The sequence below is a fragment of the Vanacampus margaritifer genome, chromosome 10 (genome assembly GCF_051991255.1).
Source record: "Vanacampus margaritifer isolate UIUO_Vmar chromosome 10, RoL_Vmar_1.0, whole genome shotgun sequence".
NCBI lineage: Eukaryota > Metazoa > Chordata > Actinopteri > Syngnathiformes > Syngnathidae > Vanacampus > Vanacampus margaritifer.
This window is the reverse complement of record NC_135441.1, coordinates 6,928,326-7,000,414: the sequence shown is the minus strand read 5'-3', so window position 1 is coordinate 7,000,414 and position 72,089 is coordinate 6,928,326. Positions and strand designations below refer to the sequence as shown.

Here is a 72,089-nt window from a genome sequence, read left to right as displayed (position 1 = left end):
AATTTTAAACAAGGTTTCAAGTTTGGTGCAATAGAATGTAAACTTAAACCAGGATTTAATCTATTTTTAAAGTTAAACCTTGGTGGTACAATCAAGCCTAAGGAGTTGGAGTTGAGGTGCAAGAAGAGGGCACTGCCAGGAGGGAGCAGTGTGGATATACGACTGACTGTAGTTCAAAGCCAACATTTATGAGACGAAAATGGATCACTGGGAAAGAAAATAGCAACAGCACATCAGCACAAAGACAGATATACCAAGCTAAAATTATTTAAAAATCCATCCCCAAAAAAAGAAGACAGCTGAGTTTTGTACGGACCTGAAAAGTGACAGTGAAACCCACAGTCAAAGCTTTAGTTCATGAACTCCTTTCTTATTTGTTTTTTTACTTTTGACACAGTACAGTGAAATAACATGTAAGGAGCATTTGTATGACATTAAACCCTTGAATTTACTTTGCAAAAAAATCCCATGAATAAAAACATGGAGGGCCTGTGAAAGCTTGTTTTGTTTTTCACTTCACACACGTTGACGTACGATGACCCAACACTTGCGTCAGTTTGCTTTGCTTTGCCACGCTATATTGAACCAAGCAATACAGTGCATTGAGAGCCAAAGTTCATCGAGACCCTGGGCATGATTACATCCACAAAAACAGAGGTTACTTACACTGACCGTGTCCCCTCCTCCAGCCATCAGGTGCAACATTTAACAAATTGTCAAAAAAAGTGGCTTGAGAGACCTCACCCCTCAAAGCAATTTCGAGTGAGAATGTCCGCTGTTTCTCCTTTAAAGTTGTCCTCATAAGACTCATTTTCAAATTGGTCCTTTGAGTGGTGGCGGCATTCAAACAGGGAACTTTGTACAGCCGTGTTGTTTTAAGGGAGGGGATCAGATCCTGTAGCTTGATAGTGGAGATAATGGATTTACTTTTGTTTATTGCGCTGGACTCAGCTGGATTGGGCCACTTCCTGGAGACAGACACACCAAGGGAAGAACTCTGTGCCGAGACTCTTCTGGATAATTTCATAGCACTACAGATATCATCAGAGATGGCAAATCCAGGTCCAGTAAGTAAAAACCCTGCCACACCGCAGTTTGGCTTTAGCCCCAGGTGCTAGCTAGCATCAGGGGCTAAAGCCAAACTGTAGCAGGGTTTTTACCTTCTGGACCTGGATTTGCCACCTCTTGATATCATAAGGGAAGTAAATGTTACTGACGTGACAAACGTGTACCGCTTGTCTCTTGTCATTAAGATGATTAGTACTAAACACATCTTGGCCTCTTGTTATGTTTTGGTTATTCCCGCCCTCTGTGGGGTATGTGCATACACACACACTCATGTTGTAAACACAGTACTCTCATTCAAACACAACATTTAACAAAACACTTGTGCATCCAGTGGGTATTACATTCAAACGAACCAGTGCAATGAAGGTAATTAATTGCTTGCTCAGCATGTGCCGCTGGAAGCATTTCAAACAGTATGCTTATTAGGAAATGTTAGTGCTGATAATGGAATTGCTGATTACTCTACAAGTGTGCTTTTTTTTTTTTTTTTTATCACAAAGCTGACAGAGAATGGCCCCAGGCGTAGCTCAGCTTGTACCGGCGAGACGGAGATAACTGTTATTTATCAGTGGCGCTATCTGCTACACAACCTCCCAAGGAGCAGGCTGTAAAAGGGAGATCAAGCTTAGCAGGGGCCTCACAAAACAGCTGAAGGAGAATGATCCCATACCTGATGTTCAGCTAGCCCATTGTCGTGAAATACAAGAAACACAATGGAATGGTTTTGGAATGATTCTCAAATAAGCACCACAGATGATTAAATTTGCAATCTAAGTCTGATGAATCTACAATACGAAATGCCCCCAATTTTCATGTGAGGATAGCTAAAACAGCATCAGTGCTATCATGTGGCAATGCAAATGTTCAAGCACACATTCAAGGCGAGATGAGGTAGATGTCATATCAACAAAATGAACGAGTAAAATCTGCCAACAGTATTTCTGTAACATGATAAATATAGTTTCCTTAAAGCAGAATCCTGTGCTTCTACCATTCTGCTTGACTGGCCTTACCTGCTAAAGTCAATGGGTGCTTGACAGCAGTGTAAACATTAAAGGCGCCCTTTGGGCAAAAGTCTCCAAGTTTAAAGTACAGCCTTTACAATAGTGAGTTCTTTGCTGCAGTTCCCGTTGGAGTTCTTCAGTCTGTCCTCAATACTGTCAACACATGCTCCCTGCTCCACACCACCCTCATTGCCATCGCTTTCTTCCGAGTTGCCTTTACTCCGCCCCTGCGGCTCGCTCTGCCAACTGTGTCGATCATAGATGTATCCATTCATAGGTCCTGCTTTGGAGTTGTGGTTCCTTTTGAGGCAGAGGATCTCCTGAAATGCGTATCGAAACTCTGGGCTTCGGCAATAAATAAGTGGATTGAAGGCTGAGTTTGCGTAGCCGATCCAGTTGAGGATTCGAAAAGTGAGGTCGATGTCTTCCACCTTCCAAATGGCAACCACCACGTTGAGCAGAAAGAAGGGCAGCCAGCACAGAGTGAAGATCCCCATGATGATGCCAAGCGTCTTCAGGGCTTTGTGTTCCCGCAGACAAAATTTCATCTTCTTCTGCCCCCGTCCGATGTTGGCGTCCATAGTTTTGAGGTTGTCGCTGTTGTGAAAGCGCCCCATGCTTTGGTCAATCTTTCGGAGCTGGCGCTTGGCTTCCTGAAAAACTCGGCTGTAGACAAACACCATGATGACCAAAGGGATGTAGAAAGAGATGATGGAGGACGTGATGGCATAAGCCATGTTGGTGTAGAATTCACAGCAATTGCTATTAGCGATGCACTCTTTCGCTTCCTTATCATCCGAGATCCACCACTTCATGTGTATGGGAAGGAAAGATATCAAGGCGGCGATGACCCACACCAGCACCACCACAATGCGAGCCTTGCACTTTGTCAGCATGGTCTGGTAGCGGAAGGGGGAGGTGATGGCCAAGTATCGGTCGATGGCGATGACACACAATGTCTCAATGCTTGCAGTCACACAAAGAACATCAGTCGCTGTCCAGAACTCGCACCAGAAACTACCAAAGTGCCAGGTTTTGAAGATGATATAACAGGCGCCAAAGGGGACCACGATGAGACCCATGACCAGGTCGGCACACGCCAGGGAGGTGATGAAGCAGTTGGTGACGTTTTGGAGACGCTGGAAGCGGGCGATGGCCGTTATGACCAGGATGTTGCCGAAGACAATACAGAGGATGAGCGACGACATGATCATGCCCAGCACGATCATGGTGGCATCACTGTAAGCCTCCTCACTTTTGGTCACATCTGATGAAGAGTTGATCATCTCTGGGCTCCCGTTGAGGTACAGTGGGGGGCTTGGACTTCCCATCTGAAGAGAAAGTGGCACAATTACATGACAAGTACCATTTTGACAGTGGCCTGGTGAGATCAGGAAACTAAGGTAGAAAAAAAAAGTGTTTTAAAAAGAAAAAAGCGCTTAGAAGTGCTTAGAAATGCACACTCACAAGTCAGCAGTTAGTTCAATTACACCCAACATGTTGACAAAAAAACACTCCGTCCACTCATGCAAAGGATCAGCAAGGCCAGTTTGAAATCCCATTTAACAAGTTGACCTCAAAGTAAAAGTACAGACCTCAACAAGTGTTTTCCTTCCTTCACTTCCTCCTGTTAGAAAAGTCACCGTTTGATGACTTTGTGGTAAAACTTGAGCGCCACGTCTTTCTTTCTATGCACTTTCCCTCTTATACTGCTGGTGTTTCACTCAGTCTGCCCCTCAGTATAGCAGCGCTGCGTCTCATGTGTCTCTCAGGCTATTTGTCAGCGCCCTTATAACATGCACTGATGACATCACGGCAGGGGCTCAGCCAATCAGGGAGCATACAAAGCAGAGGGAGCCGAGAGCTTTGGAAGGTTTGAACACATTGTCTCTGCAGCTGTGACTGAATCAGACAAAAGCTGCCAACACATACATACTTTACATTCTAAAAACTTAATGTTATTATTCCGGTAAATTACAATACACAACTGCATTTGGTTTCATCATTTTCCAATGAGAAAATATGTGTTCAATGACAAATTTGGAGGGCTTGAAGTCTGTTTGACAAATGCTCATTCATTGCATTTACTCGGTGCATATATGCCACATTTAGATAAGAGATGCGCTTGCAGAAAAATAAAATCAAGACATCAACACGCAATAATTTATCGACACGGACCTTGCTCTTTAGTGCTGTGAAAGGAAGGAAGTGGGCATTTCTGAACACTCACATTGTTTCCATCCGTCTCCATCTCTCTACACGTCTTCATTACAATGTTTCCACACACCTTTAACATGCCCTCCATGTCAGGCTAATGTACTTAATATATGCCTGTCATATATTTAGCCCTTCTGATTACACAGAAACGCAGAATTAAAAATAAAAAAAATTATGAGGAGAGGCAGACAGTATTCCACACTGAAGGGGGCGCACAAGAGCACACACACTCACATTGCTGCCACTTTTCTTCTATACTCATGTTTCAAATAAAAGCCAAACATGGAAGATATTAAAACTAACTAAAAATTTCTCAAAACCAAACAAACAATAAAAATGTCGATCTAATTTCTAAAGAAAGCCTAACACTAGAGGCATAAGTTCTGCTTCAAACAGCAGGTAAAAAAAAATAAATAAATAAATAAATAATAAATAATAATAATAATAATAATAATAATTTTCAAATAAAAAATCATTTTAATAAGTAAAAAAAGGAAGAGGGGAAAATAAATATCTAAATAATAAACAAGCAATTTCTACAAACAGTAACATATAAAAGGAAATTAATTTTAGGTAATAAAAATATTGCAATAAATTTGAATAAAATCAACAGCAATCCAGCTACATATCCATCACTCTACAAAAGAAAAGAAAAAAGTAGAGTGACAAAAAAAGGCGATAGCCTGCAGGGTTTATTTCCATTAGGCTCTTGTTTCAATGTTTCGTAACTACAACTAGTGTGGATTTTAGGATTAAAAACCGGAAATAGCCAAACCAGTAAGCAAACAATCCGCATGAGTTTTTTTGTGTTTGACGATCAGAACACATCAGCATGCTGCAAAGTATTCAAATGGGAATTTAGAGGGATGTCACCTGTTGTTCTTGCATCATATACATATACAATATGCCTGCCTGAGCTTCAGTGCACATTCCAAAAATATCAAAACATTTGGAGGAACACTTATTTGATACTCACTATACTTTCAGGAGGTTATGTAATAACATGTAGATAACTGTCATGATTTGGGTCAGCTGGTGGGCGGAGCCCACCATACACACCTGCTGCCCATCATGCCATCAGACTAGAATAAAAGCCTGATGGACACAACAAGGAGTGTCGGGTGATTACTCCGAGACGCCGCTCTCCTGACCCGACTGTACTCGTTCCTACAAGAGTTTCTCCTGCTGCCCATGAATTGACCTTTTTGCTGCCACTGTGCGTGATTTTGAGTTTGTTTGTTATCCGCCTGTGCGCGTGAGTTTGTGTTTACTTTTGTCCGCCTGTGTGCGTGATTTTGTGTTTTTGTTTGTTGGTACATTAAATCTAAGTTATCCGCATCCCTGCCGTGGCTCGCCTTCCTCACTGCATCTGTGTCCTCCCTTCTCAAGCCGTGACAGATAACATTCTTAACAGAGAAGCCTTTTATATACTTATGACTGTGAATAACATTTTGTCCTACACCAGGACTCAATGATGCATCATGGAGGTCCATGTGCTGATGCCACAGGCACTGTTCTTCACCCCTGTGCCTCACAATGAGCTCTTAGAGAGGTCTATATAACCCGTGACGCAGAGGGAGATCCAATCAAATTCACCCTGTTCTTCCCCTTCATGTGGCAAGTCACGTAGCGTCGTACTGATTCCTTTAATCAGCCAATCAAAGAAATAGTAATAGATGGGGGGGCTGGGTTGGGGGGGGGGTTATGGTAAGTCACTGACTTCGCAAAGTCAGATCTCCTAACCTGTATTCTACCTTTCCTTAACCTTTGTTGGATTACATCATTGTGTCAAGGAGAAATGAAAAGGTGCAAACAACACACTTTCACATCAATTCGACTCCACTTTTCCTTACTGATGTCATAGTGCGACGGTGAGTATTGCTTGCCGTAAAGTCTTTCAACACAAAGGTTTTCATAATTTTATTTCTGTTTGTGTTTCTTAGTTTCACTGACAATCCACTTGTGACAAAAAATGTTTGTTACTGTTTTTTTAAACATTATTCTTTTGAGGATGAAACACAAGCGTCTTCTTGTAGTCTGTCAAATATGTCGGTGCCCCGTTGTTTTGACTTTTGCAGCCGTAAAGAATTGTGGGTAATATCCTTTTGGAGAGGTTGGTCAGAAGTAACCTTTGCTAAAGGTGCCATACAGGCACCTTTCCTAAACATTTTTAGAATTTGAATGCTCCTATCCTCCAAGTACTTCTGGGTCACATCGCTCAGACAGAATTGACACAGTCGGGCATTTCTGCTATTTCCAGAATGCAACGCTTCATTTCCACGGCATATTTTATTGCTTTTGCCTGTGGCTAGCTTACAAACCAGGCATATGGTTATAATAGTCAAACATTTTATCACATTTTCAAATCAAAATAATCTTCACAAATCAAATTTCGATCCAAAGACCAATGATTTTTTACGAGCAGAGTGGCGTTTCACCGACAAAAAATGCTGCATTCGAGGAAAGTGGGAAATCTGACTTTAAACCCTGCTCGAATGCAGCATAAGACCGCCATTTTGACTTGTGACCTTATCTCGGAAATGTCAATAGGAAAGGAAATTTCCGAAGCAAAAACGAGAATCCAAAGAGGCCCCATGTCTGTCTCTGTTCTGGGCCTTGGACACTTAAACAACTGTAATGGCCCAGTACCGATAACCGATAATTTCCTGCTTTGTATGGTCGATACCGTTACCCGATAAATTGTTTTTTATATTTCATACAGTCTTCATATAATCTGCAATTTGTACATCCAGGAATGAAAAAAAATGATATTTTAGTAGCTCTGATTATAACAGCAAACAAATTTGTCTCTTACAAATGTTTATTTATTTTCATTCCATATCATATGAATATTTGTGGTCATTTGCTGTTAAAAATATAGTTCGCAAACACACTCACTGGCCAAACATTTACCAAATGAAATGGCTCACAAATAATCACACAAAATAAAAAAGTTAATTCGAAAATTAATACAGAACTACAACTGGTTTATCTGAAAAAACAAAAAACAAAACATTGACATATGTATGCATTATGCAATAGGAATACATTTATTCAACCATAAGTCAACCTTAGGTAAAAAAAAAATCGTGTATACAGTGTATACAGTGTATACAGGTTTACAGAATTACTGGTATTGAAGCAACCCTTGCGGGTGGGTGGAGGCTTATGTAGTTTCCCATGGTCTGGACGGGCCATGAAGGCAACAGACTTTCCTTTTTTCCCCTTTTTTTAATAAGCTACACACATTAGTGTGTTGTGTTGTGGCTTGGTTACAGTCGACAGTAACAGGGCAAGTATCAATTAGTACCCTAGTACAGAGTGCAATGACAGCTATTGCGGATAGTTATTGCACTCTGCATTATCATTCACAGTTTCACGGCATCATGTCCTTATGTAAGCAAAATACAATATATTTCTTTGCGCACATTGAAAAGTGGATGAATGAATTCTCCACAAGCATTATTGGCCTTGGTGGCTTTGCAAAAACTAGTGAACGCACGTCCCGCTTGTTGCGTGTCCTGCTGTTTTGCTAAAGGAGTCTGCATGTTTGATTAATCATGACTTGTTTCCTCTGTCTGTGATATTTACATTCCTGCATCCTGTCACTTGCAGGCAGATTTGCATCACTTTTCTAAAAATAAAAAAAAATCTGCGGCACAATATAGAACATTTGATCAATATCTTGTCTCTTGCTACACTGCACTATGCAATTAAAATACTTCATTAAAATTTTTATATTCCTTAGTAGTTATGGTGTCACACTGATGACCCAGCCATCACCTTCCTGTAATGCATGAAGAACAATACCTGGACCCGTTTAGTTCTTCAGGGAAATGAAGGGAAATGAAGGGAAATGCAAGGGCCAAAACTCTCTCCCACTTTTCTCTCTCACGTTGATGCTTTTTACTGCTTTTGCAATTTTGCAACACCATAAGAGCACCAATGAAAACAATGGTAGCTGAAATCAGCAAGGGACATCCAGATGGTTAAAACAAATAAAAGGAACTACATTTTGCAAATATTTGTCATTATTCCAGTCTGGGCAGAATTTATGCAATCGTTTCTTGTTTTATGCAATTGCATGGTAATCAAATAAATGTCTCATAAGGAGGTCAGAATTTTATAAATGATGAAAGCACATGCTTGCATTTTCAAACATACATGCAAGGAAAAAAACAAAACAAAACTGTATCTCAAAAATATTTACCAATGAGTCCATTCAAGCTTTGTGCCAGCTGATTTTTAATGTAATTATTTGGGGAAAAAATACATTCATTTTGGGATTAATCTAGAGCAAAAACAATTAACTGATTTGATTTGACTGTTTTCATGACCCATGAAAATTGGTGTACAAAAAAAAAATCTGTGTAAAATTCAGTGTTTTGCAATCTTTTGCAAGAGTACACAGGCGCCTTGTTGAAAAATTGGTTGATTTAGAATTTTTCCACAGTAAATGGCTAGGATACCCATTACGGTTGCAATATAAAGCTGCAAAATCAGAAGGAAACAAAACACAGGCAGAAACCCTTGCCATTGTTTCGTACACAGCAGACCAGATGGTTAGCGAGTTTAATGTAAAACGTTTGACACTAGAACCTCTGTTCAAATACAGTGGGAATCACTTGACTGTCCCAGCGTGCTAATCCTGTGATCTTAATGTGTGATCTCTGGTTGCATTTGTGTCAAGAGTTTGGCATGTGTGTTGTCATTGCAACATGTTTTCTCATAACGATGTTCTGGTCTGGATGACATCCAAGAGATAAAAGAGAAAAAGACCCGACACAAATCCATAATTTCAGGCATGGCTCACTACAAATCACAAAAAAATAACAGATACTTGAATAAGTCATATTGTCATGTTTTCAAATTATAATTGGATTTTTTTCCTTTTAACGGTTTTAATGGATTATTACCAAAACTTCCAAACACATGTGGCATAATGAAACCAAGGTTGACAATTTCATAGACTGCTAGTGCTTACAAACCCAACACACTTCAAGAATACCAGTGTGAAGCATGATGGTGGCAGCATCATGTTATCAGGCTATTTTGCTTCAGCTGGAACTGGGGGCCTTTGACAAGATGGAAGGAATTGTGATCAATGTGAAATAGCAGTCAGTTTTAGCACAAACCCTTCAGGCTTCTGCTAGAAAGCAAAACAAATATGAAGAAAAGCCTTCTAGAACATCTGAAATGTATTTGGGCTTAATCAGAGGCACTTAAGTGGTAGCAGGTGTGTGCTGACTCCCATTTAACATAAGTTTAAATGTGATGATTATTATGAAAATACAGCCACACCCTATTTGGATTGGGAGGGGGACGAACTATAAAGAGGCAACTGTGAGTTGGCAGCCTGCTACAGCAGCTTAGCTGAGTTAAATCGTTTTTTCTATTTTTCCATTTTACCAGACTATTTATTTGTGCATCATGCTAAACTGTTGAGCACTATTTACACAGTTTTGGTTGTGAGATTTTTGGGCTGAAAATATTGGCGCTTGTGCACTTGTGTGAATTGGGAGCTTGTCACAACAGCATTTGCATCGTGCTAAACTTCACTATTACAACATTTTAGTCTTGATATTTTTTAGTAGAGCAGATTGGCACTATTAGAGTTTTCCCCCCGACCTTTGGTTAAGGGGCTATAACCACTAGTCTTTTTTGCTCTAACATGGCCGACCGGCATACCCTTGGTGAGGAATGCATCCCGGAGGAGATAATAAAGTGAAGCGAGAGAGTGAACTAAATGAGACTTGAACCTTGCTTGCTGTTCAAAAACTGCAGTTGTTTGTTTACATTCAAACTTCAGCTCTTGCAGACAACAATCATAAGATTGCAATATTAGCATCCCTATTGTTCAGTAATAATAATAATAAATAATAATAATTATCATTATTATTAGGCAGCACGGTGGCTGACTGGTTAGCACGTCCGCCTCCCAGTGCTGAGGACGTGAGATCGAGTCCGGGCTTCGGCCTTCCTGGGTGGAGTTTGCATGTTCTCCCCGTGCTTGCGTGGGTTTTCACCGGGTACTCCGGTTTCCTCCCACATTCCAAAGACATGCATAGCAGGTTAATTGAACACTCCAAATTGTCCATAGGTGTGATTGTGAGTATGGTTGTTTGTCTCTGTGTTCCCTGTGATTGGCTGGCAACCAGTTCAGGGTGTACCCTGCCTACTGCCCGAAGCCAGCTGGGATAGGCTCCAGCACCCCCGCGACCCTTGTGAGGAAAAGCGGTCAAGAAAATGGATGGATGGATCATTATTATTATTAATAATGCTAATATTTATTTGGATTGTATTTTATATGTTTTTATTTATATTTATATTTTAGTATAATAATAATAATAACAATAATACTAATACTAATAATAATACTTATTATTATTAATAATAATATTAATATTATTTTATATTTATATTAAATATAATAATAATAATAGTAATGCTAATAGTAGTAATAATACTTACTATTATTAATAATAATGTTAATATTATTTTATATTTATATATTTATATATATAATACTGATTTTTAATAATAATAATAATAATAATAATAGATGGTACTTTTATAGCGTTTTATGTGGTAATCAAGTACAAAAATGTAATAAATGAGTAAGATAGAAAAGAATACATGAGGGGCTAAGGAGAGGTAATCGTAAAGGAGTGAAAGTGGTGTTGAAAAGGTGGGCTCTCAGCAGTTTTTTTGAAGGTGATGAGTGAGGGGGCGTCTCGGCTGACTTATGGGAGTGCGTTCCAGAGGGTAGAGGCGGCAATGGAAAAGGCCCTGTGTCCTCAGGTATTATATTTGGTCCGGATGGGGGGTGCTGGTGGGGTTGTGGCGGTGGAGGAATTCTGTCAGGTAGGGCAGGGTCAAATTATGGAGGGCTTTGTAGGTCACAGATGGAGTTTGAAGTTTGAATATTCTGGGAGGTGAACAGCCAGTGGAGTTTCTGGGCAACAGGAATGATGTGGTGGCAGATCCGGGAGGTTTGGCTGGCGTTTACTGAGTGTTTCCGATGGAAGGGGGGTTGTTAAAGTAGTCCAGATAGGAGTTGATGAAAACATGGATGAAGGTTTCAGCAGATGATGTTGAGAGGGATACATGGCAACGGGCGACATTCCGGAGGTGAGAGAAGGCAGACTTGATGATGTGCTAATGTGTTGTTCAAAGGAAAGGATTTGGTCCAAGATTACTACGCAAGTGAGAGGGGTGCGTCTGTGAAGACAACATTTTTAAAAGTGAGTGATACTTCTTGGGCACTGATTAATATAAAGGGCTACCAGTTTGAAACACACTTTTGAAAGAACACGTTTGCGCATGTTATGATTAATGATATTTATTTATGAAAAGTTCATAATTTCTGACAATAGTTAGGAAACAGTGAATTATATAAAATAAATACTGTCTATTAATCTTTGCCAATGTTCAAGTGATCACTCATTCCTAGAAAATCACAGTGTCCCATTACTGGTAATCTACTGTATTCTTAGAATAGCCCTGCAGGCTACTCATGTGGCCCATGAAGGCCACCTCAATGGTAGAGGAAATAAAACTCTTGTATACCAAATATTAATGTGAATGGAGCTGTTCTTCAATATTTGATTAGAAAAGGATATTGTAATTGATAATAATGTAATGGTCCATGTTCAAACATTTGAATATTTACTAATACCTCCCTTTAGCATCATTCATGGCTTGCAGTCTTTGGCGATCGTTGTCCATGAAGCCCTCTTTTTTTCTCCATTCGTTGGCAAAAAGTCTACAGGTTCTTGTTTTGTTTGGCATGAAGTGCACGTTTGAGATCTCCCCAAGAGTGGCTCGATGCAGACTGTGAGGGCCACACCAGAACCTTCACTTTTTTATGCTATAGCAACTGAAGGGCTGACTAGGCCTTGAGCTTTGGATCACTGTCATGTTGGCGGGTCTCATGCACAGATCAAGGCAAACTGTACTTCAGTATTTTTTGATAAAATGCTGCAATCGTCTTGCCAACAATTTTGCCCAAAACATCAGGAGATCCACCTCAATGTTTCTTTTGATGCCTCTCCAAACATGGCATTTATGGTTTTGACACTCCAATTGAGAAGTTTTGAGGTTTGTCTAGTCTTGACATATTGTAAATGGGCTGTTTTGTGTGCAATTAATGGCTTTTTGTTGGTGGGCGGGAAACTCTTCTGTGCAGCCCGTGTAAAGGTATGTCCTTATAGTGCCTCTTGAAACAACCAAACCAGTTTAAGTTTGCTAAAAAAAACAAAAAACTATTTTCCATATTTCTCAAGTTCAACCATAGATCAAATAAGTTCAACTATCTTTTCCCAAGAGCGCTTTGGCAGTTTATTTGCTTTCCTCATGGCTCAGTATCCAGCAAAGTCAGTGCAGTCCCGGATGAATTGTACATTAGCCTTTCAATAGCTTAGAAATTCGTTGACTAATTATACACAGACACGAAATACAATCAAACAAGTATGAAAATATATAAAAATATCAATTTAAACTCGTATGTGCCAACCTCTGTGTATATTATCAAGACAAACATTTGAGGGTATGTAAACTTTTGGTCAGGGCCATTTGCATTATTCCAGTTGCCATTATGATTTAAAAGGACCGTACAAATTTACAAAATAACAAATGGCTTCATCTGACTTTGAATTCCTAAATAAAAGAAGCATTTTTTTCTGTGCTGTCAAAGTTAAAGCGTTAACTGAGTAATTAATCACAAAAAAATATTGCATTAATCATAAATTAACACCGATTAATTGCACTTTTATTTTCACTTGAATTTTTTTAGGATAAAAAAGGCTTTTTTATTGAGCAATTAATTGTGATTAATCAGAATTTTAAGATGTGATCAATCTGATAAAAAAAAAAATTTGTTTGACAGCTCTTGTTTTTTTTTTAAATTTCCAATATTTCACATATTCTGCCAAAATATTTTAACTTAACAAAATTGGAGGATAAATTAGGCACCAACATTTTTGAAAAACAGACTTTAAAAAGAAAAGAAAAGATGTTATGTTATCAAGACAAACAGGTAATAAAGCATCATATTATTTGATTCATCTTGCTCAGCCGTCAACAGTACACTTTTTATGAGCTAGTTATTATCATATAATATATTTTGCCGTTTGGCACACCTTGCTGTGTTGTATTGTACACTGGACTGCAATCATCGTCATCATCATCAGATTTATTGACACGTGTCCAGGTACTTCACATTATATGTATGCTTAGCTTTATGCAGTTTACTGTATATATTAATGTATTATATTACTGTACCCTATATAATATTATATAGTTTAAACAGTTTAATATATGCAATTATAATCACTTTTAAGGAATCTTCAATTATTTGTGGAAATTCACTACTGTGGCCTGTCTCTGTCCCCATCCCCCATGAATAGCGGGGCCACACTGTTAGGTTCAATTTCTACATGAAATGTGATTTTATTGTACATGGTACTTCATTTATACTGTATTGCGCTTTTCCAACCCACAACCCACAATCCCACAACCTTGTTGCAAGCCAACCACTCTACCACTCTACAGACACAATTCCTGCAATCAATTAATAAAAATAAGACTTGAAGGTCACAGCTTAAGAAATAACGTGAAAGTCCAATTTACTTCACTGTAGGCCGTGGTTAAAGTTTGGGTTTCCACCATGCACGCATGACCTTCATTCATTTTTCTGTATGCGTTCACTTCCGAGCAGTGCTTTGAAAAGAACGGGTTTGACGGCACTTTGTTATGCAGCACTCTGTTTATTTTTCTTCTCTGTTCTCAGAGTAATGAGTCGCTAACAAATATTTTGTGACAGAACATGGCTTTACAGAAAACAGTCTTCATGCCAGGGCACAGGAACATGTGCTGTACTGTCTTCTTTCTTTGCTTTGGCTGATGGATGATTGGTGTCATGGGACTCGCTCTGGCCTCTATTGATCCCGAATCACATATTTGACTTACAGGGCTTGAGAAGGTTCAAAGGTGAAAACTGTGATTCACCCACTGTAACAATCTGTCAAATTTGGTAAATGGAAATGTGTCCTTCATCCGGCAGGCCAAGATGAATAGTAAAAGTAATCTTTTGTGGCAAAAATCAGAGGTTTCAGGATTTCAAGCAGTAAAAAATACCCATTTGAATTCATGGCGGAACAATTAATTTATCCAATATAAACATATATTGAATAAATACTCCTAAATGTAATTATTCTTCCCAGCACAAAATGATGTTTACGATATTGAGTCATAAGATTATTTGAATTTTCATTTAAATTCTTATTGCGTTGTCTCATTTAAAGAGCACAGGCAGCCATGCTGATGGTGGTAGTAAATAGGAATATAAATAAATGAAGAGCTTCCATTTCTTTAGCTTCCAAACAGAGAATTGAGGCAAAGAAATGTCAATAGACCAAATCTGGAGTTGTCAAGGTTATTCAACATTACGTGAATAATAATAGCGGTTCGTGTTAGCTGGGTAGCTCTACCTTGTGCAGATGACCAAATAAAGAAGAAAGTAACCTGAGCTTTTTGCTTACTCAATTATACTTTTATATCCTCATTAATCAAAACTGAAAGTGTAATTTATACTACACCCAATTTACTGCAGTATCTCAGCACGGAAGGCAAAATTCCTGTTGTGCTTTGATCTCCTAGATAATTAATTTTGAGGGTCTCCCTGTTTGCTAAGGTTTTCTACTGCCAAGCAAATCTGCACAGCTGAAACAAGCGGGAATGTCGCTGCCTCCCCTCCCCCAGCGGTGATTTACGAGTAAACAAGGCTGGCTCGACTTTACCAGTTAAGGAAACAAATACCCGTCTGTTCTTGGCCAACCTTTGAACCTCAGCCACGGAGAGGGAGTTCAAATCTGCATCTTTTCTGTTCATTGTCCACCAAGGGACCGCTTTTGTTTGTCACCATCACATTGTCAAGTGCCTTTTATAAATAGCTACGGTCCTATGATTGTTTTGGTACACTGAAGCTATGTGCTGGAAATTAGATACTAGAGTTTTGTTTAGTTTTTTCCCCTGTGAGAGAGTGTGAGAAGGCTAAGCAGCCACTAGAGATAAGATCTTTATGAGTCAGTCAATAATACTTCTGGAGAGGCAGTGCACTGACGTTGTTTAGCTTATCATGCATTAATCACTCATGCAGGTACAGAAGATCGGTTAGAGCGAACATGTTGGAAACACACATGCAAATATAAGACAGTCATGATGATGAATATAGCCCAAATTATAAATAATGTTGTTGTTGTTTTTGTTTTATTTAAGTCAGAGACCGTTAAATATGATCATGTATTTTGTGCACACCATGCAAAGACTCTCATGGAATTGCTTCATTTCTTATCACGTTATTATTTTGGCTTCCAATAAATTGCTATTTTGATTGCTGCTTCTGTAGGACCTTCAAAACTGAAAGCAAGAGTCATAACACATTAGCAATTAAAAATGGCTGCAGCAAATGCCTGGAAAAGCCTCGATCTCCAGGGGAGAACCAGAAACTGAAATTTCATCATGCCAATTAGGTTCCAGACTTCAGGCACTTATTGACTGTTGACTGACTGATGTTTATTGTAGTAGAGGATATATGAAAATGTTGTAATTAAGAATGCACCAAAATTAATTTTTATGCCCGAAACCGAAAACCAAAAACGAGAAATGCTTGGCCTAAAACCGAAACGCAGAAAAAAATTCATCAAGTAAAACCGTCACCCCACCCGACCGCCACCCCACCCCACCCAAAAAAAAAAGTATCACAAAAAAAGGCAATGTTTCATATCACTCACCGTTAGCTACAGTCCACTCCACGTTTTCAACAAATATTACTAAAGTAACGACTGAGAAATAAATGTTATGGATGAATAAGAATATCCACTAGCAGTAAGCACACAGTGCAGTGTCATGTCATGTCATTGCGATTTTTTTCTATGATAAATAAAGCTGTCGTTGCTCTTCTGCATATTGTTGGACGTAATAATCTGGAGATAAATCTTTACTTTTGTTAACTTTTTCGAGTGTCGTCACTTGTCAACCTCAATTGATTTGGGTGCCTGCTGATACCGCAGCTCTCGTCTCGGTCATGTGAAATAAATACTGCCGAAGGAAGCGAGTGCCGTGTTGCTTATTCAACGGGGGCTTTATTCGCATTTTGGCAGCAAACAATTTGCTATTACACTTCAGTTGCAGAATAAAAAGTTTGATCGCTGTAAACTGCTACACGCACACACTTGCTTTGGGTTGACTTTCGCGTCCTCTCCTCTCGCTGGCAGATCACGATGCTACTTTCCGCTAACACTTTTCATTTAACAAATACCATTTTAGAAGCCAGAGAAGCACGTCATGCAATACTACATAGTCCATTACTAAACTGTTAATTAATGTATTATTAATGATGTGTTGTTTGTTAAAATTTTGTTAAAGGGATAAATCGGGTTTTTGGACATGCCGAATTAACACACATTACCAACAATGTATGGATAAGTCCCTTTCCAAAGTTTCCACCGCGAGACGTGCGATGCGTTTCATAACACTCGGAAACAAGATTATAAAACAGAATGTGCAACACAGGAACACACAACACACCTTAGTTATACAAGCGTGTAAAGTTTATACAATTGTAACATTATATACTAATGGCTGTCGCTCCCTATTAGCTCTCTCGCATCAGGTAAACACTTCCAAACAACTTGGTTTGTGCGCGTCTGTCAACTGGATGCAGTGCGCCGCGCAGTGATACGAACAGAAAAATAGTGCCCGGCGGTAATGGAGTCTGACTTTTTTCAAATGTGCAGTTTTGTGATGCAAATTTATCAATCTCTTGAACACAAATTGTTTTTAGAAGAAAAACTGTGTATTTCAGTGACCACAGTCAACTTGCCGGACTACTTTTGTCTCGACCAAAACCGGACCGGGTCTCGGGTCACAGGACGCTGTCAGTGGTAAGTCAGTGCTGATTACACACAATTTTAGGTGAGGATGCCATACAGATTCATATCCAAACACCCGAACCATCCTTTGAAAGGTTTTATAATTATGCTTATAGATAGTTAATATATCATTCATAAATTGTTAGGTAATAAGTTGTAGTTAATGATTTATAACTATATCTACTAAATGGGTAATAGACAATAAACAAACTATTAGTAAATTACTAGTGATTTGTTGAGTATCAGTTAATAGTTTATATATGTTATTGGAACTTTATTTTTAAGTTGCAACTATTCCTCATTAACTGTTAGTACTCATTTTTAACTGTTTACTAATGATCTGTTAACTAGTCATAACGGATAGTTACTATAAAGTGTTACCAACTTTCATCCTAACTTTAAAAAGATGAGGTAAAATGAGGTTATGTGCCTGTGTTTATAAAAAACAAATTAAAAAAATGTTCAGAGCCACAATCGATAACATAACTTTGATGGATTGCCATTATTTGAAGAAGTAAACAACAATAACAACATTACATATTACTACTAAATGTCACAAAAATTATGAAATGGGCAATTACAACGACTTTTGTAACAAAAGTGTCCCTGTTGACTTTATATCTTACATCATCGAAGTATGAAATTGACCAGAGACTGTTGGAAATCCCATTATTTCTTTGAAATGAGAGGCATTGCCTTGTAAGATGCAATATAGTACGTATAATCATCATGAGCAATGGGCAACTCGTAGAATCAGAAAAGCAACAGCACGTGTGAACATTTCCCATGAACATTTGTCACCAGCATTGCTACTTTGATGGTGACATGTTTTTCTCTGCCTTTTCTGCCACATTGTGGATTGATTCATGATATCAATACAGAATCAGAATAACGAAAAACAAAAAGGAACATGCCTTAATGCAACTGTGTGGTGGTGAATTCAATGCATTTTTGTGCATAGCAAACATATAATGGGTAAAACCCGACATTATTGTCAGTGAAATATTATTTATGTCACACATTCAGCAACCACATACTTTTATAGTTGTTCTCCATTACCAACAAACCATAACATATAGTTACAGCATGTCTTGTTCAAATGCTAACAGTTTTCCAAGACATGAAACACACAACATATGACATAATCTTATGTCATTTGCCACTGTAAATGTTGGATAACATAAGAGAGAATTTAGCATGACGCGCTAAGTCCTTTGTATACTTCATATGTATGTTTACTCAAATGAAGCAACAAAGTTATAAATTGTCCATAATTTATGAATATGAATTGTTCCAACGTAACCTTATGAGTTCTGGTCACGCAGGTGACTGTGCCACCGGCAATTAGCGGCAGATAATCGCAGCAGACTAATCTGGTGTGTTCTTTGTTTAAATTAAGGTTCCTCAACAGCCGTTTTAACTTGTAGGATATAAGAGTGTTTATAAAAGTATTGATTTACTCCACTAAAGGCCATATAATATTCTATATACAGTGCAACCTCAGAGTTTGAACGTCTCGGAAGTCGTACAATTCAGACTTCAACCAAAAAATCGGGGTTTTCTGAGTTTGAACACCCAAGTAAAGCAAGCTAAGCGAACGTACCTTGAAAATGGGTAGCCGAGTGAAGCTGAGCGGAGCCGAGCAATGCCGAATGCTCACGTTGTGGTAGTGGAGGCGATGCACTGCTCATTTCCAGTCAGATCGTGAATACTCCCGGAAGTGCTCCATACTCGCGAGTGCATTTGGATTTTTCCACGACAGTTTTCTTCACCATGGGCCCAAAGAAAGACAACAGTGCCAGTGGCAGCAAAGAAAAACATACAGTGCTACGAACTACTGTGGAATTAGGAAGGAGATTATCGCGCCGTTGTAACTACGGTGACTACTTCTGTAAATACTGGCACGAGGACCCCCCTTAGCTGTTCAACAACGTGCCTGACATTAAACAACGCACGCAAGGACCGCTTAGTAGTCTAACAATCTGCCCAGTGTAAAATACACAAACTCAGCACTGAACTAAAGCTAGCATTTAACATAGCATTTATCATCCACTAATGCCATCACACCTCAACAAAAAAGATAAGATATTTTGATAGATTTTATAGAGAAGTGTTGCCGTTTGAGGAAGTGTTGCCGTTTGAAGAAGTGTTGCCGTTTGACACGCAGGAAGAGGAGACGTTAGTTAGTTTTTTTGTTTTGTTTTTTTAGAGTAGTCGGCGTAAAGAAAAAAAAAAAAAAAAATTAAAGATAAGATATTTTTTTATTTTTCAAATACTGTACTGTTCTGTAAATGTAAAAAAAAAAGAAGGAATTTTCTGATTTTGGAACTTGGGAACGGATTAATTGCATTTACATTATTTCCTATGGGAACAAATGTTTCTGAGGTTGAACAATTCGGACTTTGAACACTTCGTAGGAACGAATTATGTTCAAACTCCGAGGAACCAATGTATAACAGATGTAACTTTCAGGCAATATATGTGCAGTGCATTAATATGGCTTTGTGGCTACAAGATCCAGCTTCTACTTTTATACTTAACACTCTAATTACCTCAAAGTATTATTCACCATCGAACATGAGAACATACGTTGACAACTGAAAACATGTATTGATGTGTGAAAATGTATTATGCACTTACGTTCCAATACCTTTATGGCTGTTTTTGTTTTTTTGTTTTTATTTCATTATAGTCCAATAACTGTTGGCAACTGAAGGCTATTCAGGGTTATGGTATACTTGTATTTACATTTACTCATATCATTTCTTGAGAGTTTTGCATTCACAACTACAGTCTGATTGTTGACAAATTTAATGAACTATATTTTGCAACTCTTCCAGAATTTTGCATCAGTATGGTACTTACAGAACATATTAGCATAGATCAATCAAGTTTTTTCTTCTTCTTACTACTAGCCGAACTGATGGTGACTGTGCTACAAAGTCTTAGACATGTTGTGATACTATCTGCTGTTTCCCTTCTCTTCCCATGTATATGCTTGTTTTACTTTCTGTTCTTGTGTGTTTCCTGCTCTGTGATTACCCTGACGGATGGAGGAGTGCACTGATGGCTTGCGTGTTAAGATGATGTCATGTCAATGAACGTGAGTGTGTGAAAGCGCCATATCAATCTGAGGCATTATCATTAAATGCTATCTTGGTTGAAAGTTCAACAGCACTGAACAAGTCAATGCACTTACATTATCCAACCTTTTTTGATCGGTGCCTTAAAACCGGATGGTTTAAACTCCAACAATTTTACATTGGGCTGAGCTTCAAATTGCACAACTTTGGGCTTTTTGAAGCTATCACTGTAATATGAACACCCCTCTGTATTTTTGCAGTGCTTAAATAGTTGTTAGTGACAGAATAATGACAGGGTCCAACTGCTAACAGTATATCTTGAAAACTAAGTAGCAGTTGTAGTAATTTTTCCGTTCCATTGGAAGTGTGTATGCATCTATAATGCAGGACGATAGTATTAGTGGTTGTAAGTCAAGCATAGGAATGTATTCGCTGAATGCACTTAAAATTACTGCTAAGCGCCTAACCACTGCAAGCATTGGCTGTGAAGGCAAAAGGGTCACATATAAGACAAAAAGTAGTACAATGTATATTAGGCCAGACCTATATGATCACTTAGAGCGTCTGTGCCAACTTATTAGCAGCCAGCCATTAGAATGATGTATCTTGTGTCATTTATCCTTTGAATGGGCCACTGTAGTGTGATTCACACCCAGGTCTGCCATACTGATCAAATAAAGCAAGAGCACCTTCTTGAATTGGAAATGTAGCTTTAACAGCACACACACAGAAAAGACTTGCCTTTGAAGCCTTTGGCCTTCAAAACGGTGAAGGTTTCATACATCATTGCAGATTAGAATCATAGCAACAATTTCCCATTTTCCTTGAAGAGAATTTCCTGCAGATGATTAAGGCACCACCATAGAATGTTAATGTCAAGACAGGATGCTTTGCTGAATGACAGTGGGCGTGTAGCACCAAGAACCTTCCATTTCTTTGGTCTCCTTTATTGAACGTGGCATTCAAGAAAAAAATGCCCACAGATTTTCATTCATACCATGAGGCCAGTGTCCAGTACTGACCATGATTTTTTTTAAATGGGCATACTGTACATCATTTTTGTTCAGTAATTATCACACATCATGGCTCTGTATTTCAATTCATTTAGGTAATTTAATCATCTATTTCACCCTTTTTTCCTCAAGGTGAAGCACACCCCTTCACTGGTTTTCAAAAAGAAGAATTGAAAGCACAAAATCGACTTTGTTTTCTATAACCCACACTTTCATTTACATTGATTGACTGCTACTGGTAGTTTCTCCTTGCCAACACGGAAAAGATTTATTTGACAGCATTCAATGTATTGACCAATACACGCAGGGGGAAAGTCCAAGGAACTGGCTGAATAGAAGAAGGAGCCATTTCAAAACACATGGAAATTCCAAGATCATAGATGTGTATGCATATTTCTGAACCTGTATTTTTGACTCAATTTCAATTAACTAGCAAAATCCAGAATACGTTCAAACATCTATACAAAACCATTACATCATACTGTCTTTTACAAACTTTTTGAAGATGCAAAAGTCCAGTCATCATTTTGAGAACTCATCTTGCATCATATCACAAGACCTCAAGTAAGATGTTTTTGTTTTGGCTTTTTTTTTGTGTGTGATCCTTATTATTACCCAAAAGCAGTACCATTGATGACAAAGAGGCAAAGTTGATGCAGCATAAGCAAAATAATGCAGAATAAGCAAATCACGTTTCCGTTCAGTAAAACATGGCAACCATAAATCAACCATAATGATAGAAGAACAGGATGTACTTTAAATACACATTTGAAGGTTTGTATATCTTAGACCTTTTGTACACACTGGGACAAAATGACATCCGAATCCAGAACCCAACCTTCGCAATGACTCATGGCATTTTCTCTTGAACGCTTCTTTCATTTTGCTGGAAGTCAATGTACTTAGTTAAAAGAAACTCTCCAGTGACATTTCTTTCATGGTTATTTATGGGCAGTAGCTAGCCTGCATCCTGACTACTGTCGCGACTACTGTGTCCTGTCGGCCCCAAAACCCTTTGACTTTGGGTGACTTTTGGCAGGCAGGGTACAACCCTATTTCAAAACATAATTGATGAGGATACTCCATATACAATGACCCAACTGCTCCAGTTAGAGATAAAGATTGCGACTTGATGAAGCCAACAGAAGCGTATCGTCTGCAAAAATCAGAGAGACCTCACAAAAGACCTTCTCAACACCTTGGCTGTGCCTAGAAATGCTCTCCATAAAGGTTGTGGACAGAATCTGTGAAAAAGGGCCGCCTTGGCCGAGTCCAACCCTGACTGGAAATGAATCTGACTTACAGCTTTACACTGTATGCAGACCTAACCATCGGAAGTCTGGTATCCTTTACTCCCAGCACTCAGCATGGTTGAACACCTTCTCCATATCCACACAAATACAAGTAAAGGAATCTGATGGTAAGAATGTATAAGTGGTAGTCGTACACATTCTTCCCCTATTCTCCTTTGTGCCTATCCCACAGGGTGAAACTGGGAACCCATTGAAATCTGAGCGTGTGAACGTTTGCCCTTTGCTGACTTCCAATCAGATCCTTTTTTCAGCAGGTCAGCAGCAAGCATATACTGGATATGTGCTTGCTCATAAAGATCATTCAAATGGAAAAGGGGCAAGCAATGTTCATTTATGCATGTCATGACCTAAGCTTGGCAGGTCAAATACCTCTTGATCACTTTGAAGGGACTATTCAGTGGTCAATACAAGATTTACCTGAGAAACAGCACGTAAAGTACAGTAGGAGTAAGTGTAACTCTTGTCTTGGCTAATTATTGGTAGTTATAGTAAAAAGAGGGCACTTTTGTAATTGTTCCCAAAACACAATTTCACAATTTGAAGGCGAGACTTTTGTTTCCGTTTTGATTATGAAGTCTTGTTGTGCAGATCATACTTGCATGTATTACTTCTTAATTCAAAAGAAGAGAAAATGTCTTCTTCTTTAGCTTGATTTCTGGATCAAATACAGTTGTACCTCGGAGTTTGAACATAATTCGTTCCTGCGAAGTGTTCAAAGTCCGAATTGTTCAACCTTCGAAAAAAAAATTCCCATAAGAAATAATGTAAATGCAATCAATCCATTCCCAAGCTCCAAAAACACTGGCCAACTATATATCACCCGTCTGTGGAGGTCTGATTGCAGTTCTTTATTAACGTACTTAGCACACTTCAACCTACATCATGGACTTGAGCAAATTGTTTTATTCTTCTGCCATGTCAAGTATCACAATCTTTGCAAGCCAATTTCAAATGGAATGAGAGGAACCAATTCAATTGGTGGCGTATTAAGTCAGCTGTGTTCCCACCCAAAACCGCCCAACATGTAAATTTTTATTGCGCCAAGCTGTGTGTGTCTGCGAAAATATCAAAACTTGGTCTAGCCTGCCCCTGCACAGATTTTGTCAGCGTTTAGCGCTAGACTTGCACTGGTCATAAAATAGAGACTGCAAGGTTTTGATATAATACTTTAACATAATTACAGTAATTAGTGGCACAACTTTTGAAATAAGTTAGGTTTAATACTACATTTAAAACAATCCACCACTTTCCATTGTCACTTTTAGGTACACAATAATGGTGTAAATAAATGCTTTTCTCTTCAAACATTATTTCATGTATGTACTACTAGGAATATAAATCCTTCTAAAGATATGCTAACTTTGATATCAAGTGCAGCTAGTGCTAACAGTCTGGTATTTAGTTACAAAATCTTCTCTTAGCACACCATGAGACTGCTCCTTCATTTACAATAAATGTCGCACAAAATAGCCAATAATTAAATCATGACTTCATTTAAAATGAAATAAAACACACACTACTCTTTCAGTTGATTATTTGGTCATATTTAAAATAACCAGAGAAAGAAAACAAGAGACAATTGGGGTAACAGTTTGTACAAGTCAACACTGTTATCATTTTACAGTCTGTTAGTAAAAGGTGCTGCTTCCTCTCTTTGGGTTGATGAAAGCAAGACAGCGATTTTTTGGTCTGATAGTTCAACATGGGTCGTTGCCTGTGTATAAGTGTGTTGTGTATGTGCAGAGTGACGACCCTCAAACACGCAAACATGGAAACGACATATGTCCATTACACACAGTATGTACATGAAGAGATAGCTGATTGGCAACATAGGAAACACAAACACATAGCCTATGCACAAAAAGTATCCAGGCACATTTCAAAATCAATACATCTAAAAAACTGCTCCCAATAGCCTGTGTACAACAATTTACATATCTATTCCTATGTTGTATAGGTGTTACCCCAGTAGTTATAGTATCTATGTATTACTGCCAGTGTAGTACAGTATTCACACTCTGTATTTGTAGTGAAGGTAGTGAAGTATTGAAGTGCAGATACTCGTGTTAAAAAAAAGGCTAGGGTAAAAGCAAAAGTACTAATTCAACTTTCATACTTAATTGAAAGGAACAAAGGGTCGATGTGAAAATGTACATGAATACAAAAGTAAAAAATTATTATTATTTTTTTTTTTTACTTCTATCTAATACCTCTGTGCATATAATATTTTCCCTCTTTAATGAACTTGCATAGGGCCCGTGCTGAGAAAAAGGTGAAAAAAAAAGTAGCAAAAAAAAGTGACATTAGCTGATGATAACCACTGGAAAAAGTACACCTTACGGGTATGTGTTTTTTTTCCCCAGATAAGACAGATCATTTTTGAATACCAGAAGCTGATGGTATTCGAGAGTCAAGGCAGCCCATTTGCCACACATCATTCTTGGTGCCAACAACATCAATCACATCTCATGAGATCACGGATGAGGAATATCTTGTTTCTTAGAATCTCTTCCCATTACCGTTAATACTCCCTGCCGGGGCCCGAGAGGGACTTTTCTTCAGGTCTGGAGTTTCATGGTTCAGACCAAACCAACCCACTTTAGTTCACATTTGATCAAGATGCATAATTTTACCCTTCTTAGTGCGTCAATCTCAAATAACGTTGATATTCACATTGTCTGGTCGAAAATCGAAAGAATATATTATGGTGAAAAAGTATGTAAATGAGAATGATGCTTCACATGCCACTGTGCATGTGAAAAATGAACCCTAGCACTCATTATATGAGCTAATCAAGAACATGATGCAAATGTATGCAAATATAGTCACTGATTAAGTATTTTAATAATGAAGATTAACATATTTTTCTTAAATAAATCTTTTTGTGGCCTTTTCTACAGCAATAGTCATTTTTGTGTCATCGTTGCATCAAAACAGTCCATTAGAGAATCGGAGGAGGCGTTTCCCAGCATGCTTTGTTGCAGTTACAAGTAATTAACACTGGTTATCATACGTCTTTAGGGTAATATTTTGTGCAGACGGTGTAGTAACAACCATAAGACGTGACACCCTTAGTGGTGCAAAGTTATTGCAGTCAGTGCTATATTTTGTTCAGTCTGTCAAATTGCTTAATATTTTGCTTTAGGAAATAATGAACACAAAAGTCATAAACTATTAATTTAAGGCAGTTGTTGTACACATCAAAATATTACAGCATTCTCCTAATTAAGAACCATTTCTTTTCCAAAATGTAAAAATACAGAATGAATGAATGAATGAACATAAACAACACAGTCGAGAGTAGAAAAGCAGTGACAAAACCACACTGGTACACAACCTCTGTGGCCTGTGTTGTGTAACAAAGTCATTACCATGGTGAAATGGGTCACTTGGCAAATTATGCGTGGTCACAAATCTTACTATAATATTCTGGTACAGATAGTGCAAAAGCAAATTCACTGTTGATTTTCTCAGACTTAAACATACTTCATCTGATTAAAACTGAATTTGAGAAAAAATTGTTTGCTTGTTTTTTAAGAAAGCGGTTATTAGTAATTCAAACCTTGCCAGTGCCACTGGATGTTGTTTTGTTTTTTGGGGGGCGAATCTGTCTTGATTTCACAACGAGTTCTTCTTTTCTGCAGCCAGGAGACTCAATGTTCAGTACTTATCAGAGGAAGAAGCAAATTGTGATTGCATAACTGCTTAAAAACCCAAAATGAGGTCTGTTATTTTATTTCCTGGCTGTTGTTGGTCTCACATATTCATGTGAAACTTGTGAACCCATCCAAATCCTTTAGGGAAAAAAAGAGTTATAATATTGAATTTATTTTTTTTATGGTGTGCTGCCTATTAACACGAGTCTACCAGATGTGCGCTGCATTTAAATGTGCCCAGTTCACCCTAAATAAACATTTCACTGGCAGCCTGTTGCAACCCAAGAACAAAGCATAATATTATGATGACCTTACTTTTACTACTGGAACTCCATCAAAAGCTGTCATGCTTGAAATCGATTGGAATCAGTTATAAACACTTCATTCAACGTCACTTTTGCTTTCTAATTTCATGGTGCTCATCATTCATTTCAATAAATATATTGAAGTGAAATACTAACACTGAAAAAAGAAAATCTTTTTAAAGGGCTTTGGGTTACAAATGATGGAAAAATCTGCCTAGCAACAAAAAAGACTAGGCAAAATAATTGAGTATGGGATTCTTAAATGAGCCATTTCTGAATATTAACAGCTAGAATACTTCTGTAGCTCAGTACACATACAGATTTTTTAAACATGGGTAATTCCCTAAAACCATGTGTGTTCTTACTTGTCTATTGTGTGGTGCACACCAGAAAATTAACACACCGCACACAACCATGTGCCAACCAACAATGAAGAGTCTTGTCCCCCAACCAGACGTCTCACGCAATCAAGCCTAGCCTTACTTAATACACGGATGACATGTGAGAGTCAGCATTGTGCCACCGGGCATCCAAAAAGTCAGAAAATACAAAATCAAAAGAGATGTAAAGGCTCTTTGGCAAATTCATTCAAGACATTTTCCTGCTAACTATTCTCCTTGTCATTTCTATTCTAAATGGTTTGGAGTCCACATTATTGTTTTTAAACACCTTACTCAATAAAGTTGGGCCTCCATTTCTGAGGTCATGAAACAGACCACAGTCAGCCCATATTTGGATATTTCCATGTTCCCTTCTTGATTGGGTATCGTTGCGTGTCATGTGACACCGCACGAAACTATCCTTAACATGTTCAACATTTCTGATTGTAGGGCCTGAGCATTTTATGTGCAGATCTGAGGAGAAAAACATTAACATACCCCAAACTAACGGCAGGATGATAAATTAGGAGAATTTATAGAGCCATCAGCTAACATCAGGCCTTTGCTGAATTGGCTTGGAAGAGAATGGGGCTCAAAATCTGACAGATTATTTTAATGTGTGTGCCAAGCTTTTCGGATCAGGCGTACATTGATTGCAGTACCGTAAAATCCCATGCATGACACATTTTTTCCCCCATAAAAATGATTTTAAAAATCATCCCATCATACATGGATTCATAATAATAATTAATAATATTAATAATATTAATAAAATGTTATAGACTTTTACAGGTTCCTAGCTGTTATAAAAAAAAAGGCATACTTACATTCCAACATGATATTAAATATCAAATGTTACAAATTGATGTAATATTAATTTCACATGTACACCGTGAGAAAAACTAGTCAACCTAGGAGCAACAACAACTGTTCATGCTTAGGGTTGTTGCGATAAGCAATAAATCAATTAATTGCATGATAATAAAAAATGAGCTTGATAAGTTTGCCGGTCTTGGTAATTCTCAGCCATGAATGTACGTGTTTATATGTCATCAACATTTGCGCTGCTCTGTTGCCCCTCTGTCTGTCACTGCTCGCCATTGTGCTCGCTCAGCTGACACACGCATGCACACGCAACCACACGCGCGCACACGCAACCACTGAGGGTAAAGCGGCTTTTAAAACCAGTTTAAACATTTTGGTTCGTATGTGTCCCATCCGGTCTTCACAAGCACACGCAATTCTCTTTATTTGTGAGCCGCGGCAGTAGCCATGTAACATTACTGCTAGCAGTGTACCATTTCGTTAGGGGAAGTATTTAACTTAATATCTAAATTCTCACATTTATCAGATTATTTCCTATAGGTAATTTAAAATACTTAGGCATAAAAATCTCACCTAAATTAACTGATTTAATTCATTTAAACTTTACTCCACTTCTGGATAGCATTTATAGTGACTTGGAGCGCTGGAATAATCTTCCCATTTCTCTAATAGGACAAATAGCCACCATTAAAATGAAAGTTGTACCCAAAATATGTAATCATTTCTCAATGATTCCATTTAAACCTTCGTCTAACTGGTTCCAGTTGTTGGACTCGGCTGTTACAAAATTTATTTGTAATAAAAAAAAGAAGCAAAGATTAGTCTATCTACTCTTCAGAAAAGTAAATCCAAAGGAGGTCTAGAGGCACTAAATTTTATGCACTACTATATAGCTAACCAGCTACAATATATCGTTCTATGGGCACAACCCAACAGAGACACTAACTGTTGGCTGGAACTAGACCAGAAGGATTGTAATAATCTCAGACTTTTAGATTTACTCTTTATTACAACATAGATTAAGCGTCAATTTTTTTTTTAAAACCCAATGATTTCCGCCAACCCTGACTGCCTGGTGGAAGGCACTAGAAATTACAAAAGCCCAAGTGGAGCCCCGCGGGCTTTCTCCCCTATGGCATATCCCCGACTTTCAACTTAACAACCAACCAGTCCAGTTTTATTTAGGTGTGTGGGAGCAGAAAGGAATTACACATCTCCACCATCTCTTCTCAGATAATATGTTTATATCATATACATCCTTGCTCCAAAAATATAAAATAAAAAACGGAAATTTATTACATTATCTACAAGTTAAAAATATGATAAAGAAACGAATTCCAACACTTCGGGGTACGCTCCAACCGCCTGTTTTAGTTAAAGATATTACAAACCTTTCTCCGACAACAACAAAAAAAACTCTCAAAAATATATGTTACTTTCGTATACTGATAAAATGTATTTACCAATCTCGAAATGGGAGACAGACTTGTCTATAGCTCCGGAATCTGACTTTTGGATTCAAGTTTGTGAAAACGTATTTAAAATGACAAAACACACAAATTTACAACTTATCCAATATAAAATGATTTATAGAACATACAGTAATTTGTCTCCAGTGTTTACAAAACACAACAGACACTTATTTTCATGCTTTTTGGTTATGCACTCCGGTTATGTATTTCTGGACTAAAGTCTTAGAAAAACTTTACACTATTTTGGACTGTAGGATACCTTTATCTCCAAACCTGTGTTTGCTAGGTGACCTAACAACAACTGACTTACCACGTAAACTATTTCAATCTACACTCGTAGCCCTTACTATCGTGAAAAAAAACAATTCTTGATAACTGGAAAAATAAACAAACTCTGAATATCGACCAATGGTCTAATCTCCTCATAAATCACATTTTAATGGAAAAAATATCTGCCTCGAATAAAAACCAAATATCAAAATTTATAGAAACATGGTCTACGTATATAGAATATTTTAATCTAAATCTGGTTACTTAATTCTGCCTGTTAGCAAGAGCCACCACATCACGATAATTTACATTGCTGTTTCTGTATTTGGCAATTTGTAACTAATGGTTGTGTTTTTATAGTCAGGAACCCAGTTGCTGCCAGCAGGATCGAGCAGACTACATCAAATGACACATGACAGTCACCAACTCCTCAAGTTTCACTTCCAATGGGCACTAAGGGTTAATATTCGGAATCACTGCATGCCAGTGGGTTAACTCTATAGGTGCTGTCCCCCCTGGCTCTGCTAGTTTTGCACAATACACTTTGTCAATAGACACATAGGGCACATAACACACACTAGGGAGGGGTGGGCGGCCGGCTGGGTAGGGTGGGGACACCATCTTCGCCCTACAATACCCCTCCAATTTTAATGCACCCCACAACTCGGTTGGGCCAGACCACTGCATAAAGCAGCGTTGCGGTCCCCCATCCGTATCCCCGCCGTGCCACCACGCCCCCCTATTTTTTTTAATGCAACACGTACACTCACTGACACGTCTGGAAGGCAGGTGGATCAGAGCGAGGGGATATCATTTACGCTGGCGTGACGCCCGGTGCCTTTCTCCGCTGGGCCTGGGGTTCGTGGGGTGCCGGTCTTGGTAAATGTTGACACTGACAACATCGCCTTGAAAACATTCAATCGCTAATCAAGGTTGTTCAAAGAATGTTTAAAACTGTGTGTTCCAAAATAATGACTAACCAACTGGTTTTCCTATTTAGATACCAATAATCAATTTCTACTTAAATTTCAAATGTACTTAGCAGTACAATATTTTTCTCTCTAGAAACATTATTAAGATTTGAAATCAATCTTCTCTCCCCATAGATTTTGGCTTGAGACAAAGTGACGTCAGAACAGACAACAGTAGCGATTTTGCCGGCTTTAATAGCACATTGAACAAGCCTGGTGGTTTGTTAAAACATGATCAGTAGGGAGGGCAACTGTTGCAGGCTGTAAGCATCAAAGTGTGTAGAGTCATTTATACTGTCCAAAAAACTGCTTTTGAAAAGTAATCCAGTGGCTGTCGCCGCTAGCCAGCAACTAGCCGCTAACGCTAGAGATGCTAATGCTGAATGCAGCAGCAAGCGCCGTGTAACATTGTCAGCGCAATAAAGTAGTTTTTAAGTATCCTTTATTATTGGTATGGGAAAAGAGAATAGTTTGTAACCTTGATTTAAAAGCATTTACACTGTATTGGTATGTTTTAATCTTTATTAATTCATACTATTAATAATAAAATGACTTTTATCAGAGAACAAGCAACACACATTTTTATATTGTCAAATTAATTATCAATCAATCAATCGTCAAAAATATAAATCGCTCTTAGCTCGAGCCAATTCAAAGAAATGAATGTCTTTGCCATGGGGGAAAAAATGTTAGCCAGTATAAAAAAGGATGCCAGCAAATCAGGGGGCCGTATTATGCCCGAGTACAGAGGAGGGGATTTTTTTTTTTTTAAAGGTTATTTTGGGGGGCGTTTATTATGCACAGGTGCGTATTATACAGTGGATTTTACGGTAAATGTCTAATAGACCCTTTTCATAAGCAGACAGAAATGTGACTGTCTATAGTAGCTTGTTCAGTGTAGCATCAGATTTACCATGATGTCAAGTGGGCAAACATTAGCCAGGAAAAGACAAACAAATTGGTCTGCCGACCGCTGCTGTAAATGTTTCAGAATAGACAACATGGGGAACCAATATAATAACATCTCTAGTACGACCAAAACGATGTAAAAATAAATTATCCTTTCTAAGAGTAGTATTGTGTTTGCATTCTTACAGTGGACCAAGGCTCTGGTGATCAGTGGTGAGTCCAAGTTTTACTCTTGCCCAAAGTCATCTGGAAAAACTTTCGACAAGATACAGGAGTGTATCCTTTCATCCAAAAGAACATTTTGTGAGGTCAAATAAGGCCTGGCATACAAGCACATCCCAAGAGTGTTAGACGAATGGCATAATCCAGTTTCAGTACCCCTAAATAAGGTGAATAGAAAGAAACGGGTCCTTCACAACATGCTTCTTCAACATGTCATAAATCCTTTACTCACTGTTTTAAGAGGGACGTGGTACAAGCAGAGCCTTGTGCTCAACTGATAATGTCGTCATGTGGCTGGAGGTGTTTTACAGCTGCTAGACGCCACTCACTTTAAGTGTCATGTTCCGTGCTGGCTCGTCACCAACTTCCATGCACACGCTGGGGCCAGTTAACAAGGCCTCAGCTTAAGCACAATCTGCAGTTCAAGGCTTTGGGCTTTCATGAATGGGGGATTGTAACTGTGTATACCTTTCAGATAGTCAAGAAATATGGTCATTTCATTCGATTCAAACCGTTATTCAATTGATCAAGAGGACAGAAACAAAATAATAATAACAGAGCAAACATTATTGAAAGCAGTTACAGTACATTCAAAAGTCAAATTGTTCTACATCACGTTACTGAAATGATACGTGATAACAATTGTTTTGAGGTTGAGTAACTGTTGTTGCGTATTCCAAGAAGATGAAACTTTGTGTATTAAACAGCCAATTGAATCTGTCGATTCATCATATTGAGACCAATTCAATAAAGTCTTGATGCCTTTCAAGGCTGCATGAATGAAAATAAACCAGCACATATCTTGTCGGACAGATAAAAGTGCCCAACCCACCTTCTGATACAAGGCATACATGAGAAACTGATTTTCATTCAAAATCAAATTTTTCCAATTACCTTTCATCAAACCTGAGTGTTGCTCAACAAACTTTATTTGCATCAGAGTCTTCAACGTCATCATAAGCTTGGTGGTTGGCTTGTGGCGTGCACACACGAATGCACACATTGACGTGACGTCAATCAAATACACTGAGACGGAGTGGAGTAGAAGGTGGATAGAACTCTGTGAAATACAAATAAATAAAATAATAAATATCGGTGGAAACGGATTAGCTACACAAGCAAACTGGAACGATTCAGAAGCACTTAATTAGACTTGTTGACACTTGTGGTGTAAATCTGAGGTTAGTAGATGCATGTGTGGCAGCCTTTTTTTGCAGTTGCATAGCCGTCATATTTTCGTGACCAAAGCACCGTTCCCGAATCTTTTACCGGAACGTAGTTCCAGACCGTTCCGGACCACTTTCACCCCTGCTCATTTATATATTGTATAAATTGTGGTGATTTGGATGATTTTTGTGTTTTTTTTTTGGTGGTGGTGGGGGTGGGGGTGGGGGCGTGTAATTATTTGTTCTTATCTGTATTAAGGGCTAGTTTCTGGTGATTGTTGCAATCACATATTTAGCATTGTTGGAGGAGCATGACGTACGTCACTGTTTGGTCTGCTGAGACATAAGAAATAGTCTGTTATGGAAGATGTCACGTTATTGATAGTACAGTAGATTGGTTGTACTCAGTTGGTGACCTCTGCATCTGGTCCGCCAACCGTTCTACTCAACAGGTGGAGACGGGCTCGTTTACATGCCAGTTGAGTGGAAGCACCTGTGGCTAAAGCCAATCTGTGGCAAGGTTTTTACTTTCTGGACCCAGTGCAGGGTGAAGTTGACCAACCTGTTCCTTGTGTATGTGAGACTGGTGGAGCACGAGGTGGGCGCCCACCTGAATTGAAAATAAATATATATATTGCTGAGTGTTTTGGTTGGGGTTATTTATAATAAATTTATGGTGGCTAAAGTTGAGTTTGCAACTCAGTTGCTTGCCTGTGTACAAGTTATATGTTTTGTCTGTGTGCATCAATAATAGACTGAGAAGCAACAAGCAGGAGCAGTATTATTTAGGTGACTTGTTAGCATTAGCCATTATTTGTTGCGCCAGAATGCATGCAGTATATGTTTTGATGATGTTAATTTGTGATTGTTACCATATACCGTTTGCTATGGCTCCGTCCCCATGAAAGACAATTTCAATGTATCCTCACAAGTTTCTCTCAAAAAAGCAGCAGTGTGGAAAATACTAAACTACGATGAGGATGGGATTCGAACCCATGCATGTAGAACACAATGGATTAGCAGTCCATCACCTTAACCACTCGGTCACCTCATCTGCTTATGTTTGACAAACAGGGTCCATTAAAATTAAATTCGCTTTGTATCAAGGGAATAGCAATGTCCGATCAGGGGGCCGAAATTGGCCTGCCGCCAATGATATCTGACCTGCCAGATGACACTGATGGATCCCCCCCACACACATTATTAAGAATGTCCCGAAAGTCATAGTATTTGAAGATCTTTGCTCTCTTGTGGTCTTGTTTTGCTGCAAAATCATGAGCCGTTCTGTACTTGAAGCACTTCTCATCCAGATCTGTGTTGCACAGCCAATCAGGTGTCTGTATTTACAATGCAGCTACCGATTGGCTGGATAAGCACATTACAATGTGACACTGAGCTCTAGCTGCATGATGACGCTTCTTCTGCACCCTTAAATTCCAGTAGAGGTTATTAGAAGAATTAGTGACAAAGGACAGTCCAGTGCCCCGTACCTCTTAAGCATCACCCACATCCGCTGAGGGCCACTGCTGAAAGTGTTCTAAAAAAAGCAGCAGTGTGGAAAATACTAAATTACAATGAGGATGGGATTTGATCCCACGCATGTAGAACACAATGGATTAGTAGTCCATGACCTTAACCACTCGGTCACCTGATCGGCTAATGCTTGTCAAACAGGGTTGATCAAAATTTAATTGACTTTGGCTCAAGGGGATGGCATTGTCCAATCTGTGGGTCGAAATTTGCCTGCCGCCAATTATATCTGACCTGCCAGATGACACTGATGGAAAAATAACCCTGATAATTAGGGATGTCTTAAAAGTCATAGTATTTGAAGATCGCTGCTCTCATCGTGGTCTCATATTAGAAGAATTAGTGACAAAGGACAGTCCAGTGCCCCATACCTCTTAACTCTTTCACTGACGTTAAAAGACGTCAAGTAAAAACCTACGGAGGGCTGCCAATGACGTTAAATGACGTCATCCAATTTTTTATTTTTTTTGAAACGGGTGCGGGCAAGCCTTACGGAGCTGTGGTGAAAGTTTCAAGGAGGTCTGTTGTGCCTAATGACTATTTTTGGCCCCTAGAGGGCAGCGATGACTCTCTTTTGACAAGATCGGGTGGGCGTCAGTAGAAGCGGAGCTAGAGCGTCGAGCAGGAGATGAGAATGGAAGACAAAGGAAAAATGACGACCGGTTGCGAGCAGCTCATGCCCGAGCCGTTTTTTTCAAAGACCAAAAGCATCGACCAACGATAAAGAGTACATTGATGACGACGATGATCATCATCGATGATGATGATCATCATCGATGATGATGATGATGGTGACTCCGTGGTTGGAAAGCATTGACGCGGCAGTAGGAGACGTGGGGGGGGGAGCTAGATGGAGGAGGAGGAAACGGACAAGGCGCCCGTTTGCAAGCAGCTCTACACTTACAAGACGAAAGGCATCGACCAACGCTAAAAGAGCACATTGATGACGATGATCATCATCGATGATGATGATGGTGAATCCGAGGTTGACGGCGAAGTTGCAAGCGTTGACACGGCGGCTATGACGACGTCATAAACGCGGAGCACAACCGAGCACGCTCAGGCGGACGTTCGATCGGACGACGGAGAGTGCCCCAAGTCCAATGCATATTCATCGGAGGAGTGTGTACAGTCTGCTACTTGCTATTTATTCCCCGGAAAAAAAGGCAGTCAAGAAAGTGTAACGTTTGCACGCGAAACGCACAAAGCGAAAGTGAAACTAATCTGTTGTGCGAGTCCTGCTGCGTCTCCTTGCACGCAGGGGAGCGTTTTAAAAAGAAAAACTGTATTTGAAACATCCACATAATTGTAAGTAGTACCACAGTTGCACACATTTGTAAATAGTTAGCGAAATTGTTTTGTCAAATTGTTACACTGTTGAATGGAAATAAACGTATTTTGCAAACTAAAAACACTTTTTCATTGTTGGTGAAAGCGTTTTACAGAAGTAAAGCACTATTTAGGTGTTTGTGGCATCATTCATGGACAAAAAGAAGTGTACAATTCAATACAAAGTGCGTGAAATAACATCGTTTCACAAAAAGCTTGTTTTCTCCGCTTTTTGTTTCAAAACAGAGAATTTCGGTGAAAGTAACCATTTTCTACTGTTGACTTTTTTTTTTCTGATGAAAGATGAGAGTCCAATCTTTCATTTGATAGTATGTGTGTTTCCATAGTCCAAACACAACATTTTCTGTGGACCTTGAAAGATCAGTCAAAATGCTTAAATCGGCTGGCACTGGGACAACCCGTTTCTGAAAACGTCTGGCAGTGAAAGAGTTTTAAGCATCACCCATATCCTCTGAGGGACACAGGTGTTCTCAAAGTATTAGCAGTGTGGAAAATACTAAACTACGATGAGGATGGGATTCGAACCCATGCATGTAGAACACAATGGATTAGCAGTCCATCACCTTAACCACTCGGTCACCTCATCTGCTTATGCTTGACAAACAGGGTCCATTAAAATTAAATTCGCTTTGTATCAAGGGAATGAAAATGTCCGATCAGGGGGCCGAAATTGGGCTGCCGCCAATGATATCTGACCTGCCAGATGACAATGATGGACCCCCCATTATTAGGGATGTCATGAAAGTCATAGTATTTGAGGATCTTTGCTCACATTGTAGTCTTGTTTTGCTGCAAAATCACGAGTCGTTCTGTACTTGAAGCACTTCACATCCAGATCTATGTTGCACAGCCAATCGGGTGTCTTTATTTACAATGGAGCTACCGATTGGCTGGATAAGCACATTGCAATGTGAAACTGAGCTCCAGCTGCATGATGGAGCTTCTTCTGCAACCAGAAATTCCAGTAGAGGTTATTAGAAGAACTAGTGACAAAGGACAGTCCAGTGCCCCGTACCACTTGAGCATCACCCACACCCTCTGAGGGACACTGCTGAAAGTGTTCTCAAAGTATTAGCAGTATTGAAAATAGTAAACCTCGATGAGGATGGGATTTGAACCCATGCGTGTAGAACACAATGGATTAGCAGTCCATCACCTTAACCAGTCGGTCACCTCCTCGGCTTATACTTGTCAAACAGGGTTGATAAAAATTAAATTGACTTTGGATCAAGGGAACGGCAATGTCCGATCTGTGGGCCGAAATTTGCCTGCCGCCTATTATATCTGACCTGCCAGATGACACTGATGGAACCCCCGATAATTAGGGATGTCACAAAAGTCATAGTATTTGAAGGTCTTTGCTATCATCGTGGTCTTGTTTTGCTGCAAAATAATGAATCGTTCTTCACTTGAAATACTTCACTTCCGGATCTGTGTTGCACAGCCAATCAGGTGTCTGTATTCTCAATGCAGCTACTGGTTGGCTGCATAAGCACATTACAATGTGACACTGAGCTCCAGCTGAATGATGGAGCTTCTTCTGCACCAAAAAATTCCAGAAGAGCTTATTAGAAGAACTGGTGACAAAGGACAGTCCAGTGACGCGTACCTCTTAAGCATCACCCATATCCTCTGAGGGACACTGCTGAAAGCGTTCTCAAAGTATTAGCAGTGTGGAAAATACTAAACTATGATTAGAACCTATGGATGTAGAACACAATGGATTAGCAGTCCATCACCTTAACCACTCCGTCACCTTATCTGCTTATGCTTGACAAACAGGGTCCATTAAAATTAAATTCACTTTGTATCAAGGGAATGGCAATGTCCGATCTGTGGGCCGAAATTGGCCTGCCGCCTATTATATCTGACCTGCCAGATGACACTGATGGAACCCCCCGATAATTAGGGATGTCACAAAAGTCATAGTATTTGAAGGTCTTTGCTCTCATCGCAATCTTGTTTTGCTGTAAGGTAATGAGTGTTTCTTCACTTCCGGATCTGTGTTGCACAGTCAATCGGGTGTCTGTATTCACAATGTAGCTACAGATTGGCTGCATAAGCACATTACAACTGCTTTTACTTTGTCCAGTGCCCCGTACCTCTTAAGCATCACCTATATCCTGTGAGGCAGACGTCCCCAACCCTGGTCCTGAGGGACCGGTATCCGGCCTGTTTTCCATGTCTCCCACAGCTTACACAGGTGGAGATCATTATCAGCCTTCTCAAGAGATTGCTGATTAGCTGATGATATGAATCACCTGTGTTGGCTGTGGGAGGCATGTAAAACAGGCTGGATACCGGTCCCTGAGGACCAGGGTTGGGGACCTCTGCTCTGAGGGACACTGCTGAAAGTGTTTGCAAAGTAGCATAGTAGTGTGGAAAATACTAAGCCCCGATGAGGATAGGATTCGAACCCATGCATGTAGAACACGATGGATTAGCAGTCCATCACCATAACCACTCGGTCACCTCATCTGCTTATTCATGATTAACATGGTTCATTAAATTAACTTGGGATCGTGGCAACGGCAATGTCCGATCTGTGGGCCGAAATTGACCTGCCGCCAATTATATCTGACCTGCCAGATGACACTGATGAAAACTACAACAACTGATAATCAGGGATCTCACAAATGTCATAGTATTTGAAGATCTTTAATCTCATTGTGGTCTTGTTTTGCTGCAAAAATAATGAGTCGTTCTGCACTTGAAGCACTTAACTTCCTGATCTGTTGTGCACAGCCAATCGGGTGTCTGTATTTAAAACGCAGATACCGTTTGGCTGCATAAGCACATTACAATGAGACACTTGGGTGCAGGTGGATGATGGAGCTTCTTCTGCACTAAAAATATCTAGTAAAGGTTATTAGAAGAACTGGTGACAATGGGTAGTCCAGTGCCCCGTACCTCTTGAGCATCAACCACACCCTCTGAGGGACACTGCTGAAAGTGTTCTCAAAGTATTAGCAGTGTTGAAAATACTAAACAACGATGAGGATGGGATTCGAACCCATGCGTGTAGAACACAATGGATTAGCAGTCCATCACCTTAACCACTCGGTCACCTCACCTGCTTATCCTTGATAAAGATGGTCCATTACATTAACTTTGGATCGTGGCGACGGCAACGTCCGATCTGTCGGCCGAAATTGGCCTGCCGCCAATTATATCTGACCTGCCAGATGACACTAATGAAAACAACTGATAATCAGGGATCTCACAAACGTCACAGTATTTGAAGATCTTTAATCTCATGGTGGTCTTGTTTTGCTACAAAAATAATGATTTTTTTTTGCACTTGAAGCACTTCACTTCCTGATCTGTGTTGCACAGCCAATCGGGTGTCTGTATTTACAATGCAGCTACCGTTTGGCTGCATAAGCACATTACAATGTGACACTGAGGTCCAGGTGGATGATGGAGCTTCTTCTGCACTAAGAAAATCTAGTACAGGTTATTAGAAGAACTGGTGACAATGGGTAGTCCAGTGCCTCGTACCTCTTGAGCATCAGCCACACCCTCTGAGGGACACTGCTGAAAGTGTTCTCAAAGTATTAGCAGTGTTGAAAATACTAAACCACGATGAGGATGGGATTCGAACCCATGCGTGTAGAACACAATGGATTAGCAGTCCATCACCTTAACCACTCGGTCACCTCACCTGCTTATCCTTGATAAAGATGGTCCATTACATTAACTTTGGTTCGTGGCGACGGCAATGTCCAATCTGTCGGCCGAAATTGGCCTGCCGCCAATTATATCTGACCTGCCAGATGACACTAATGAAATCAACTGATAATTAGGGATCTCACAAACGTCATAGTATTTGAAGATCTTTAATCTCATCGTGGTCTTGTTTTGCTACAAAAATAATGAGTTTTTTTTGCACTTGAAGGACTTCACTTCTTGATCTGTGTTGCACAGCCAATCGGGTGTCTGTATTTACAATGCAGCTACCGTTTGGCTGCATAAGCACATTACAATGTGACACTGAGGTCCAGGTGGATGATGGAGCTTCTTCTGCACACATAAATTCCATTAGAGGTTATTAGAAGAACTGTTGACAAAGGACAGTCCAGTGCCCCGTTGAGCATCACCCACATTCTCTGAGGGGCACTGCTGAAAGTGTTCTCAAAGTAGCAGCAGTGTGGAAAAGACTAAACAACGATGAGACTCAAACCCATGCGTGTAGAACACAATTGATTAGCAGTTCATCACCTTAACCATTTGATCACCTCATCTTCTCCTGTCTGATCCCAAAAGGTTTGGGCTAAAAAGTGACTGGATTGAACCTGGGTCGCCAACGCCCAGTCAGTGGGCCAAAAATGGCATGCCGCCAATTGTATCTGGCATTGATGAAAAAAAAAACATGATAATTAGGGGACGTCACAACACTCACGGTATTTAAAGTTCAATAATTGTGGTCTTGTTTTGCTGCAAAATAATGAGCCGTTCTATTAAAAATGTTATTTTGTTTGACAATGTGACGTTGAAGCACTTCACATCTGGGTTTGTGTTACGTGGCCAATGGGGTGCCTGTATTCAAAATGCAGGCGCCTGAATGACTGCATAAACACGTGACGGTGTCACACGTAGCCCCGCCTGGATGATGGAGCTCCTTCTGCACTCAGACGTTCTGCCCTAAATGTTATTAGAAGAATTGGTGACAAACTACAGTCCAGTAACCTGTACTTCTTGAGTGCCACCCACATCATCTGAGGCAGTGTTTCCCAACCCTGGTCCTCTGAGAACACTTTCCAGCCTGCATTTCATGTTTCGCCATTCCAACACAGTGTGATTCCAATGATCAGCTCAACAGCAAGCTCTGGAGAAGCCTGATAATGATCGTCACCTGTGTTGGAGAAGGGATAGTGTTCCCCGAGGACCAGGGTTGAGAAACACTGCTCTGAGGGACATGATTGAAAGTGTTCTCAGAGTAGCAACAGTGATAAAAAATATTTTGCCACGATGATGATGGGAATCAAACCCATAAGTGTACAACACAAGGATCAGCAGTCCATCACCATAACCACTTGGTCACCTTATCTGCATATCCTTGTAAAACAGGGTCCATTAAAATTAAATTTACTTTGGATAAAGTGGCCAATGTCCAATCTGTGGGCCGAAGGCCTGCCACCAATTATATCTGACCAGCCAGATGACCCATCCCAACCCCCATAGTATTTGAAGATCTTCGCTCTCATCGTGGCCTTGTTTTGCATTATTATTATTATTATTATTATTATTATTAAGTCTGTGAGTCACTATTGCTATATTCACACTGCAGGTCAATTCTGATATGAGGTACTATACTAGTGTACTGCTAATGCGCTCTAGAAGACACCCCCCCCCCCAACACAACACACACAGTATTATTCTTCACAGTCTCCAGTTTGCTTCTGTGCTCAGCTTTCTTGTTGCCCTCAGTCTCCTTACTGTGACTAATAGCCACATGCTGAGAGGTAAAGCAAGACACCTTTATTCTTGGCCAGGGACACGTTCAGTGTGTCTTGGATTTTAGAGTGTCTTACTGTTGAAATCGGAGGCAAATAGAGCAACAACATGTAGAACCACGAAGATCAGAGCAGTGGCGGGACTTTGAGGTGGAAAAACATTCTTACTGCTGTGAATGTGAGTCCACTTATTTCAAGAAACGTTGGGTGTGTAATGTGTATTATTCTGTTCTCATGTTTAGCAGTCCTTGATGAGGCTGGTCCATTTGTTGGGAATTCACAAAAGAGACTCAAAACCCAAAGAAAGAGCAAAACAAACATGCAGAATCGCAGGGTGGATCTTGGCTGAGTTGAAGTCATGCATCATGTTGGTTCAAGCTCCAAAGTTTTTGGAGTCTTTCAAGACATTCATTTGACATTTTACAACCTTAAGTGCATTCAACTTTGCATAATCTAATTCATGTTATGCTTTTTAAAGTTATATTTAGAAAATCAGGATGTTATGACAAGTGTTTCATTTCCTGGCAAAATGAACACATACAAAAATAATTACTGTGAAGAATTGTTCATGTTGGTGGCACAAATGTTTTTGGCACACTTTCTTTGGCACATCTTTATATTTGTTTATATTATAGACTTAGTGTTATTGAAGTTAACAATGTTTTCTTTTTGTCTGCACATTAATGTAGAATCTTGGATTAACTTCTGAAGACAACAGCTCGGTTCCATCCAGTGTTCACGTATTGAGCGAAGACTTTCTGCATGATGGATAATCTCCATACTGTGACATTTGCTGTGACTCTAGTGAAAATGTCAATGATATAAGAAACAAATTGCACATCATTCTAGGCGGAGAAGTCTTTTGATCCATTCATTACAGTAAACACTTTGATATTGATGAGGATGATTTAAAAGGAGTGTGATTTTCACACCACTCTCCTGTGCCAAGTGATTATACAGTATGCATCATCCTGATTTTGTGTCAGTTTGGTATTTTCTACTGAGCTGCAGTTCATTATGTCCAACCTTGTTTAGTTGTTAATAAACATCTCCAAAAAAACTGGGGGGATCATTTAATTGGCAGACTAGTCAGACCAACAAGTGACCTTTTCATCAAAACAAACACAATGTGAGTCTTTCTTTTGGGGATAACAAGGATCAGCATGAAGAAATCAACTAAAATCAATCCACTTCTTTTGACACAGCCTGCCACTCATCATCTAGTTAACATTCAAACTGAGGCACGCATTTTCTGCTAACACTTGCTACACATAAAGTTTGACAAAACAGGAAGCATTGAAAGTTCATAAGATGAAGGTCAGGAAATAAGCAGGTTACTGCGGACCAAAGGAAATAATCTTATGGTAATATTTACCATTATCTAAGATCAACAATCAGTGCACACAGTCAAGTGATTTTGGAAAACAACTTACTGCACAAACCATGTTTTGCACAAAATTATACTCGTTCTATCGTTGTTGGTTTTGGTGATAGTGATTTTCAAAATTTCTATACATTTTGCTGACCGTCTTAAAAAGTTCTAATTACATAGATAGAATAAGCTAATACTTGCTAAGCCTGAAAGGTTTGTGATAGTGTATTTCATTTTCCATGACTTGCACTTTACCAGATCCATTAATCAACTTGTCATATGCATGAGGTATCAAAAATTGGGAGAGCAGCTCTGGAAGAATAGCTCACAATGCAAATGTGATGTTCATGTCAAGTTAAGCAACCGATTTGACTGCCGAGGTGATGGAGGCAAATGTAAGAATCGATCACGAATGGAAGCATTGTTGTCCAAGTTTCAGTGTAAGCTATTCAACAACATGGACACCACTCTAAAATCCTCCTTCAGAGTGTCAAGTTGAAACACACAATTCATCATTAGCATCATATCCATTTTCTGCACTGCTTGTTCTACGGTCATAGGTGATCTTAACTGTGGGCCTATCTCAGCTGAAAGGCAGGCAGGGTACATCCTGGAGTGGTCACCAGCCAAGTGCACTTTAATCATCATTTAATTATTGTTCACTCATTTTATTCAAATCATAGTTTACGTTTGTAAGTTTCAGTAAGGAATTTAAGTTCGATTTTAAACACTCGTCACCTCATATTATTCCTGGACTAATTCATGTCCCCATTAAAATGCATACACACATTCATAGACCTGATCACTAAAAAATGCTGTCGGTTGATGTCATGCTGAGAGGACCAGTATGCTTTGTTAAATATGTCACTCAATCTTCATGGGTTTTGTACAGAAGCGTATTGCATTCACTTGAAAAAACAAACTCCTGTTTTTCTGACAATTTTTTTCAGGGAATTTTGTTTTTGTGTGTATTTTTATTTTCTGTTTTTTTTTAACTGAATATTTTTTTCTGTTATTAAAAAATATTTGGAAAAACGGGGTGAATATTCACGAAAAAAAATGGAAAAAAAAATAAAAAAAAATAAAAAAAATACTTTTATTCGGTTTTTTGGTATTCGGTATTTATTTTTTCTCTAATTTTCAGTTTTTGAGTAATTTTTCCTCCTGTTTATCTGAATAATTCTTTCCCCACTGTTTTTCTGGATATTTTTTATGACAAAAAAATACGCAGTAAAACAGAATAAAATATTCAGAAAAACAGGGGGGGAAAAACACACACACAAAAGTGAATACAATACGCTTCTGTAGTTTTGGGATGTTTTCGATTTTTAATTTTATTTGAATTTTTGGGGGCTTTTTTTGGCAAAATAACTCCGAAAAAAAAAACAAAATGGTGGGGTATTTAAAAAAAAAAAAAGGAAAAAAAATACTCCGAAAAACTGAAACTATTTATAAAATAAATAAATTATTATTATTATTTTCCCACTGTTTTTCGGGATATTTTTTATGACGAAAAAAAAATGCAGTAAAACAGAATAAAATATTCAGAAAAACAGGGGGGGAAAAACACACACACAAAAGTGAATACAATACGCTTCTGTAGTTTTGGGATGTTTTCGATTTTTAATTTTATTTGAATTTTTGAATATTTTTTATGACGAAAAAAATACGCAGTAAAACAGAATAAAATATTCAGAAAAACAGGGGGGGAAAAACACACACACAAAAGTGAATACAATACGCTTCTGTAGTTTTGGGATGTTTTCGATTTTTAATTTTATTTGAATTTTTGGGGGCTTTTTTTGGCAAAATAACTCCGAAAAAAAAAAAAAACGGTGGGGTATTTAAAAAAAAAAAAAGGAAAAAAAATACTCCGAAAAACTGAAACTATTTATAAAATAAATAAATTATTATTATTATTTTCCCACTGTTTTTCGGGATATTTTTTATGACGAAAAAAAAATGCAGTAAAACAGAAAAAAAATATTCAGAAAATAGAAACAAAAATACACAAAAAATAGTCAGAAAAACGGCAGTTTTTTATTTCATTTTTTATTTTATTTTTTCAAGTGAATGCAATACGCTTCTGTAGATTTGGGATGTTCTGGATTTTCATTTTATTTTTATTTTTAGGGGCTGTGCACAAATCAGCGGTGACACAAATTTACATGCAAAGTGGCAGTTATAAAAAAAAATAAGCAAATGTTGTATGAGAATTTTCAAATTGAGTGTGTGGGAATAGTCAGCTAATGAGCATTAAAGTGAAGAAATGCCTCTGTTGTTACTTCACTGTTGGCCTTTTACATCACACCAACAAATGAATGGTGTTCGCAAATGTGGATGCTGGACTGGAGAGAGGACCACCCCAGCTATCTTAACATGCTAAACAAAAGCCATATACAGTATAAACAACATCCAGAAATGCCACCGCCGCTCCACGCCAGACTTGCACTGGTCATGAATAAAGAGCCCCAAGATTTTTGGCACTGTGCAGCACATTTTAATCCAGATTGCTAAAACTCGAGAATAAAATACATGTGTGTGGATCCTTCATAATCACCTCTGAATATATGTTTGCATAATTATGCTGGGTTCTAGTAATGTGAAAGTTAAATGCACAATGTTAATCAAATGCAGTGCTACCCGGATGCACCATTGCATTACCGTATCTTAAATTTATAGCTCCAATTATTATTCCCAGCCACTCAACAAAAGACTAGATATATGTTCTTGTGTGTCAGGATTTCCCGCTTAAGAGCCTCCTTTATAAAACCGTTGAACCACATCGAACCAATGACCTGGATAGTCGTTTATGTGATGAGATTATATTTGTTCATCATCAGGAAGGGTAGTAAAGATGAAATATCTGTTCATGGTCATACAACTATACACTATATAGATGGTATTTCTCTAAAGGATGCTACTGTATATACTGCAGTGAATTATTTATGTTTAGAGCTCAAGCTCACGAACATAAACGCATCGAGAGAGATCCATTGAGATGCAATGTACTATACCAATGCTATGATAGCTCACTAGATATCCAGTCCACTACTTAGTTGTTAATAACTATTGCAGACATTTATCATGTAAATCAATACGCAGCCAATCATTGTAAAGTTCACTCAAGCAGGAAGCACTGATAACAAGGAAAATTTGTGTTTTAAGGGAGGAGGCAAGGGAGGAGGAAAGATGAGGATATCAGTTTGATGCTAGCATATGTGTGAAAGCTACAGTGGATATAAAGAGTCTACACCCCCCATTTCAAATGCCACTTTTTCTGGGATAAAAAAAGTGAGACCAAGATAAATTATTTCCAAAACTCAAAATACTCATAATATCACTTCAGGCTTGTTTAGTTCGTACATCAACTCTGTCTACATCTGTACATACTGGTAAGTATTTTCTTTATTTTGCTGTGCTGTGAATTTGTGGAAGTGTGAAGTATGAACTTCCACAAATATTCCCAACAACACAATCATGATCATAACTTGCTTCCCATGGGCATGAGCATAACATAATCCCTACCAGATATATCTGCAATGCCCAAAATTAAATATTGCATTGTCTAGTGAGTGGTAAAGGCAGATTAACTGTGCGAATAGCTTTCTCTCTTTACATTATGGCTCTGAGGACCAATGTCACTATCTATGTTTTACCAAGTGTACTGTAGCTGCATCAACAGTCACAGCTGGATTGAGCAGCAAATTAATCCGCTATCATTAATTCGCAAGCAATGTGTTGGAGACACCAGTCACAGAGCAATCAGTTTCATGAATGCGTGGGTACAAATATGACCTGTCTGTTTCTTTTCCATCCTTTATTTCATTTTTTTACGTCTAATCCTGTTCAGGGCCAGTCATGCAATGTAACCAATCTGAGCAGGCTTTAGGTGACTTTTCTCCAATCAATCACATGGCACATATACTGTACTCAAGATCATTGGTCTTAAAATCCAGATCTGGAGGACCGCAGTTCTGCGAGTTTCAGAGTGGGGTGGGGAGCTTGTTCTGGATGTTTCCCTCCTCCAACGCACCTGTTTGAATGATCAGAATCAGGCAGGAGGCAGACATCTAAAACACGCAGGACTGCGGCTCTCAAGGTCCAGGGTTTCCTACCCCTGTTTTAGAGGTTTCACTCCTCCTACTCACCTGATTCAAAGGATCAGATCATCAGCAAGCTCTTCAGAAACCTGATAAGGATTCTGATCATTTGATTCAGGTGTGCTGGAGGAGGAAAACCTTTAAAACATGCAGGACTGCAGCCCTCGGATATATGAGTTTGAGACCTATGATGATAGATCATTGATGTCCAAACTCGGTCCTTGGTGGCCGGAGTCGTGCAGCTCTTGGGTGCTTCTCTTCTCCAACACACCTGAATGTCATCAGCAAGCTTTGCATAAGCCTGTTAATGATCCTGTTCATTGGAAACAGGCGCGTTGGAGCAAGGAAACTTCCAAAACCTGCAGGACTCCTGCCCTCGAGGACCAAGTTTGGACGCCACTGATCTAGATAAACTTCTATTAATACACACATTGACACATATGGCAATTTGTAGTCTTTAAGCAAACTAGCATACATGTTTTTCGAAGCAATCCAAATTTTTCTGGGAGGAACCCACAGTGTGCAAGAAACATGCAAACTCCCCACCGAATAGTCAAAGCTGAGATTCAAACTACAGAACCTACCGACTGTGAGGCAGCTTTTTATTCATTCCAAGTTATTTAATACAAACCCCAATTCCAAACCAACATTAAATGCCCGTGACCCCTCAGGCAGCACTGCATTCAAAACTGGTATCATTGTGTAAAAAGATATTGCCATGTGAGATTAGGAGCACTTCAGAAAACACACAGTTCATCGTTATATTTACAAATGCAAGTTCAAAAGCTGCGATGCAAAATGAAAGCCATATATCAACAACACCCAGAAATGCTTCTCTGGGCCCAAGCTCGTCTGAGGTGGGCTAATGCAAATTGGAAAAGTGTGCTGTGGTCTGACGAGTACACATTTCAAATAGTTTTTGAGAATCATGGACATCATGCCCTCCAAGCCAAAGACAAAAGTGCAAAGTTCAAAAGTCGGCATCTGTGACGATATGGTGCGTGTTGGCATGCACAATTGCACATCTGTTATAACAGAATGGCTTTGTAGTAAAAGGAGTTCGAGTACGCGACTGGACTGCTAGTGGTCCAGACCTGTCTCCTTTTGGAAATATGTGGGGCAATATGAAGTGCAAAATAATGCAGCACTAGAGGGGTACAAGTCAGTGCCAGCTGTAGGTCGGTCCCAAGGTCGGGTAAACACAGAGGTTAGCATCAGGAAAGGCATCCGACTTAAACATTTGCCAAACTATTATGGACATTCATCCTTTGACAGATGAAGTGAGACTGTTTATATATAGTGCATGTGCTTGAATGAGAGGGCTGGAGGAGGACAACTGTGGCTACAAAGAGAAGAGATAGCGAGGATGCAAGACTTTAAATACTTAGGGTCAACAGTCCAGAGTAATGGTGAGTGTGAAGAAATGGATTTAAGCAGGTTGGAACAAGTGGAGTAAAGTGTCAAGGGTGATAGAAAAGTCGAAGAGGAAAGTTTATGACAGTAGTGAGGCCGGTCATTATGTACTTTTTAAAGACAGCGGCATTGAAGAAACAACAGGAAGAAGCAGAGCTTCAGGTGGCAAAAACCGAAGCCTTTGAGGTTTTCTGTAGGAGTCACCAGTAAGGATAGGATTAGAAATGAGCTCACGAGAGGGACAGCCAAGATTAGTTGTTTTGGGAAAATGTTAGAGATCCGACTTAGATGCTTCGAACATGTCCAGGGGAGTGATGGTGAGTACTGTATATTATAGTATATAATAATATTAGAAGGATGATGAGTATAGAGCTGACCGGAAAGAGACAAGGTTGATGGAAGACGTGGGCAGTTAGTGTTAGAGAGGAGAATGCAGAAGATAGACCAAGACAGAATTATGACAACAGTTGAGCGACTGAAGTTGTATATCAAGCAAGAATTGGAAAGAATTCCACCTACAACAATTATCAGTTCGTGCAGTTTTCTGCGAGTTCTGCTATAAGCGCATCTACTGTACTTTATCCAGGTTGTTAGTAATCCACTTGAATCCATACATGCATTTTAAGCGGGCCCTGGCCATTTGGGGGCTTTAAGCAAAATAATGTCATGGGGCCCATATGTGTGCCATTTCTTCACCGTGTGCTGGGTAACCCATACATCCATATTTCATATATGTTAGTCAGATTTTGTTGCACTGCAGAAGGTAATTCAAACTTCTCATTCCAACTTACAGTCAGTACGTAAAGTATATGGTGCCAAACCTCATTTAAATATATGAAAATAAAGAATTTGAACTATATTTGTTTTAAGCTTGTAATTAAGTATTGAGACTAGCAAAATAAGTTGTTTTAAAGTCAAGCAAATTATAAAAAACATATAGGGTTCCAAATTAACTTTTTCTTTTTTTTATCATCAACCAATGTGGCTGGCGATGCTCTAAAGAATAGAGTGGTAGAAATTGTGATTTGCTGGTAGCAATTTCTTCAGGACTTTTTATTACTCACACTTTCTCTTTTTTTCTCACACTGGTTGCACTCTGGATTGTAGTGTGAAATACTAGCATTCGCGCAGCCTATCGGTGTATTAAACATTATCGCACAGTACCAGTATTTATTGGAAACGTAGTAATCACTGCCAGGGGTACAAATGACCGAAAGCAAAACAGTGTAGAACATAGTATCCAACGCTGGGCATTGTGTGTGTCACGGTGGGGTCGGAGGACCCAAATGCAGGGAGGCAGGAGAACCACGGCAGGGATGCATGTAATACCGAAAACGCTTTATTTAACAAAAACACTACCAGGGGTACTGGGTGAACAAAACCAACAAAGATCGGAAAAGACCAAAAATCAAAGTAACAACAAAACACCAGTGATGACAGCGACAATGATCCAACAAAGACTGAACAAGACCAGGGAACTAAATACAAGCCAACTGACCAGACAACGAGAGACACCTGGACAAGACACAAGTGGCTGGGGGAGATGATTGGATGACACAAGGGAACAGGATGACGAGTACAGGTGCAAACAAAACCTTACAAGTCAGACAGGACACCAATCATAACAGTTTGAAGTTGAATACATTCACCTGCAGCATTCATCATTCGATAGGGCACCAAAACTTTGAAAAATCATTCTTTTGCTTTTCTAAAACGCTTGTAGGCTTGCCGGCCCTGTTTTTAAGACTGATTCAATTACTAAGAAAACACAATAAACATACAGTAAGACAAGGTAAGTGTGTCTCTGCAGCTCAACACTCCTTGACTGAGCCTTATTTCTGACAATGCCCAAGATCAAAGTGTCTTGCTGGACCCAAAAAACATCAGCATAAAGAAAGAATAACCATGTCATATCTAGCATGAAGTGTGACTTATCCCCAAGTCATACACTGAGGGCCAAATACACTAAGAATGCGCTGCGTCTACTAAGAGCGCTAAATATTGCTCCACAACTGCAAATATACCAGCGCAAACACACCCACAAAGTTTCACAGCTGGGAGCAAATTTGCGCCTGATTTATGACACATGGCAACGCCAAGAACACGGCAGTATAGTAACAGTTGCGAGAAAGATGAGATTCTCAGGCGGACGGAAGAGGTCCAAAAGAGTTTTCCTCATTTAGCGTCATTAAGCTGTAGTGCGTGGAGTGGATATTTGTTCATTTATTTAATGTCCATAAAATACAAATTATTGGTGCGATCATCTTTTATATTTTCAGAGGTTGATGTGGGCATACAGTAGAGATGGATTTTCATGTAGCATAACAGACTGGTAATTCATCTGTCCCGTGAAAATGATCGCAAAATAACAAACCCATCCCCGGCGAATAGCGTGCGTGATGAATCGGGGGGCAGGCAGCCCACTGCTGCCATGATCGCTTGTAATTCTGCATGAGAGCCTTCAACACAATCGAGGAAGCGGCCTTTCATGTACGTTGTTTGCGTTACTCAAACGGTGTCACACCGCGGTGAGGGTGTCTTGTCATTTCCTGTTTTATTGTGAAAAGTCTGACTCCTCTCGTTTCAGGTCACTTGCCCTTCCTCGTGTGGTGTCTGTGTCAACCCTGATCCCTGATTGTTTCCACCTGTTCCCCATTACCCTCATGTGTTAAATAGTCTGCGTTTTCCCTGTCTTGTGCCGAAGTGTTTTCGTTTGAGCCACTGAAGCCTGCCATAGACCACAGCCTTGAGATCCAATTGCCTTGTTGCCTTTATTTGCCTTGTCTCGTGAGAGAACCTTTGTTTGTAATTTTGTATAGCTTAGTTTTGTTTAGTCATAGAGTGATTTTTGTTTTTGAATGTAGTTGTGAACTTCCTCCCTTTTGGAGCGCTTTCAGTTAATGTTTGTATAGTCTTTATTTTTCCTCTCTCATTGAAGAGCTTTTGTTTTGTTAATTAAAAGCTGCTTTACCCTCCACCTCTTCATCTGCGTCTGAGTCCAAAACAGCCTCGTTGTGTCAGAACACTTCGGCCAGCATGGACTCAGCAGAAAGAGAGCAATGGATCGCAGCTTTGCGGGCTCAGGATGCCCGTCTACGCCGACAGGAGGAGTTTCAAACCGCCATGGCAACGCAAATGACTGAGCTTTCAGCTCAGATTCCGGGTGCTCGAAGTCGCACCAATAGCCCGCCGGCCGAGCCAGAGACTCAAGCTACCTTGCCGATCCTACCCGTGCCATATACCGGATCAGGGATCAAGTTAGCCTCTCCTGAGCGATTCTCTGGAGAGCCAGGACAATGCAAGGCCTTTTTAACAGACTGTGACATTCATTTTGAGTACTCCCCCCAGGCTTTTCCCACAGATCGTTCAAGGGTGGCTTTCATGATCTCTCACCTGACTGGAAGAGCCAGAGCCTGGGCCACGGCAGAGTGGGCCCGCTGTTCCCCACTTTGCAGCTCCGCCCCGAAATTCCGAGCCGCTCTTCAGGGAGTCTTTGACCCAGCCTGTTCCGACCGAGAAAAGGCCCGGCAGCTAAGCAGTCTGATCCAAGGAAGGGACTCCGTGAGTGACTATGCCATACGCTTCCGCACTCTTGCGGCAGAGAGTGGCTGGAACACCACGGCGCTCTACGACGTTTTTCTCAAGGGCCTGACAACGTCCATCCAGGAGCTTCTCATCGCAGTCGATCTTCCACCGGATTTGGACTCCCTCATCGCCCTGGCCATACGGACGGATCATCGGCTGCAGGAGGTGACGCAGAGCCGCGCTCGCCGGACCAGGACAATGGAGGGTTTCCCGCGCTTCTCAACATCAGGGGGGTCAGCTCCTCTCGGATCTCTGTCAGTTCAGCGCCAACCAGCTCCCGCGCAACCAGAGGAAGAGCCCATGCAACTGGGCAGAGCGCGGATCTCGCTGAAGGAGAGACGGCGTCGACAGCGGGAAGGGCTGTGTTTCTACTGCGGGAACCGAGATCACCTCGTGGTCGCCTGCCCAGCCAAAAGGACCCAAGAGGTGAGTCAAGTCACGACTCTGGCGGCGGCTCCACGCAGACTCACGTCAGTGAGGATCAACCATCACACCACTCCCACAGACCTCTATGCCCTGATAGATTCTGGGGCCGACGAGAGCCTAATTGACTGGGGGCTGGTGAGACATTTAGGAGCCAAGACTGAGCCGTTAATCAAGCCCATTAAGGCTAGGGCCCTGAATGGAAGTGAACTATTTATTATTACGCACATCACAGAACCCATCCAGCTCCAAGTCGGCAAACATAAGGAGCACGTAGTTTTTCACGTTTTTCAGTCTCCTTCACGGACCCTGGTCCTAGGACACCCTTGGTTGTGTGCACACAATCCCCATGTAGACTGGGTAACTGGTGAAGTTCTGGGATGGGGAAAGAATTGTGTGAGCCATGGGATTGGTCCACCAAACCGAGAAGTAGACATCACCACGGTTGATCACATTTCTGTCAAATCCTTCACAGACGCAGAATACCCGAATTTGAGTGCCGTGCCTCCATGCTACCATCACCTCCAGGAGATCTTCAGCAAGACCAAGGCCATGTCGCTCCCACCTCATCGTGCCTATGACTGTGCCAGAGAACTGATTCCTGGTTCCACCATTCCCAAGGGACGCCTATATTCTGTTTCAGGACCAGAGAAGGCGGCTCTTAGGGATTACATCGAAACTTCTCTGAAGGTTGGACTGATTCGTCCTTCCTCATCACCAGCGGGAGCAGGTTTCTTTTTTGTGGGGAAGAAAGATGGTTCCTTACGGCCATGTATAGACTATAGCCCCCTTAATGACATTACGATAAAGAACCGCTACCCTCTTCCTCTCATGTCCTCCGTCTTTGAAAATCTCCAACAAGCCACGATCTTTACTAAATTGGACTTGCGCAACGCCTACCACCTCATTAGGATCCGAGAGGGGGATGAGTGGAAGACAGGGTTCAATACACCTAGTGGCCATTATGAATACCTGGTCATGCCCTTCGGACTCACTAACGCTCCTGCAGTGTTCCAGGCCATGATCAATGACGTGTTGAGAGACTTTCTGGACCAGTTTGTATATGTTTATTTAGACGACATACTCATATACTCGACAGATCTAGCCACTCATCAGATCCATGTTTCCAAGGTTCTTCAAAGACTGCTGGAGCACAAACTGTATGTTAAGGCCGAGAAATGCGTCTTTCATGCTGGAACCGTCTCTTTTTTGGGTTTCGTCATAGCTCCGGGGAGGGTTCAGATGGACCCGGCTAAAACTAGGGCTGTGACGGAGTGGCCCACTCCTGTTAGCCGCAAGAAGGTTCAGCAGTTCCTCGGGTTCGCAAACTTCTACAGACGCTTCATCAGAGGGTTCAGCGCAATAGCTGCCCCTCTGCATGCCCTCACCTCCACTCTGGTGAGGTTCAGTTGGTCACCGGCGGCTGAAGCCGCTTTTGAAGAACTCAAGAAACGATTTGTCACTACTCCGATCCTCATAGTACCAGATCCACAGCGGCAATTCATGGTGGAAGTGGATGCATCCAATGAGGGGATCGGAGCTGTCCTGTCTCAACGCGCAGAGAAGGATGGAAAGATGCACCCCTGCGCATTCTTTTCACGACGATTATCCAAGGCCGAGCGGAACTATGACGTTGGGGACAAAGAGCTTCTGGCCGTCAAGCTTGCTCTGGAAGAGTGGAGGCACTGGCTAGAGGGGGCAAAGCATCCATTCGTGGTCTGGACCGATCACAAGAACCTGGAATATATACGCAAAGCCAAGAGACTCAACTCACGCCAGGCCAGATGGGCACTGTTTTTCAATCGGTTTTCCTTCTCTCTCACTTACAGGCCAGGGTCCTAAAACGTCAAACCCGACGCCCTGTCCCGTCTCTACGATCCTGAGCCTGTAACTAAGGAACCAGAGACCATCCTTTCGCCCGACTGTGTGATTGGAGCCGTGACATGGCCTATCGAGAGAGAAGTGAAACAAGCCAACGGGGAGGCAACCCCACCAAAAGGGTGCCCGGCGAATAGGCTATTTGTTCCAGAGCAGCTGCGCCCACAGGTGATCCATTGGGGTCACACCTCGCTTCTATCCTGTCATCCGGGAGTTCGACGGACAATTTACGCCATCTCCCGGCGTTTCTGGTGGCCTTCCATGGAGCCGGAGGTCCGGGAGTACATCGAGGCCTGCTCGGTATGTGCTCGAAACAAGACATCCACCAGATCGCGCATGGGTCTGCTACAGCCTCTTCCCATTCCTTCTCGACCATGGGCTGAAATTTCCCTGGATTTCGTCACGGGACTTCCTCTCTCCAAAGGAAAGACCACCGTTCTCACAGTAGTTGACCGATTTTCTAAGATGGTCCGATTCTTAGCCTTGTCAAAGCTTCCCTCAGCCAAGGAAACGGCTGAGGTCATGATTAAACACGTTTTTCGAGTTTACGGGTTCCCTGAGACATTGTGTCGGATCGGGGGCCCCAGTTTGTGTCACGCTTTTGGAAGGAATTTTGCCGCCTAATAGGCGCCAAAGCCAGCCTAACCTCAGGGTACCACCCTGAGGCTAACGGTCAGTCGGAACGTCTCAACCAGCAGCTGGAAACCGGTTTACGGTGCCTTGTATCTCAGAACCCGGCATCGTGGAGCAAACACCTGGTTTGGGTTGAGTTTGCCCATAACTCCCTGCCCACCTCTGCTACTGGACTCACCCCCTTCAAATGTGTTTTTGGATACGACCCTCCTTTTTTTCCTAACCTAGAGTCTGAGGCCTCTGTTCCCTCAGCCCATGCCTTGGTCCGTCGTTCCCATCGCGTCTGGGCAGCCGCTCGCCAGGTTCTGGAGCGCCAGAGGGACAGAGGCAAGCGAGCAGCGGATCGGAAAAGGAGACCTGCTCCAGTATACCAGCCAGGGAACAAAGTGTGGTTGTCAGCCAAACATCTGCATTTAAAGGTGCCATGCCAAAAGTTGGCGCCTCGGTTTGTGGGCCCATACCCCATCTCCAAGGTGATCAACCCGGCCGCGGTCCGTCTTCGCCTGCCTCGGTCCTTGCGTGTTCACCCAACGTTCCACGTAAGCCAAGTCAAGCCAGTCAAGGAGAGTTCTCTGGTTCCGGCTCCTACGCCCCCGCCGCCTCCTGTGATTGTGGATGGGGGGCCCGTCTACAAAGTCAAGCGATTGCTGGCCGTCCGCAAGCGGGGCCGGGGCAGGCAGTTCTTGGTGGACTGGGAGGGGTATGGGCCCGAGGAAAGACAGTGGATACCTTCCCGCTTCATCATGGATGACTCTCTAATTGAAGACTTTTTTAGGGATCATCCTGACCAGCCTGGGCCGTCAGGAGTCGGCCTTAGGGGGAGGGGTACTGTCACACCGCGGTGAGGGTGTCTTGTCATTTCCTGTTTTATTGTGAAAAGTCTGACTCCTCTCGTTTCAGGTCACTTGCCCTTCCTCGTGTGGTGTCTGTGTCAACCCTGATCCCTGATTGTTTCCACCTGTTCCCCATTACCCTCATGTGTTAAATAGTCTGCGTTTTCCCTGTCTTGTGCCGAAGTGTTTTCGTTTGAGCCACTGAAGCCTGCCATAGACCACAGCCTTGAGATCCAATTGCCTTGTTGCCTTTATTTGCCTTGTCTCGTGAGAGAACCTTTGTTTGTAATTTTGTATAGCTTAGTTTTGTTTAGTCATAGAGTGATTTTTGTTTTTGAATGAACTTCCTCCCTTTTGGAGCGCTTTCAGTTAATGTTTGTATAGTCTTTATTTTTCCTCTCTCATTGAAGAGCTTTTGTTTTGTTAATTAAAAGCTGCTTTACCCTCCACCTCTTCCTCTGCGTCTGAGTCCAAAACAGCCTCGTTGTGGCTATTAGCGCTGGTGTTAGTGAATTAGATGCTGTTTATCAATGAGTCTCATTTGCATAGAGGTGGGCGAAATTCTTCGCCAAATGTATGCAAATTATCTCATTCATGTACACACAAAAACTCCCGGCGCGATCTGGTTGTTAGTTTGGAATTTCGCCATCTGCGCATGCTTAGTGGATTACACGCTCTCTGATTGCTCCATTTGTACCGCTAAAACTACGCAAACCTTTACCCTGAGATTACACAGCATGCATGTGCGTTGCGGATCCGCTTTGTTTCCATTCGACCAGCTTGTTCAAATTACACCGGCTGCGTAAGCGCTGCGGATCGACTGCGGGCCAGCTCCATCGTGCTGGAGCCAGCCGGACAAGTTGAGTGTTGTTAAAAGGAAAGGTGATGTAGCAGAATAGTAAACATGCCCTGTCCCACCCTTATTTGTAATGTGATGCAGGCATTAAATAAAAAAGTGAATAATTGCAACAACAAAAGAACAATAAAGTTTGAACAGGTTTTGCAAATCACTGCATTCTGTTTTAAATATATAAAAGGCCCCACTTTTTGGATTTGGGGTTTGTGTATCAACATTACCAGTCTCATTTTATACAAGCAACATGGTTATGAATGCTGTGTTTTGCTATTACTAGATTTAAAACACAAATCAGAGGTGATACTCTTCCCGGAGGTCAGCAGAATGTCTACGGTGAACTCCGAGCTTGACAGTTAACATCTATAAGTTTACTGAAAGATACACTAAGAGAGTGTTGTGATTTGTGTCTGTCATGCTTGGGTTTGTAGTTTTGGCTTTGTGTCCTGTCTTGCTGGTTGGGTTGTTTGCACCTGTACTCGTCATCCTGTTCCTTTGTCGTCCAATCATTTCCCCCAGCTACTTGTGTCTTGTCCTGGTGTTTCTCGTTGTCTCGTCAGTTGGCTTGTATTTAGTTTCTAGGTTTCGTTCAGTCTGGGTTGGATCAGTGTCGCTGTCACCACTCTTGTGTTTTGTTGTTACTTTGTTTTTTGGTCTTTTCATAACTTTGTTGGTTTTGTTTAGTTTTTACTAGTGATGGTAAACTGAAGCATCATGAAGCAATGAGGCCTTCCATCCAACTGGTTCGCTCCTGGGCCGAAGCATCATGAGGCTTCATTTGTTCTATTGCGCCTTCCTGTGGAAAATAAATGTCATGACAGACAGAGTGATTAAAATGATACCATGGATTTGATGTGGTCAAAAGGGCAGGGAGTTGTGATGTGAATGAATGTGCGTGTGGTACTTGAAAGAATGATTGCTTTATTTTAGACATCGACATATAAACAAGGAACAAGACACACCTTTCATTAATTTTTATTGAGGAAAACTAGCATTTCCAAAGTTTTGGGCTTTAAACGGTTTCTTTTTTTAGATAGGATTCCTCCTGCTTTTGAAAATAGTCTTTCGCAAGGGACGGATGAGGCCGGGGTACAGAGAAAGGTTATTGCTAGTTTGTAGAGGTTTGGGTAAACATGTTTGTGCAGCTCCCAGTAGTCCAGGGGGTTTGACATCCTGCTTGTGTTGGGTTCCCCCAGGTAAGTGTGGACCTCCACAGTCGCATCTGCGGTCTCACTCTGGGTCCTCCTCTGCATGACTGTGTGGTCCAATCGCCGCCACATTTTGTCACCTAAGACACAACAAACAGACTATCAGCCAACAGGCAGTTCTGGCTGCCCATCGTAGAGATGCAGATTTTTTTTCCGGTTTACTCGGCACATGCATCGGCGCCTCGGCACAGTAGGGCACATCACTAGTTTTTACCCAGTTTCCCTGTTAGTGTTTTTGTTAAATAATTGTCTTCAGTATTACATGAGAGAAAGGAAACTACTCAAATAGGTAATGATAGTGAGACAGTTTGACTGGATGTAAACCTGCTCTGTTTGGGGGGCAATTTAGCAAAAGGGCAAGTATTGAAATAGCATATGGTCCATTTCCCCTCTGCAGCCTACAAGTAGTTTCGGGTAATACAGCTCATGACTGCACATCCTAGCAGGTTTTCTAGAACTCCCTGCAGCATGTCAAAAGCATGCATGAAATACTAGAAGACATGCTAGAAAAGATGGCCTTAAGGGGGCAAAAAAAACAGCAACAGGATAGCTACAGTATCTGTACTTTTGTATTTGGATGAACAGGAGATGCACTGCCAATGCTTTACAAATTGACATCCAGTTTGTTCCAGCAAGTTGGGCAACGTGTTCACAGCCTGGCAACATGCAGCCCGATTAGCATTTGCCAGAGAGCATTAGAGTTGGCAGATCCACCACCAGTGGCCTGTTGTCTTCACAAATGAAAGCATATACACATTGAGCACATAGGACGGATGTGAAAGATTCGGTCTGCTGCCTTCAGCATGACAGTTTGGCCATGGGTCAGCGATGGCCTGGGGAAGTATATCCTTGTAGGGTGCAGATCCCATCTGCTAGGCAGATGCACCATAATGGCTGTTAAGAACTTGGATGAGTTACCTCGGCTCTGAACACCGAATGTACAGGAGCGGTCTTCTCATCATGTTCATGCCCAGATGTTGCAAGGTGTGCAAACAGGCACAGACCAGCGATTCACACATTATGTTGCAATAAGAGTTGTTGTGACAAAATTTGTGCCAAATTTTAATCACCTTGTGATTCCTCTCTCACCTTGACCAGCCCTAGATAAATTCACATTGAGATTTTCAACATGTACATTTCATTCATTGAGATTTGGATGTGTGATTTTAGAATTTCCTTAATTTTTTTGTATAGTGATATGTTCATTGGTATAAATGTACTTTAACAGTCAAACATGTAATATCACAAGGTTACTTTTAAAATCAGAGCATAGCCATTAACATATGATTAATAATAGATTCAAGTGTCTCTCCTACAATGTTAGTAACTGTCCAGAAAACAAGCCCCACTGTAGTCATTCGTGTCATATTTATGCATATTTTCACTCCCAAGTGTGTTTCAGTGTAACCACCAATCCAAATAGAAGTCATACCTGCATGTACATGAATATCAGTCATCACCTCTTTTCTTTGACAGGTTTTCCACATTACTTTCAAATGTGATGGTTTGGAAAATTTGATTTGCGTCATACTTGAATAACTTATTCATTTCTAAGTTATTCTTTGGGGGATGCAGCTCCGGTGGTTATTTTTCAACCAATTCTCCCAAATTCTATCACATCTTAATAGCACTATCAAAACACTATAAGTAAGATCATTATTTATTTATTTATTTTTGCCCAAATTAGTCAAGGGATTTAGGACAGCACTCATCGAATGAAAGAGAGATTAAATTCAAAGAATCGTAAGAATAAATAGTGTTGGACAAGCTGATGACAATGGTTTGAATGCTTTGCAAAGATACAGTACATCCAATTCCCACTTAACTGTTTCAGTACAAACCTATTTTAAGAAAGGGACTTGCACAACCAGAATATAAAACCTTGCCAATGGACAATGTTGTTTATGTCTGGTCCCCATCATTTAGACAATGCAGTGGCCTGTGATATTAATCCTCTGCATGTCTCAAATGTATTACTTTTTTATGAACCTCTTGGATTAAAATGTAATTGTAAAATGGTATGTTTGAGTATGGTTGTTTAGACTCATTTTTCAAAGATTAAAAATGCCTGTTTGGATTGAAATGTGATTATGTGGCCTGCAACTGGCTGGTGAGCAGTCCAGGGAGCAATCGGCCTTTTGCCCGAGGTCAGCTTGGGAGGAGAGAGGCTGCAGCTCCCCGTGACCCTGAACAAAATATGCAGTATACAACATGGATGGGTAGATGGATGCACTCGGTGTGTTGGTTGCATTAATTGTATACACAACATTTTGCTTACAGGAAAAATGTTGTTTGTGTGTGCTTGCCCTGTGACTAACAATGAAAATTCCCTGACCTTTCCACACAACAAATCCTTTTGTTGCTCCAAATTATTTCCTTGAGCCATCAGTCCTATAAAAACCAAAATAGTGTCCTTTTCTGTTTATAAGACTCCTAGAGGTAATATTTCAAAAATATAACTTACAACTAAGTTTGCACCATAATAAAAAGCAGTTTACATAATTGGGTTTACTAATAAACAGCAAAGCAGCAAAATTCATGGCATTTTTTTCCTTTGAATTTAGCATAACTTGCACTTTATACATCTTTATTTTTTATACGTGTTTAAAATGTTCAAACTGAAAGGCCTACCCATAGGATAATACAGATATGGCCACCACCGTTTCCCAAAAGACAATCCATAAAAGGAATCTCAAACCATTTTTAGAGGACGTCTGTAGAACTAGAAAAAGCTTTGATCAAATTCAGAATGTGACCTCAAGGGCTTTACTTGAAAGGCTTCCAGTGTGTCTTCAATTAACTTAACATTAATATTTTGGGAAAGTGAGAGGAAACTGGAGTAAATGGGAAAATATACTCTCGGACTTCAATCCAAAATCACTGACTGTGAGGCAGACGAGCTAACCACATGCATCACCAATCATATTTATATAATCATTTTACAATATAACCTTTGCTCTGGATTACATATCAAATCCATCCATCTGTATTCCATACCACTTCTCCTCACCAGGGTCACGGTTGAGCAAAAGCAGATCCCCTCTGACATTGGGCGAGGGCCATATTTGACAATAGGATCTGTTGTAATTCCATTATGTCACAAATCTCAAACATGTCCTTATCACCTTGGTACTAAAGAAAATGCCTGCCAACAAGCAAGCCTTCCACTAGATGGAAATAACCTGCCCACTCTGTCTGAGCTGAAAATATAATGAACACAGCGACCCTGGCAGCTGATGGACGCAGCCCCTAAATACATTGTTACGTTCCCAATAGGTTTTTAGTTTCCCATGGATGCCCATTATTATCTGAACCTTGGAAGCACAAATTAAAGAATTACAGCTCCTGCTACAATAGTGTGAGTGACAAGGGTCAGAAAGGTCACGCAGCATGCTGGTAAAAGCTCAGCTGATCAGAGCCTTTGAGACATTTTCTGCAGTTGTTTTTTTTTCTTTCAGGCTGTTCACTCTATTCCTGAATTTTTCAAAGGATATACACATGGTATTGTGTGTGTAAAGGGTGAAGGGCCAGGGGGTTTAGGGCAAAAGGTTATTTTTGGTGTCTGTTACAGTACATGGGTGCGCTTTTGATCAAATATTAAGAGCACACAGAAAGACATGCTTGCTTTACGTCATGTGTTTAGGAGATTTTGTTGTTTGTTTGTTCAATGAAATCAAGATTAAATTTTTGGGCCAGGATTCTAAAAGCTATGTTTGGCGCAAGCACAACGGAGCTCATCGCCCCACACCCCACTCCCTCCCAAAAAAAAAAATATATATATTTTTTTTTTTTAAAAACACCTTACTTTATGTGGAATGAATGATGAATATAGGGAGTCCTCGAGTAACATTGTACGCGACCTACGTCATTTCGACTTTACGACGCCTCTTCCGTAGCACTTTCTTTTTTGAATAATTTCCCACAGTAATCAGGCCTTTCAAAAGTTATTTAAAGTTGTGTTGTTACCGCCAGCAAATCCTTGAGCAGGTCGGCTCGCCATCAGGCATGTCCCATTTTTGTGTTTAAGTCTCCATTAGTTACAGTTTGCCTTCCGTCAGCAATCAATGTCCGTGTGGTAACACAAAATATTGGTTCCGGCATCTTCCGGGTGGCCCAAAAATGTTTGTTTTTTTAATTACTATACAAAGTATTTTGATGTAATTATAGACTATATAGTTGTGTTGGAAGAGGGACGCATGCGCGAGATGCTGTGACTATCGCGAGACCTACAGCGAGACCGGGAAACCCCAACATGGCGGCGCCCTGCTGCTAAGATAGAATTAGCTCTATTATACTAAACTAATCCAAATTTAACCATCATATATCTTGCCTTTCTTTTTTTTCCCCCTCTCTTTTTCATCCGACAGATTTGGAATACCACCCAACGTGGAGGACCTCGAACGCTTCATCGACGCATATTTTTACAGCTGCGCGATGGAGAATCCTTCCGTCGAGAAACTGTCGAGAAAACCTTCGAAAAAGAGGAAAAATGATTCAGCGACGGACACGGAGAACCTAGCCACTACGGAGGTTTCGGTCAGTATGCTGGAGTCCATAAATAAAAAATTAGAGGTCCTCTCCCTAATCAGCGAGGACGTCAAAGAATTGAAAGTAAGTATGGAATTCTTCAGCCAACAAGTAAGTGAGCTCCAACGAGACAATGCCGAGTTACACTCTACACTCGTGACCGTTTCAGCCGAGTTAGAAACCGTTAAAAAGGAAAATAAAACGCTCAAAGAAACTGTTCTGGATATTCAATCCCGTAGCATGCGGGAGAATTTAATATTCTCAGGAATATCCGAGAATACCTCTGACAATCCAGAGGTTGAGATAAAAAAATTTATGACGACGTCGTTAAAAATTCCTCAGGAGTCGGTAAATAACATCTCTTTTCACAGGGTACATCGGCTTGGAGCCCCTAGGGGCAACAGACCCCGTCCTATTATCGCCAAGTTTGAGCATTTTAAACAGAAAGAATTTGTTAAAAGTAAAGGACGGGAGCTTAAAGGGACCTCATTTGGAATGAACGACCAATTCCCGAGAGAGATTAATGAGCGGCGAAAGGTACTGTTTCCTATAATGAAACAAAATAGGCAGGAGGGTAAACGGACTGCGATGGTCGTCGATAAACTATACATCGATGGCCAACTATTCCGGAACCCCAACTCCACTCCCTGGCTGTTCTAAATGGCATTGGTGGAACTAAACTTTGTTTGATCATTAGATGTATACATATACTGTATATGTGGTTATAAAACCTTAAATATGAATACTCATTATGTTTAGGCGATATTATAAATATATTATTAAATACATAACTATATCTAAAGTATATTTAAACAAAAATCTCGCTTAGGTTACCAGTTATTGGTGTATTTTTATGTTTAATCCCCCGTTAACTTCCTTTACTTTTACCTCCCTACCTGTTTTTTCACTGTTATATTTACTTACTCGTTACCTCATATTTTACACAAATTACATAAACCACCTAACCACTTTGATTCTATCCTATAACATACTAATACTGACAAATGGCCTATGCAGATATATACACAGGACTGAGTCTATATTGTTTGTATGCATAAATTAGTTCTGGTTTCCTGGAATGTTTGTGGCGCTCGCTCAGAAGCAAAAAGAATAAAAACTTTAGACCATCTCTTAAAATTAAAAGCAGATATTTGCCTCCTACAAGAAACCCACCTACAAAAATCTGAAGAAAAATTACTTATTGATAAGAATTTTAGCCAAGCGTACTCTGCCCCTTATAATAGTAGACAAAGAGGAGTCTGTATACTCATACATAAGAATTTACTCTTTACTTTAAATAATACAATAATAGACCCAGAGGGCCGATACATTATTATTCAGGTGACTATATTTAATAAAATATATACACTTGGTAATTTATATGCCCCTAATAATGATGATCCGGCCTTTTTCCATGAATTTTTCTCTCAGCTGTTTGATTTAGCAGCGAACTCTACTATTATTATTGGAGGAGACTTTAACACAGTCTTAAATCCATTAATTGACCGTTCTAATAATACAACATGTAGACGATTACGATCTACTAAAGTAATAGGGGAATATATGGATGACTTTGGCCTCGTCGACAGCTGGAGACTTAAAAACCCAAATAAGAAGGAATTTACCTTCTTTTCCGCTGTGCACCGGTCTTTTTCAAGAATTGATTATTTTCTTACAAATAACTCTATTGCTGATAAAACTGTTACAAAAATACATCCTATTATTATTAGCGACCATGCACCAGTCTCCCTTTCCCTACAAGTTGATTATACCTTTAAACCACCACCGACATGGCGGTTTAACATCTCACTGCTAAACGACGCAGAGTTTGACAAAATTATAAGAAAAGAATGGGCAGACTTTTTGGAAATAAATGACTCTCCAGACCTATCGCCATCTCTTCTCTGGGAAACTGGGAAAGCAGTAATTAGAGGTAAAATTATATCATATTCATCTTATAAAAAGAAACAGGATCAAAAATCAGAAAAAGACTTGGAAGATAAAATTAAACAACTGACGGATGAGTACGCAATAAACCCAAATAACCAAATATGGACTGACTTACAAAATACAAAAATACAGTTAGACGATATGCTAACTAAAAAGACAGAATTTATAATACAACAATTGAGATATAACAACTTTGAATATAATAACAAATCAGGTAAATTTCTTGCAAACCAACTTCAACGCAATCGGGAAAAGTCTCTTATAACGGCGATTAAAGGGACAACTGGTGAATGCACACAATCACCAGAAGAAATTAATCACATTTTTTATAACTATTATCGTAACCTATACTTAGAAACTAACAAGCCTAACCCTGAGCATATTGAGGCATTCCTCAGTAGCTTAAATATGCCTCAGTTAACTACTGAATATAAAGACATGTTAGATGCGCCACTTACTATAAACGAGTTGTACAGTGCTCTAGATAGTATGCCTAATGGCAAAGCACCTGGCACGGATGGTTATCCGGCTATATTTTTTAAGCACTTCTGGTTAATGCTTGCTCCACTATTCTTAAGAGTAGTAACAGAAATTAAAACTAAGGGTTACATACGCCCACACATGAATACAGCAGCAATTAAACTTTTATTAAAGCCAGAAAAAGACCCCACCCTTCCATCAAGTCACCGTCCGATTTCACTAATTAATACTGATATTAAAATTATCACTAAGGCTTTCACATCTAGACTAGAAACAGTAATCTCGACAATTATTCATAGCGACCAAACAGGCTTTATTAAAGATCGGCACTCTACTAATAATATTAGGAGACTCTTTAACCTTATTAGCATGTCACAGCGGCATGATAAAAAGGCAGTTATTATATCATTGGATGCAGAAAAAGCTTTCGACAAAGTTAACTGGTCCTTCCTCTTTGCTGTTTTAAATAAATTTGGCTTTGGGAAATCATTTATCCACTGGGTATCAGTATTATATGATTCTCCAAAAGCTACAGTTACTACTAATGGGATTATATCTCAGAGCTTTACTTTACAGAGAGGCACAAGACAGGGATGCCCACTATCCCCTTTATTATTTGCAATATTTATTGAGCCACTTGCATTAGCCATACGCCAGGAAAGAAGGATTCAAGGAATTCACTCTGGGGTAACAGAACATAAAATTAATCTATATGCCGATGACATCTTACTTTATTTAGAAAAGCCGGCTACTTCGCTAGGGGAAGTATTTAATTTAATAACTAAATTCTCACAGTTATCAGATTATTCTATTAACTGGACAAAATCAACACTTCTACCTATTACAGAAAATTCATGGAACCCTGCAAGCCAGGACCCACACTACTCATTTCCTATAGGTAATTTAAAATACTTAGGCATAAAAATCTCACCTAAATTAACTGATTTAATTCATTTAAACTTTTCTCCACTTCTGGATAACATTTATAGTGACTTGGAGCGCTGGAATAATCTTCCTATTTCTCTAATAGGACGAATAGCCACCATTAAAATGAAAGTTTTACCTAAAATAAACTATTTTTTCTCAATGATTCCATTTAAACCTACGGCTAAATGGTTCCAGTTGTTGGACTCAGCCGTAACAAAATTTTACTGGAATAAAAAAAAAGCAAAGATTAGTCTATCTACTCTTCAGAAAAGCAAATCCAAAGGTGGTCTAGAGGCACCAAATTTTATGTACTACTATATAGCTAACCAGCTACAATATATCGTTCTATGGGCACAACCCAACAGAGACACTAACTGTTGGTTGGAACTAGAACAGAAGGATTGTAATAACCTCAGACTTCGAGATTTACTCTTTATTACAACATCGATTAAGCGCCATAATTGTTTTAAAAACCCAATGATTTCCGCCACCGTGACTGCCTGGTGGAAGGCACTAGAATTGACAAAAGCCCAAGTGGAGCCCTGTGGACTTTCTCCCCTATGGCATAACCCCGACTTTCAACTTAACAACCAACCGTTTCATTTAGCTGTGTGGGAGCAGAAAGGAATTACACATCTCCACCATCTCTTCTCAGATAATATGTTTATATCATATACATCCTTGCTCCAAAAATACAATATAAAAAACGGAAATTTTTTACATTATCTACAAGTTAAAAATATGATAAAGAAAAAAATTCCAACACTTCGGGGTACGCTCCAACCGCCTGTTTTAGCTAAAGATATTAACAAGCTTTCTCCGACAACAACAAAAAAACTTTCAAAAATATATAAGTTACTTTCATATACTGATAAAATGTCTTTACCCATCTCGAAATGGGAGACAGACTTGTCTATAGCACCGGAACCTGACTTTTGGATTCAAGTTTGTGAAAACGCATTTAAAATGACAAAACACACAAATTTACAACTTATCCAATATAAAGTTATTCACAGAACATACATTACTCAATATATGATGAAGAAAATGGGACTCTCAGACTCCGACATTTGTCTCCAATGCTTACAAAACACTACAGACACTTATGTTCATGCTTTATGGTTATGTACTCTGGTTATGTATTTCTGGACTAAAGTCTTAGAAAAACTTTCCACTATTTTGGACTGTAGGATACCTTTATCTCCAAACTTGTGTTTGCTAGGTGACCTAACAACAACTGATTTACCACATAAACAATTTCAATCTACACTTGTAGCCCTTACTATCGCTAAAAAAACAATTCTTGTTAACTGGAAAAATAAACAAACTCTGAATATCGACCAATGGTCTAACCTCCTCATAAATCACATTTTAATGGAAAAAATATCTGCCTCAAATAAAAACCAAATATCAAAATTTATAGAAACATGGTCTACGTATATAAAATTTTTTAACCTAATTCCGGTTACTTAATTCTGTCTGTTAGCGAGAGCCACTACATCGTGATAACTTACATTGATGTTTCTGCATTTGGCAATTTATTATTATATTATATTATTAGTATGGGATTTTTTTTAATGGGCTTTAGGTGAACTGATGAATACACACACGCTCGCACGCACGCACGCACACACACACACACACGCACATACACATACTCACCCACATACAAAAAAAAGTATATATATATATATATGTGTGTATATGCATATATATGTATATGTATTAAAAAAAAAAAAAAAAAAAACATTTATTAAAAAATTTTTAATTGATTTGTTGTTTTTAAAAAAAAAATAAAATAAATAAAATAAAAAGGAGAGCAATGATGATGTCAAATCGAATGAACAATACTGAGCTCTTCTGTAAAAAAAAAAAAAAAGGATTCTAAAAGCTATGTTTGGCGCAAGCACAACGGAGCTCATCGCCCCACACCCCACTCCCTCCCAAAAAAAAAAATATATATATATTTTTTTTTTAAAAACACCTTACTTTATGTGGAATGAATGATGAATACAGGGAGTCCTCGAGTAACATTGTACGCGACCTACGTCATTTCGACTTTACGACGCCTCTTCCGTAGCACTTTCTTTTTTGAATAATTTCCCACAGTAATCAGGCCTTTCAAAAGTTATTTAAAGTTGTGTTGTTACCGCCAGCAAATCCTTGAGCAGGTCGGCTCGCCATCAGGCATGTCCCATTTTTGTGTTTAAGTCTCCATTAGTTACAGTTTGCCTTCCGTCAGCAATCAATGTCCGTGTGGTAACACAAAATATTGGTTCCGGCATCTTCCGGGTGGCCCAAAAATGTTTGTTTTTTTAATTACTATACAAAGTATTTTGATGTAATTATAGACTTTAACGGTGAAATCTGACTTAAGTTGAAATTCGGGTTACATAGCCAGCGTAAGAACGGAACTCGTCTGTAACTCGAGGACTCCCTGTAGTCTGAAAGTCAGGCTTCTGCTCGAAAGCAAAAACAGTGTGAGGAAAAGCCTACTAGAATAGTTGACTATAAAAAAAAGAAAGAAATGTAGCAATGTTGCCTTTGAATTAGCAATTTATTGAAGACATTAGTTTGACAGAGAAATCAAATGTGGCTATATCAATCTATCTATCTATCTATCTATCTATCTATCTATCTATCTATCTATCTATCTATCTATCTATCTATCTATCTATCTATCTATCTATCTATCTATCTATCTATCTGTCTATCCATCTATCTATCTATCTATCTATCTATCTATCTATCTATCTATCTATCTATCTCTCTCTCTATATATATATAGTAGGATTTTTTCAAGAATTTATCTGTAAATGATGATGGAAAATAAATATTTTGTCAATAACAAATACTAAATACTTTGTAATATAACAAGAGCGACCAGACATCACGGTTTGACCCCGACAGTCTCGTTTTAAATTAACCCTTGGGTTCCGATTTCGCCAACCTAATTTTTTTGTCCCAATATTATGGTGACATTTTATTATATATTTGATTTTCAGCAAAATTGTAGCGCCAACGTTTTTAATTTGGAAAATACGGTCACCCTTGGTTGGCAATGACAGAGGTCAAACGTTTAGGCCTACCTGTAAGCTCTTCAGGAGATTTTCACACACTGTAGCTGACATTCCATGCAGATCTCCTCTTTAGCAGTGATGTTTTGTGGCTGTCGCCAGGCAACATGGACTTTCACCTCCCTCCACTAATTTTCTATGGGGTTAAAGACTTTGAAATGCTTCCTTCGGAGCCACTCCTTCGTTGCCCGTGCGGTGTGTTTGGGATCATTGTCATGCTGGAAGACCCATCGAGTTAGCCATGTTTCATTTTCAATGATCCCACTGATGGAAGGAGGTTTTGGCTCAAAATCTCACAATACATGGCCCCATTCCTAACCCTCCACATTAACCCTAACCCTTTAAAAATCCTGCAATGTGATTTTGAAGATTTGTTTCCCACATTTTGATTCTCACAGTTGAACTGCACCTATAATAACAATTCCAGACCTCTGTCATCATTGCAAGTGTGAGAACTTCGCTAAATCGGTGGCTGACTAAATTCTTTTTTGTCCCTCTGTATATATATTTATATATATTTATAAGTCACTCTGCACTGCCTTTCAGCCAACCAGAGAGCACTTTGAGGCTGACTGACCTACTATATATGTGTTTGTGTGTGTGTGGTTGTGTCACTTAAAAAACAGAAAAGTATTTTTAGCGTGTGGGAGAAGCCATCCTCCAGGAAATGTGCCAGAACAAAGCACAATTCTGGTTCCAAAATTCGTCGAAAAAGTGGTGTCTAACTTGCAGCTTGGGGGCCTACAGGATGATATTTTGTGGCCCCCTACTTGACACCAAAGTTTAATAGCGCACACTCAATGTTTTTTTTCAGCGTGGTTGTCCTGGCCCATTTTTTATTTATTTATTGGTCACTTCTGGGCTACCAGAGCTCAGTCTTGGCGAAACGTATTTCTGAAGTGACACCAATTGGAAGGAAAAGATATCCTGTCACCCAGTCCCAGTTATGCCTTTTCAAAAAGTTTGGCGACGAGAACATCTGGTTTCAAGAAAAAAAGGAGAAGGGATTTTTTTCGTTTTCTTGAATGCATAGAGAAAGTTGTGGTGCTCAAGAATTCAGATGTCATTACACATCTAGACATCAAGAATATGTACCAGAGGGACGTGAATCCAGCCGTTTTTATTCATCTAAGGGTGCGGCCATTTTGCCACTTGCTTTCGACTGAAGATGACGTCACAGTTGCTCAGAGCTCAGGCAACGACCAATGACAGCTCACCTGTTTCCTGAAGCTGAGCTGTGATTGGTTGTTACCTGAGACCTGAGCAACAAAAAAAAAAAAAGGTGGATTTTGCTGCTATTGCAATATTAACAAGAGTACCATATTTAGACTAGTGGGGCTGCAGAACATAATTTCAATAATTTTTGGGGGGTATGACTTCCTCTTTAAAAAGCGTTATCCATTAACAACTGTTAATGTTCTGAACTGTTATTAATAAAGCTTAAGAAGATTGGATTTGTTGTACTTTTCTGAATACTTGTACCTTTTTTTTGTAGAAGGGTTAGGGGTTGAGGCTTTTTTTTTTTGAACTGCAAAAATGTCAAACTTAAAACAAACACATACTCATTTTGACATATTTTGTATAAAATAGTGGGGGGGGGAAATGGATGTTCATGGCATAATTTTATGCTAAAGATAGTATTCGGCCATAAGATGTTGGTTGTTTTGGTAATTAAATATTGTAAACATTAGTCCAAACTTTGTAGTTGTGCCCCATGTGTTTTTTCTCTCAATTAAAAAAAAAAATCTTAATATGATCACTCTAACAAAACATCGTTTGCACATGGGTGAGCCCCCAAAAATCAGCTGGTGAGACAATTAAGCTAAGTTATATAAATAATAAGAGTAAAATGTTTATTTTCATTTTCCTGTCGGTGCCAACTGGCAAGAATGACCTCATTTCAAGTTTGTTGCAAACGACAGGCAGATTCCTGCACATTCCTCTTCCACAGAAGCCATGTCATTCGTGCTGACAGACGCCTCTGGAGTGTCAAATCAACGTCATGTATCTGAGTTTCAATGATGGGCAGTGCGTGTGAACATTCACCTGCTGTCATCATGTTGTTTGTGTTCCTTGTGTGTGTAACAGCTCCGGCTGAAGTGCCTCGGCGCCTCATAACCACATTTTAAAAGGCTTCTATCCAGTCAAGTGAACGTTTGTCATGGCAGAGTGTTGCTGAGTTGCTCAAAAGAAGGCACATTGAAGCACAGGCTGAGCTGAGTGTCTTATTTAAATTCCAAAACATGCAGGAATGCACGCGCTTGCCAGGAAATACAAATCATGAAGCCATGCGAGGCTGGCGGTTAGCTGTAGGCCTGTCTCTGTCACTGCCGATCACTGCACACATATTGGTGAAATGAAACCTTGTCGTCCCGAGTGTCACTGATAAATAAGTAGCAGTTCAAACCAGGACAGCATCAGGTCAAATTTACTCCTCGGCTGATGATTTTATCCATGTGCTACTTCCCACGCCACATGCTCGTACTCAAGCGTGTAAGTTTAAATCATTCGCTTATTTTGGTTACGCATTCACGTGTTGACTTATACCAGATGTTTAATGAGCAGTTCAACTTAAAAAAAAAATTTAAAAAAAGTTTATGATACGGCATTCACATCAACGGTAGCAGGAAAAGAGCAAAATGTTATCCCAATGCTTGTTAACAGAGAGTGAAATCTGAGCGCACATATAAAAAGCCACTAACATGATCCTTCTTCTTTACTTGCCCCAATGACAAAAATATCAGTGAGGGGAATTAAAACCTTTTATTCTCTCTTTCACACCTGGCAAGTCTGGCGTATGACTCGCCAAAGTCATGTTAAATCAAAGATTGTTGGAGGCCTGATTTGAGGAGCGTGACATCATTGTTTTATCAACATAAATAGATCATTAGTCAGCACTGTCTGAGGGCTTCGCTCCAGTATGTATGACATAGAAGAATATGTGAACAGCCAGTTGCCTGGAATAGAAAAATTGCAGCAGGTCTGGCTGGTCTGCTAAATTTGTGATCATTTGAAGGAAAACGACAAAGCATTGAGATCACTGACCAGCGGAAACCTTGGCTTGCTTGCACTTGGAATAATTGAGGCAAGATGAGTCTACTCCGCCAAGTAGTAGATCATGTTTACTGGTTGGTTTACAAAGTCTTACTTGCAGTAGCATGTATTTGTAAATACAGTTTGAAAAACCTTATTTTGAATCTATACAGTAGAAGTTACAAGATCTATTCTGTGATGCTTGTCAAATTCAATTGCTATTTTAATAAACTCATACAAATCCAAAAGGGATTTAACCTGATTGAACCTAAAATCTTAATGTTAAAACAATACATCTCTCTTAAAACGCTGGTTGAATGATGAGAGTGTAATAAAAGTTAAGTTTCAATTTTTTAACAAGACCATTTTTAACTAAAAACAGATTAACACAGCATCGATTTGGTTTTGATGATGAGAATGGTGCTTTGGAGGCAGAATACTATGGAGGACCAAAACTGCCAAAATTACAATAAATAAATAAACAAATAAAAGTAAAAATAAAAATGCAAAAAATATTAGTCAAAAATTGTATACAAAAAAAAATGTTAATAAAAAAAAAAAATATATATATATATATATATATATATATATATATATATATATATATATATTAGTGATGCACCAAATATCCAGCCACCGAAAATAAAATTAT

At 39.8% G+C, this 72,089-nt stretch overlaps 1 protein-coding gene and 6 non-coding genes across 7 annotated transcripts in view; all 7 read right to left on the bottom strand.

Moving 5' to 3' along the window:
- adrb2a (adrenoceptor beta 2, surface a) overlaps positions 1–3,819 on the bottom strand; it is a 5,114-nt gene extending 1,295 nt beyond the window's left edge. The window contains exons 1-2 of the mRNA XM_077578467.1: positions 3,668–3,819; positions 1–3,403 (exon numbers count right to left, since the gene is read on the bottom strand). The exon at positions 1–3,403 is cut by the window's left edge and continues 1,295 nt beyond it. Of these exons, the coding sequence (XP_077434593.1) occupies positions 2,153–3,403 (1,251 nt within the window). The 5' untranslated portion in view covers positions 3,668–3,819 and the 3' untranslated portion in view covers positions 1–2,152. The remainder of the gene's footprint in view (positions 3,404–3,667) is intronic.
- A 29,959-nt stretch (positions 3,820–33,778) lies between these two features.
- trnas-gcu (transfer RNA serine (anticodon GCU)) lies at positions 33,779–33,860 on the bottom strand. Its single transcript has one exon. It is a non-coding gene; the product is annotated as a tRNA-Ser (tRNA).
- A 2,330-nt stretch (positions 33,861–36,190) lies between these two features.
- On the bottom strand, positions 36,191–36,272 carry trnas-gcu (transfer RNA serine (anticodon GCU)). Its single transcript has one exon. It is a non-coding gene; the product is annotated as a tRNA-Ser (tRNA).
- Positions 36,273–36,783: 511 nt separating this feature from the next.
- trnas-gcu (transfer RNA serine (anticodon GCU)) lies at positions 36,784–36,865 on the bottom strand. Its single transcript has one exon. It is a non-coding gene; the product is annotated as a tRNA-Ser (tRNA).
- Positions 36,866–38,082: 1,217 nt separating this feature from the next.
- On the bottom strand, positions 38,083–38,164 carry trnas-gcu (transfer RNA serine (anticodon GCU)). The gene has a single exon. It is a non-coding gene; the product is annotated as a tRNA-Ser (tRNA).
- A 514-nt stretch (positions 38,165–38,678) lies between these two features.
- Positions 38,679–38,760, bottom strand: trnas-gcu (transfer RNA serine (anticodon GCU)). The gene has a single exon. It is a non-coding gene; the product is annotated as a tRNA-Ser (tRNA).
- A 509-nt stretch (positions 38,761–39,269) lies between these two features.
- On the bottom strand, positions 39,270–39,351 carry trnas-gcu (transfer RNA serine (anticodon GCU)). The gene has a single exon. It is a non-coding gene; the product is annotated as a tRNA-Ser (tRNA).
- Between the last annotated feature and the right edge of the window lie 32,738 nt (positions 39,352–72,089).